Source organism: Parasteatoda tepidariorum, chromosome 4 (genome assembly GCF_982258835.1).
Source record: "Parasteatoda tepidariorum strain Cologne lab strain chromosome 4, Ptep-v5.0, whole genome shotgun sequence".
NCBI lineage: Eukaryota > Metazoa > Arthropoda > Arachnida > Araneae > Theridiidae > Parasteatoda > Parasteatoda tepidariorum.
The window spans coordinates 41,502,030-41,554,369 of record NC_141758.1 but is presented as its reverse complement, the minus strand read 5'-3'; the positions used below and the strand labels follow the sequence as shown (position 1 = coordinate 41,554,369).

Genomic DNA, 52,340 nt, shown 5'->3' with positions numbered 1-52,340 from the left:
TTTTTAAAACCACTTGTTGTTAAAATGCATTAATTTTTTGAACCTTACTCTAATGTCCGAGGTATTCATCTATTTTTTTAATGAACAAAACAAAACGTAATGCTAATTATTTGAAGATAAGTTTCGCAGCAGATAATGTTTACGTAAGCGTCATTAAAATAATGATGAAAACTTATCAAAATATGTTACAAATTGACGCATTTATTTTTTCAAAACATAGTTTAATTAGCTCTCGCAGTGAAAGAAAAACAATGATTAAACATGAAGGCGATATATACGATGCGTTGGTCTAAATGAAATATCGGAAAATATTTATAGTAATTTAGAGCTGGATAAGGTATCAATGGCCCTGGACCAGGTGAGTAAAGGAGCATACAATTTATAATAAAAGATTATTTTCGTATATTTTCAAAATAAACAAGACATTAAGTTTATTGATATTAAGTTTGACCAATATTTCATTAATTATATATGATTTCAGTTAAAATAAATTAAAATTGATAAATTATGTACACACAGCCTAAATAAAGAAAATAAATTATGCAATAAAAAAAATCTTACAAATATATTTACAATTACAATTTTTCTATTTATAACGTAAAATGCCTCTATATTAGAATAAGTAAATAGGAATTTTCAAAACGGAGAAAAAAAAGTTTTCTTTTTCGTTGTCTAACATTGATAAATTTTAATGTAGCAAATTTCGTATACAATCATTATTAATGAAGAAGGTAAGACAAAAGTTCGAAAACAAAAGTTGTTATATTAAAAGTTGTTTATTGTTTTGCAAGTCCTGCACGACTCTCAAATTTATAAAATAAAACATTGTTTAAGTATGTACAGAAATAACTTTTAAAAAGAGAAAGATTATTTTTTAAAAAAAAGATTCGGCGAAAGATTACATCGGCGAAATATTCAATCATATGAAATCAGAAGATGGAAAAATCTTTTGTTTTTTTCTAGCAAGGTTGATTACAAATATAATTTGCTCTCTTGAGTTTTGAGAGGGATTTTTCCAATTTGGAAGGATTTGTTATCAGTATAAAAAAAATCTTACAAATATGATTATAATAAGGAAAAATCAAATTAAATAATTTTCAAATATATATCATTTCAGATCTTAAGGTCTCATCATGGTCATCATAATAAAATGCAATGCAGTTTTTTAAAGAGTGTTCATCTATATTTCTTGTAGTTTTCAGTCATATAAAAGCTGGAAAAAAAGCAAAATCTGTCTGCATTTTTATTCTACAGTCTTTATTCATAATTACATAGAATGTTTCAAATTTGAATTTTTTCAAATGACGTGTAATATTTCATGCTCATTACACAAAAAAGCAGTCTCACCCTGAATAACTGTTGATCGAAAAATCGCATTTTCACCTAATAGTATTCAATCCTAATGATTCGCGGGTTCGACCTCAACTATACTAATTAATCAGTGCAGAAGATACATTAAGTTACGAAATCAGATATAAAAACGCACTTTCTCTGAATAAAAAGACCTTATTGTCATCGATTTCGGATTCCTGACTTTCGAAATAGTATTCAATTCTAGTGACTCGCAGATTCGTCCTCAATTATGCTAATTAATTACTGCAGAAGATACATTAAGTTACGAAATCAGATATAAAATCGTACTTTCTCTGAATAAAAATACCTTATTATCATCCACTTTGAATTCCTGATTTTCGAAATAGGGTGATGATGGTCGCAATCTAGGAAATATGGAACCAATAGTTTGGTTAGGAGAGCAGTCGACAGTTTAGGCCTCATCTTGTTAATCTTTTTTCTTACATATTTTACCATATCTCGAAAACTTTTCAAGCGAATAGAAAACTGTTTGCACAAAATTGTAGAATTAGTTTATCCAAAGATCACTTCATGGAAAAAAAATAGTTTTTAATACACTAATTATTATTATTTTTTATTTTATTTAGTAATAGTCAGAATTATAAAGCATTCAAATTCTTGCACCATTTTAAAAAATTTAATTTTATGTGGCTTAATATAAAACTTGAACAAAATAGGTCGAATAGTTTCTCAAAAAAAAATTTCAGATGAATGATTTTTTTAAAAAATTCGATTTCTCAGGAACTATTTACCTGAATTTGTTGAAATTTAGTTTTTTGATTTAAATTTTTGTTCATACTCTCTATTTCCATTTCTGAAGACAACATCAATACACATTCTTGTGTAACTCTCGTTCACTCATCTTTGTTTTTGATTCGTAAAACGGGATCAAGTATTTTGAGCCTAGTTTTTTTTAAAAGAAAAATCGAACAAAATTGGAATAAACTGAGAAAAAGGTATTTAACAAGAATTAAAAGGTTTTAATATTCGCAACAAATTTTCTTACTTTTCCGTTTTCTTCCACATTTTCTTTTCTTTTTCATTTGAACAGACATATTTATATGAATAATGAATTTTGAATTAGTATGGAACAACTTTAAAAACATTTTTAAAATTATATGTAGATTTCTGACCTGTATTTCTCTATTTCAAGAAAACAGAAATTAATTAATATAAAAATAAAAGCACAACTTTTTCTAATTTCTCGGTGTGTAATAAGTAATTACAATGTTTAAACTGACTTTTGAAAAGAGTGACTAACCTATAACAGTTTTCAATTTTTTTTTTTTACTTATAAAGTTACATTTAGGAATCGTGTATTAAATAACTCAAAATAATTTAAATCTCGTTTCATTTTAAGATCAAGTAAACTAATTTGTTATTGATATGAATGCGTTAAAAAAAGTGCTAACGAGTTAAGGTGCTTTTTGAAAAAGAAATAAGAGTAGAGCTAGATTGTTCAATTTATGCTAATGTGCCCCAATTTTACTCGAGAAGTATGTTTGCTTAATTTGTTCTTTTATACCTCAAAAGCGTTAAGAAATAAATTAAGAATTGCATATTCTTGAAATTGAATGTCATAGCGTTGTTACATAGCATATTGCATACAAGATTAAAAAAAAGTTCGGAAAATTTGAATAGAAAAAACTTGCTTTTTATATTGATTTTTTTTAAAAAGAAATTGCCTTGCATAATTTAGGTACGCAGATTTCTTAAAGTCTACTGAACTAAGATTTATAAAGCTATTTAACCACAGAAAAACTAATTAACTGTATGATTACAATTTGAGATACGAGTGTCCCATTCATCTGTCATCGTATGCATCCTACAATTATTTTATTTTTAATTTTTACATTAAACTACATTTGATTTTTAATTTTGATTCATTGTCATATCAAACTTATTTTTTATATTGATTTCTTTGTTTAGTTGAACGCATGATTTCATCTAAGTGAGAGACATAGCAAGACACAGAGTTCTATGTATCTAAGGATTAAGACATCTAGGATTTAAAAAGCAATTTATCTGTGGAGAAATTAATGTTGTGCTTCGAATGACGCTTGGTCTAGCCAATCTCGCTTGCCATTAACTTTGTGAATTCAGTCAGGAAGGTGAGAGAGCACCGCAAAGGTGAAAGTATGCTTGTCTCAGAACCCCACGGAAAACTCACAATACCATTCATTCGTGAGGCCACTTCTTCAATTTAGATATAGATCTGATGAGAAGGAAATATTCCCCAGACTCTTTTTTTCCATAGTACTACTCAGCGAGTGACCACAAGTCTTTCGATTCCACTGATTTTACTAGCATGTATACCGCATGCAATCGGTGGGTCTTAGCGGAGTCGGGGATCGAAACCCGTGCACTCCGGATTGAAGTCTAATTCTCAGAGAAATAAATTTAAAGTACAATTACACTTTGAGATTCAAAAAGTATCCATCTGTTTTCCCAAACATCCTCCAATTTCCTTATTCCTTAGTCTCAAAATATTTATAGCATAATTCATTTATTGCATTTTAACAAACAGTGTGTGATCGAAGGATTAGTTTTGAAATTGTAAGAATTTGAGCTGGGCATGCCCGATTTAAAAAGATTTCAAGAAGTTAAAAGAAAAGAGAATTACTACAGAATACTGAAAAGAAAAAAAAACAATCTACACGGATTAATTGAATTTTTTTATCAATTTTCTTTTTTTATTATCCATTGAGAAATGGTAACATGATGCCAATCTTTATATGACCTTCATATTCCTTGGCGAAAAGGGTGGTGTCAATATTTCGTGAAAAAATATTTCATAAAAAAACGAAAATGAAGCGATATAAAACCTTGAATTATCTTCTTTTTTTATTTACAAAGGACATCTGAAAGTTTAGACACGCTTGAAATAATCCTACAGGTGTTAAGTGTTGGCAAACAAATACTTAGGTTTTTTGCACTGTAATTGCGCAGTCAATCAAATATTTTACTACTAGAAAGCAATACCTTAAAATATTGACTCTCAAAATTAGTTATTTTGTACATAAAGTGTTCAAATTTCGTGTTTCTGGTTTCGTTTTTAGATTGTGAAACAGGTCTATACTACTCGAAAGAACATTATTTCTGCTAGTTGCACTGTTAATAAATGTGAGACTATATACTGATGTATAAATTTTAGATTACATTAGTTGAACAGTTAACATTTATGACTATGCATAGATAATTACTAAATTATTGAAATAAACAATTGATTAATATTATGTTTACTATAATCAGAACAAAGTATGTTTCTCAGTTCATTCCCTCACTCTTTTTTTTTCTTTTTGAAATTTTTATATTTGACAGTAAAATTTCTCAAAGATGGCCGGAGGTTGGTTACAGCTATACAGAGTATGTGAAAAAGTTGGTAATGGCAGATTAATTACGAAAATATTTTCAAAAAAAGAGGGGATTGGAGTCAGTGTGACTACTTTGTGGTTTTTACCCCTTTCACGCAGGATTTTTATCAAACATATATTCTTGCATTTTTTAAAAATTATTTTGTATTATTTCAGATCAAAGTAAACGAAAAATATTATATTTAGCATTTTAATAATTCTTGGTTATAAAATGCAGCATGGAACGCACCTTTGTCTTTTTTTTTTTTTTCTTTTTTTTTTTTTTTTTTTTTTGCGTAAATGGTATGATCTTCCAAGCACGGTTTCAGTCTCTTAGATCTGAGAGAAACAGCTATTTATCATTGAAATTTCTTTAATTTTCAAAATAAATTATTAATAAATGTTTCAACATGAATGAAAAAAAAGTTATATTCAAACTACTTTTTCGGATTTTATATTTTAGGACAAATATAATTCCGATAATCTAACAGATAGATTTTTTTAGTAATTATTAGATTACTTTTTTTTATAATTCAAAAATGCCGAAATATATTTCCGCTTGTGATTAGAGCGTCATAAAAAATATATATAAATAAGACACCGGTGTCTTATTTATATATATTTTTTATGATTCTTATCTGCGAGAAAGAGTTAGAGAAGTAATCATTTTATTTTTTATGTTATGTTCGCTTATCATTGAAGGAATTATCTCACATTTCGTTTTTAACAGCATAAATATCTCATTTTTAGTTTCTCTCCCTCTCTTCTTTTTTGATACAACTAACATATTTATTATGAATTGTTTGAAAATTATTAATTAATTTATTATTAATTATAATTTTATTAATAATAATATAATTTATATTATTTTTTTAATTATTATTAGTTTATTATAATAAATGTTAATAAATATTAAGTTAATTATTAACCTAATATTTATTAATTTATTAATTAATTATACTACTTGGAATTAATTTTCCTGTTAAGTATTAAATTGCATAGAAACTGTAGCTTTTAGATAGAAACAGATTGCATATTGGAAATCAAAATATCGAAGAGTTATCAAAAATCCAATGTAACAGTAGAAAAAAAATTCTCCAGCGAAGATTTCCATCACTAAAAAATTCTGAAACATACTTCCAGGACTTAGATGTAGTATATTTTCCCCTAAACGACAGTTATGAAACATTTAAAGCGAAAACAAGAGTGAAAAATCAAACAACCTTAAACTAAATAGTATATTGTCTCTATTGCATTAAAAGAAATCGTGTCAATGATCATTTTGTAGTTGTTAGTGATGCAATTCTCTGATTCTCTAATATAGGACCCATTTTTTTTTTTTTTAATCTATACTATCAAGGTTTGCTAATAGTAATTGCATTCTTCCATTTGTATTCTCATTATCTTAAAAAAATACAACGCTAATTTACAAAACTGGTTTTTCAATGTTACTGCTTTTCGGTTTTAGAAATTCTGAACATAATATTTAATGTAAATTTGACACAAACGTTTTTTAAACTTTTTGATATAATTTAAGGACACTGATTTTCTGACTTAGAATTTATTTTGCGTATTTCAAGGTTTATTAATTCAGTTTCTCTTTTTTTCAAACATTTTCCTAGTCGTATCTTTCTCTGCTCCACCTATTTAACAGCTTTCAATTATGACGAATTATATGAATCAGCGCCGATAAATATCATCCCTCAAGGTCTGCCAGAAATTATTAATTTAGGATATCTTATATCTTTTCTTTTCGACCACCAGGTGGCTATTACGAAAGTATTAAATTCTTGAGATTTGACATCCTATTCGTGACGCAGTTTGAAAACAAAATGGCCGGGCACCGGTATTTGTCTCCCCCCCCCCCCTGATTTATGAAAATCTAGGTATCTAACTGGTTAGGTATCTTTTCTTATTGAATTCACCTTGGCCTCGTTTATATAAGGGGATCTTTCATTTTGATTGGATTTAGGTTTTTTTTTTTTTTTTAAGTCTGAAAATTTGTTAAATCAAAAAACGCATTCTCATTACTTCTTTCGTTTTGAAATTTAAAATATTTTAAATGCGATGAAAAATGACGATTTTAATTTGCATTAGTTAAATTTGTTTGCAAAACAAATTATTTGTAAACAGTATTTGTTTCACGCATTTTTTTTTTTAACGTCTGTTAGTGTAAAATTCAATTTCAACGTAATTTTGACCAAATGTTTTCATTCCTGAATAGGTGTTTCATCCACATCATTGTCGGTGAATTAAAACAGATCAACTTAGTAAACATAATGATGCTTGTAATCTTCCTAATTTAATCACCATACTTGCTAATTGGTATGCTTAAATTAGTTATAAATGTTAGGATTTACTATTTTTGTTTTTGATTTGATAAATTTGATTAACTAAGTTTTGACCACCACTATAAATAAACAATTTAAAAATATATATAAAACTTAATAATAATAGCGAGTAAAATTAAACAAATTAAGTTTCCAGATTTTTAAAAATCTGTGTTGGCATCTGTGCATCTCAAATTTCACAATTAAAATTTTAGCTTTAAAATCAAAGTTTTGTATTAAGAAAATTATAAGCAAGGTTAATAGTTCAAACTCATTTAAAAAAAAATTTTTTTATATGATTTCAATTTTAAAAATTTCCAATTTTTGTATAAAGACGTAGTTTACGTCGTACTTAATTTCCCTTTAATTGCATAATCATTACACTAGTTTAAGCTCAACATATAGAATAAATAAGAAAGTTTGAATTGACAAATCAATCACCTATTGAGCAGAGTTGGCCAAAAATGTAATCGATTACATTTTTTGATTACAGTAATCAATTACTTGTAATCATGATTACAATTTTCAAAAATTTTGATTACAGCTGTAATCATGATTACAATATTGATTACAGTAATCAATTACTTGTAATCGTGATTACAAAGTTTGATTACAGCTGTAATCATGATTACATAGTCGATTACAGTAATCAATTACTTGTAATCATGATTACAATTTTCAAAAAATTTTGATTACAGCTGTAATCATGATTACAATTTTGATTACAGTAATCAATTACTTGTAATCATGATTCCAAGTAATTGCGATTACAAGTAATCACAACAAAAACGATTACAAGTAATTATGATTACAAGTAATCAAAATATATGATTACATGTAATTTGATTACATGTAATTATGATTACATGTAATCTAATTACACGATTACAAGACTATTGTATTCTTATAAATGATTATATTTTACAGTAGATAGTAGAATGTATTTTATAATGATACATTTTGCACGTATTAACATGTACTGCATTTTGTACGTATTTGTATACGTACAAATGAATGTAACTGAAATGTATGTACATATGATTTTATCTAGTGCATATGTTCAGACATTTTAGTATCACACACATGTACATACACTTATATTGTAGGTATAAAATATATGTACGTATGTATATAGATAATAATTACGTATGTATGTGCAAACAATGTAGGCATGTACATTTATACACAATGAATATATGCATTTTATGCAAATATTTGTGTATGTAAAATGTATATCTATGTTCATGTACGCATGTATATACAAGTACTTGTGTTTGTACGAACATACATACATTGTCTGTACAATGTATGTCCCATGCATGTATGTGCAATTTATTTATGAACAGTAGAATATATGTATGCATGTACAATATAGGTATATCTGTAGGATGTACAATATATGTATGTATACATGTACATGATATGCATGTCCAGTGTATTTATGTACATGTACATAATATGTTCATGCTCAACGTAAGTATCCAAATATGCATAATACATTTGTGAACTATTGTACGTACATTGGGCGTATTTATATTTCACATATATTCATACATGTATTCGACATGCATAACGTACGTACATACACACATTTGAGATGCATATATTGTACAGATGTATATACATATAGCGTACAGATGTATATACATATAGCGTACAGATGTATATTCATATAATGTACATATGATGAAATGAACATATAATGTTCATATAATGTACATATGTGTGTACATATACAGTACGTATGTGCATAAATATATTGGGCATAATTCTTTCGTACAAATTTTACATGTGTACATGCATGCTATCCCTATCTATGCATATGGTGCAATGTATATATGTACAATGAATGTATCCACACATGTACAATACACGTATGTTCCATGTATGCATATCCATATGTACTATATATGCGCATACAATACATGAATGTATGTACATACACTGTACATGCGTACATACATTACACGTATACATATGTACATTACATTTATGTCTAAATATGTGTACAATGCAATAAATAAAATGCATGTAAGTTAACTTTTAATGACTCAAGCAAGTTAAATGACAAAATCAAACGATATTTAAATTTAGTTTTCAGCTTTAATTGTTCTATATCATTTTGAAATTCTCTGAATAAAAAATTATTTTCAAGTATTTTCATGAAATGTTTGACAATACAGATTTATTTTTTTTATAACATAATGCATGATTCATAGAAATTTTTTAAATGGTAAGAAAAACGGTAAATTTTATGTGTGGAATTAATATTTAGAAATTCCAAATAAAATTATCGTTTGCTTTCTAAAAAATATGAGCTCGAGTTTCATATACCTTAGAATAATTTTAAAACAAAGTTTAATAACTTTACTCATATAAATTTTTTTAATGTATGCACAATGTATGTGTATATTGTAATTACATATATTTAAATGTACGCACGTATTTGTACATTACTTGTAATTATGTACATGTATATGTTGTATGCACATGCATACATTATGCATATAACTATTTTTTTGTACATCCATGCATTACATGCGCATAAGTATTAACAAAGTAAGTAGTTATACAAGTACATACGTAAGTTGTACATAAGTACATACTTTGCGTGCACATATATCGATGTACATATAAATATGCATGTATACATGTACGCATTTTATTTACGCAACTATGTGCATATATTGTACCTTTAAATAACATTTTTACATATTGTACGCAAATACGTACAATTTTATATACAAGCGTACATTGTATATATACGTGCTATTATCGTAAATTTATACAATATATGCACTTAAGTACATAAAAGCATGCAAACGCATAAACATTATTTTCATATACGTTCATACATACATTGTCTATGTATACAAAGATGCAAAACATTGCCTTTTTGTACAAACTAACATACATGCGTATATGTATCATAAATGCATAATTATATGTACTAAGCATATGCGCATTGCATTAAGTATATTAAAATATAATTATGAATATTGTACGTACAAACAACGTTTGTGCATACACTGTACGTATAGGAATCGCAAATTGTACGTTCATGCGTGCGTACATTCTATGTACATAAAAATATGTAAACACATGAATACTTACATAAAACATTTGACTATAGTATACAATCGTAATAACTTGTAATCGTATAGTTTGATTACAAGTAATCACAATTACATGTAATCAAATTACATGTAATCATGATTACATGTAATCATATATTTTGATTACTTGTAATCATAATTACTTGTAATCGTTTTTGTTGTGATTACTTGTAATCACAATTACTTGTAATCATGATTACAAGTAATTGATTACTGTAATCAAAATTGTAATCATGATTACAGCTGTAATCAAAATTTTTTGAAAGTTGTAATCACGATTACAAGTAATTGATTACTTGTAATCGTGATTACAAGTAATTGATTACTGTAATCAAAATTGTAATCATGATTACAGCTGTAATCAAAATTTTTTGAAAGTTGTAATCACGATTACAAGTAATTGATTACTTGTAATCGTGATTACAAGTAATTGATTACATAACTGTAATTATCTGTAATCAATTACAGTTGTAATCGATTACTGTAATCAACGGCCAACTCTGCTATTGAGTGTTAATTTCGAGACAACAACCACTACATATCGAGTGTTCCGCAATCATCACTCTTAATATACATTTTTAGAATCTTATATTTATTTTTAATAATAAATCATTCACATCATTTTGATCACAAATTTTAAGTTTTCATACTTTATATCATTCCTTAACCGAAAACTTTCTGAAAAATTATACTCATAGTTGCATCAAATATGACAATATCGTGAATATTATGCAAAACGATCATTATTGCATCCGATATTATTGTGAATGTTGCTAAATTTTATTTGCTCAACAAAAATATTGAGCTTAATCAAGAAATTAGATTAATTGGAAAAATATCGCAATATATTTTTAATGCATCGTGATTTTGAAATCTTTACTCATATATACCATGGGAAATCTGAGATAAAAAAAAATCTAAACATATAATAGCATAATTAAATGAATCAAACGTATTAAAAGTTTTTCAAATTGTAAATTAGTTATAGAACTTCAGGCAATTACTGCCTCCTTTATGTGCCTTTAAGTGCATTTTACATAAAGAAAGTAATTCCGAAACAATGTTTTTTTTTATAAAATATGTGAAAAACTATTTCATTTCTTTAATTAAACTATTCCTATTTTATAAAAATAAGCACCGGCTACCGACAATACTCATAGTTGCATCAAATATGGCAATATCGTGAATAGTATGCAAAACGATTGGGAAATCTGAGTAAAAAAATCTAAATATATAATGATATAATTAAATGAATCAAACGTATTAAAAGTTTTTCAAATTGTAAATTAGTTATAGATTCTTAGGCAATGACTGACTCTTTTATGTGCCTCCTTAAGTTCATTTCACGTAAAGACAGTAATTCCGAAACAATATTTTCTAATAAAATATGTGAAAAACTATTTCATTTCTTTAATTAAACTATTTACATTTTATAAAAATAAGCACCATGTTTTATAAAAAATAAGTTATAACATCGGTACAAATCAAAACATTTTTACTTCCTTGCAATTACTTGAAACTAAGACGATAGTAATTACATTCAATAAAGGAACACACATGATTTTTTAAGGTGAAATTAAACTCATTGATCCTAAAAGAAATGTTACTGCAATTAGATGTCACTGTTTAAAGAAAATTGTTCTTTGCAACCTGGAAGTTATATTTTATTCAACTAGATGACACAAATGATGTGTAGAATAAAATATACAAAATGTTCTAAGAATATAGATAATACAAATTCAAGTAGACTGAATATTCGCGGTAGTAAAGACAGAATAAGTATATCAGAACATGTTTGCCGTTATCCCTGGTAACGCTTTCATAATATAGTAAATTACTTAAAAGTTTCAGAAATGTTGGGAACAAGAGAGAATAATGACATTTCATTTTTTTAAAGAATTGTAAATACAAAATGTATTTGATGCATCTTTTTTTACTTCTTGTGAGTATTTTAAGCAAAAATGAATATTTGAATAAAAAATATTACTTTAGGATGCACAAGTCATTGAATTGAGTAATAAAAAAGTTCTTTTCCAAAAAGTTCTCTTTAACTTTCTATAAACGGTACAAAACTTGATAGCTAATTTGAACATGGTTTCAAAAAAAATCGGAATGGTAAGTTTTGTTGACTTTTTATTTGAAAGCAAATTGTAGAAAAAAAACTATAAATATGTATGGTTTTATTTTCCTAATCATGACCAATGGTTATTAAATAAAAATATATTGGTTTGTTCATAGTTATTTGTGGTTTGTAATGTTTAACGTATGCATTAAAAAGACCATAAACACTGTGTTTATCATATATTTACGTTTTTCTCACTTTTCTTCAATTTCTATTACGGTTAAATTACTCAACTCAATGTATCAGTGATTTTCAAAAACTGAATTAAATTAAGACATTTTAGTTCCACTACATTACATCAATATGTAGTTTTGTAGTAAAAAATCAGTCAACTGTAAACAAAACCTAAAAGCAATTCTACGAAACGTTTTTTGGCTTAAAGATAAAAACAATTAAGTATAATATAATACCACTTTCAATCTTAAGAGGCAATCTGAGCAAACATTTAAAAAAGTGATGGAATATTGACGTCAAAAATAAGAAAACTCGACATATAAAAAGCTCCTTGACGAAATGTTTGCTGCTGTATTTTCAAAATCGTCAGGAACTTCTGAAAAGGAGGAGTTTTGGAAGAACCTTTAACAATTCTTAGACTAGTTAAGATAGTATTTTAGTACTCCTAAGCTACTGCTGAGAATTTAGAGGCTCAGAAATACAGCCAATCAAAAAATTCCGGCTTGAAAATTTTTCAGCGAAGACAAGGCCTGTATTACGGCACAAAAATTTTTAACCGTTCTAATTCAGTAAGTTTCTTTTATTTTATTGAAATGTTCTATTCCTATTATATATAAATATATATATATATTATTATTATTATTATTTATTTACTTTTTAATTAGTAAAATTTTTTTCGAGTAAAATATCTCTTCGGTAAAATGTTCTATTCGGTACTTGGTTTGCTATTTTATAGATCTTTGAAAAATGCAGTGTTATAAGTTCTTTGAAGTTGGTTTCAACTACTGGTAACCTTTAAAAAATTTTAGAGACCACAAATAAATAGTTTCTTTCCCTTCTTTTTTTTTTTTTTTTTTTTTTTGAAAAAAAGCTAAAATTGTGAATTGTTCCGTTTGTTTCTCTCTGTGTCACTGACCACTTTGCCACAATAAAGCCATTCGTCATGAAATTGCTTAACTTCCATGATCCCCTTTTCCCACAATGGGCTATTGCAGGAATGATTTTCTTTAAAACCATGTATAATTATAATTTGTTAGGTACTTTTAAAATAAAAAACTATTCCGTCTAAAGTTATTTAACCATTTTGTCTATAGCTGTTTGGTCATGAAGCCTAACTGAAAAATCAAACTGCTTGTAAGCCCCTCACATTATTTTGAAATGCGCCCGTATAATTGAAGAACACTGGAATATTTTGAAATGAGACGACTGACATTTTTAAGTGGCTATTGCAACAAGCTTACGTACTTTTAGGCTAATTAAAAAATATATCACTCATTGCACAATTAGGCTGGCTGTTCGCAATGTGCGCAAATTAATGTAAGCTTTTTGTAATTTCTTTAGCAAAAGCTTTTTGCAACAATTTTATACATTATTTCATAAATTAATTGTAAATACAAATAACTAATTCAAAAAACCATAAAATAATGAATATTTGAACATGATTTAAAACTTGTGCATGAGACCAAAAGTTATCCATATTGTTTGTAATTTCTTGTGCACATTTAAAAAGATTTTTAAAAAAATGGTTAACTTAAAAGGAAACGTTGAACTTTGTTGACTTGGTTGCACATGCTTAAATTTCTTATGAAATATTCTATCCCATTGTGCAAAAGATCATAGCAATCATCAATACAAACGTTGTGATGGCAACGAGTAAATATGTATCGCGATCCATCCTTTAAAGGAATTGTAAGATACCCAATTTCACTCAACTCTAACCGTCTCCGTACCTCTCCGCCATCTTTGTCTTCTCTTATCTTCTCTCTATTTTGCCAAATCATTCATCGATTCATTTCCCAAACATTGAACCTAAGTGTGAATTGTAAGCGATCCATGGTACGAACCTACTTTTGATAAAATTTCTACCTTGTGGCGTCAAAAGCTGACTTTGAATCGGGTGTGTTTGAAGTGTTTTATTCCATCTACGAAGGTTTTTTCAAGAGTTATATCAATAAAACACTCGACAAAAACTTTCTAAAATTTTCTTGTAAGAAACGTTTACCTGTGATCGGTAGTGTTAGGGTTCACACTCCTTTTGTTGACAAGTCTTTCAGAGAATACACTTTCGAGTGGATTTCAAAATATAAAAATAAAAGGCGGTTAAATCGGATGTTTTGAAAGACTACATCACTGCGAATTGAATTTGTTTTGGCTTTCTGATAACAATTGTGAATGCGGTAGTATCAAAGATTAAAAGGAAAAAATCATGTTTGATTTTAAAACAATGATGTTTGTTATATTTCTTAATTTATAATAAGAAATATGATTTACTTTAAAAAAAATACGTTGCAGTCACAAAATAATTGCTTTTATAATCATACGATAAATCTCATATTCGTCTTTTTAATTATATTTTGCAGAGGTTTTTTTTTCATTTATTTAATTTATGTTATTTTTGCCTTACTGGACAAAACAAAATCTTGATTGAAAATTTGAACAACAAAAAAAATAGGAAAAAAATTGAATGAAAATCTTTTATTTTTTAAAATATAAATCACCCTTTAAATAAATATATAATCCTCACACGAATAACAGATGAAGTTTCCTTGTATTTTCTTCTAAAATTCTTGAAAATTTTTTTGAAAATTTTTCCCACGATTTTCAGACATAAGGCGCTATGCCTGATAGCCAAAATTCGTGTGAAAAATTTTATTAATTATAAAAATTTTAAAATATTTTATAAAAGTTTTATTTTTAAAATTACTATTCCAAAATAATTACTCACTCTAAAAATAATTTCCTTAACTGCTGATTTACATTTTGTTAATCCTTGTATCTCTCATTAAATATACCTACAATCATATAATAAAATTACCTTAGTGATTAGTTTAATTTTAATAGCTCCAGTGAATAAAGAAAGAGTAGATAAGAGAGAAAATTGCTAATAAATTGTAATAAATTTTTAGAGCACTAGCACATCTGTAAGATTTTCCTGCCTTTTGAGACTTTTCATAACAATATTTATGGTTTGAAGAAACGCTCAAAAATTTGTGTAAAATATTCTAGGATGGAAAATAATTTAAGAGTAATTTTTCAGAGTTTTCCGTTGCTTTGAATTTCTGGGAAAATTGCACGACAATTATGATCAGCATTGATTTATTTAAAAACTGAATAGAGAAGTTTATATTTTTTTTCAATGTTGTGATTACAAACCATGACGTAAAAAAAGGACGCGAAAAAAATCTATCCTGCTCTTATAAGGCATAGCTACTAGCAATGTCAACATAATTTTCTATTATATAATTATTACCTTTACCATTGGGAAGCAAGTTATTAACTACGGCTTTGAGGCCCAATATCACTCGTTTCGGAAACGTGAAATTGGAATTCATTCAAGAGAGAACTACTCGGCCTTGAAGACAAGGTTAAATCATAAGTATTACTTTTCATTGACCAGCACTAATTGGGCGTGTCTTTTGTAAATATGTTTGATAAATGATATTTCTTACTTATCTAAAAGTGATTAACAAAACCAACATAATACAGTAAGAAAAAGTGATTAATAAAACTAAAGCAATTCGCTAAATATGTTTAAAATAGTTCTAGTTCTCAAAGAGGGTTGAACAAGCACTATTAATATGTTTGTTTTTCGTCAAAAACTTTCTTTCTAAATTAACGAAATACTATAATAAAAACATTTTATTACTAAAAAATGTGTTATTAGAATTTACTCTAAGCTTACTTTTTTCTTATCTTGGCAAAACCTCGACCTAAAATTTTTTCGTTGTTTTCTAAATAGCTATTTATCAGAATTTATGTAAAATGTATTTGTCGTTAAACATTTTCTAAGGCATTTCCAAATTTAATGATGTTAGCATAAAATAATTAATATATGTGTAAAAAACTTCCATATTTATTTTAATAGAAAAGGTTTTAAATTAGTATAAAATAAAGCATTATTACACTATTAGATAAATATCCTACATTAAAACAAAGTCAATATCAGTTGGGAAATGATTTGTTTGTTCAAAGTAATTGTGCCAAATTATCTGAATTTTTTAACGGGAATTTTGAAAATACAGAACTTAAAATGTTGCTAAATAATTTTCAGAAATATGTACATAACTGAATACAGCCTACAATGTAACTAAAATTAATTTCTTTTGTAATTTTTTTAAAATTAGTTAAATCAGTTTGTTTTACTATTGGAATTGGGTAGTATTTCATTAGGAACAAAACTAGCAATATTTTTTTAAAAAGTACATTTAGAAGGTTTTTTCTTTTTGCTTTGAAGCAACAAAATAATAATGCAAGAGAGTTCAATTACTTTGAAAGAAAATCAAACAGGGCCTTTTATATTATACAGGTTAAAAAAATATCTTCTCAAAACATTTTGGTTATGCAATCATTTCAATAATTTATTTTCTTCACAAATTATGATAAATAAAATTCATAACAATTCGAAATTCATATTTTTAAGGAAAATAAAATATATCAGTGAGAAAGTTTCACTATCAAATGCTAACTCTGTACGTTAGCATTTCATTTATACATTTCATTAATGCATTCACAATTTGTACGAAAATATTTCAATCCCAAGAACCAAAAGAAAATAAATAAATAAATAAATTGCTTATTTCAGACAAGTGTGTGATTCTAAAATCAACCTTAACGGATTCTTAGAAAGTTGACTTAAGATTTCCCACAAGTAAATGAATTAATATCTTAATCAAAAATGCCTTTTGAGTGATAAATCTGATGTGCACTAAATTATGCATAATCCCAAGCACTAAATGTAAATACGAAATAATAGGTTTTAATTTTTATGGATATTTAAGCTTAAGCTGAATTTTTATTAAACATAATTTTCTTACTTTTTTCATTAATTTTCATTAATTTATGCCAAAGTAAATGAAAAATATTACATTTAACATTTTAATAATTTATAGTTATGAATTACAGCATGGGATACAAGTGTCACTCTTTTCGGTAAAGGTAAAATCTTCCATACACGGCTCACTTCCAAAGAATAATTATTCGAATTTGCACTTATTTGAAGTTATTCATCAATGAAATGTCTTTAATTTATAAAATTAATTATTGATAAATTTTTAAACAGGAATGAAAAAAAAATTCAAAGTACTTATTTTGGATTTATATTTAGTAGAAATTAATTCCAATTATCGAAGTATCATTAAAAATACCAAAATATAATTTTACCTGTAATTAGAGAGTTATATATATATATATATATATATATATATATATATATATATATATATATATATATATATATATATATATATATATATATATATATATATATATATATATATATATATATATATATATATATATATATATATATATATATATATATATATATATATATATATATATATATATATATATACAGGTGTCACACCTGCGCCAAAGGATTAAAAAACTTTAATAAACTCTAGGTTAATTTATGTCTAATTTTTCAGTACGTAATAGTGGGATTGAGCACTGCTTTATTTTGTTTCTGTAATTCATTAATTTTTTAATGCATTTTTTTTTGTTTGTCATGAAAATAACAACTAAATAAAAAATTTATTTAGTTGTTACTAACAAGAAAGATGCCCGAATTGAATTCGTTCACTTAAATTTTTGATACTGATAAATGGAGAATATTTTATCAATTCATAGTTGAGAGGAAACATTTTCGATCAACGTCTCTCTTATTTGTTAGAAGAAAATTTCACCCGTGCGAAAACTTAATGCTGGCTTGACATCTAAATGATAAGAATATGAATCATGTATGTTTAAGAATCGCATCGTGGAAAAAAAAACTGGAGTTTGAACCAATTATTGTAATTCTAATGTTCTATTTGAAAAATGAGTTGAAAACGTTATACAGTCCCACAACAAGAACGAACAAATCTACCCCCAAGACTAGCTTTCAAAATTTTCTAAAAATTTTAAATATAATAATTATAAATAATTTCTTATAATATGTTTCAATAAAACGAAAATTAATTCAAAGTTTGGAGGATTTATTTTTAGATGTATTCATAAATGTAAGATATACTGTGCAATAAATTATTATTATACTCCACACAATTGCCAATTTTTAAAATGAGGAAATACGTGATAGTTTAAACAGTCCTAAGGAAATAGAAGTAAAGAGTTCAAAAATTATAGCATTATGTTTGTAAATATCTACAAAAATACATTTATTATTCTATAATATTCTTTATATAATATTATTTATATCATATTATTTATATAATATTTTTTTATAAAAAATTAGTCTAATTTTCATCAAAGGCATCAATACATAATTTTAGAATTGTATGATTTAAACTATAAAAAGCAAGAAGTAATTGTGAAAACATTCCATGTGCGCTATTGACAAGGGTAAATATCCACCTCAATAATTAAAAATCTCTTAGAGTCCCCCTCAATATTTCAGACAAATACGGAAAATTTTCCCAAATTATCATTAAATCAAGTTTCTTATAGTTAAAAACAAGAAAAATTTTTTTATAAAGATAAAATAATTAATCTTTTGTTGCCATTTAGGTCATTTAAGAGTTTTGTTTTTTCTATGTGCGAAATTTAGAGAACTATTTTAATTTCGTCCCCCATAAAATTTTGGCCCCTGCTGCGCTCATGAAACATACAATTCTGTAAAGAATCATAAAACAAAATCGTTTTTGTTTTCTCAATAAAAATGAACCGATAAATGTTTCACACTTCATTATGACATACAATAGTGAAGGAATTAAAGCAATACAAATCAACGCATATTGTAACGTAACTAATTGCAATCATTACCCCATACGTCCGAACACATGACTTAAGTCTTTTTCTGAAATACAAAAAAATACTATTTTTACTGAATAATAGAAATAGCTAAAACAATGATAAATACTTACATTTATTCCAATGAACAGGGGAAGATATCAGATGAAACTTAGAATATTCGATTTGTAACAGTTTCTTTTAGCATTCTCATAACATTGTTCTATACTACACATTGATAACAATTGTTTTTACACTTTTTAAAGGTTTTGATAGATTGAATTTAGAATTTTACTATGAGAGTATTAACTACAATTAAGAACAACATTTGTTTACACACTGAAAACTTAATACGTTGAAATATGATTAAGAAGCTCGGAAAAGTTCTAAAATGAAAACAGGAGGCCAAAATGGTCTTTAAATATTCCAAACGATATTTTGATCCACACGAATAAAAATGAATAATATTTACCGAAGTAAAATACTCAATTGTAACTAAAAAATACAGGCAATATAGAAAAAAATAAAAAAAAATCATTTGCCCGTTTCACCTGGACAATAATTTTGCGTAAGTGATACATAGTTAAAGAATTATCGCATGCAAAATTAGGGAATCTAATATCGTTTGCTAAAATGTTGCCAAATTTTTATTTCTTTTTTTGTTATTCTTATTGTTATAATCTTTACTTATTAATTGGTATAATTTTTTAAGAGCATACAAAATAGTAGCACAAATGAAACAACATGGAACTTTAAGAACTAATTCTTTTAATTCTGTTATTTAGTGATGTGGTTGAAATTAGGGGGAAAAAAATAAATAACCATCATTAAAAAAATCTCGAAATTGTTTTATTTGATGTTCGTAGTATCATCTATCAATGTTACTATTTTTAGCACAACTAATTAATGCTTTTCAATTAAAGAATACATTCAGCAAATTCTCTATAGGAAATTATACCTATTTTTGTTTCTAGTTTTCAATTGCTTTAATAAAATATTATAATCAAATATTTTTTTTCAAAGTCTAAATTTAAATCTTATAAATTGTTTTTCTCAGTTTTGATTTTGTTTGTTGGGTCTAACGTATGGAAACGAATAAACGACAAAATCTCATTGAAAAATAATGACAAAAATCTGAATCCAACCAAACGTTTATTAATTTATTATTATTTTTAACTGTCAAATTTTTGCGAACAGCAAACCTAGTTTCTTTTACTTCAATTCAACCAAGTCGTTCAGATGTTAAGTAAGCATACTTTTGTTTAACTTTTTTTTCTTCTTTTTTTTTGTAAAATTCTTGACTCTAAGTATTTACATATTATTTGGCACATCTAACGACGATGCAGGCGAGTGTAACATTTACTGCTTTATTAAAGACCTTCCCTGGACATGGGTTTTGGACTTAACATGGGAAGTTTGATTATTTAACACATAACTCTGGTAAAGCTGATGGTCAATATTTGAGTGACTGAATAAAAGCATACTCATAAGATAAAGGTATAAGTTCGGGCTGAGTCCGCTTGAAATCTAATCAGTAAAAGGAAAATTTTTTACAATGTCTTAATTGGACTTGTTACAATGTCTTAATTGGACAAATCATATTCAGTTTAAAAACTGGTGATTAGTTACAATCATTGATTTCAATGAATATTAAACACTAGTAATCTGCAATACCTTACTTAATTTAGATAATAACATAGAAAGCTCCAAACATTGTTACATAAATTCTCAACACCTCTAACTGTCATGCTCAATTATAAAATCTGAGATACCGTCTACCGAAGGATAATGACTTACGCCATGTTTTATTTCCACTGAAGCGCATTAAACCGTTTCCGGATGTAATTTGCTTTCAACTCTATACTCAAATTTAACAGTAGATTTATGGGTGAAGGACCATTTTTTCTGGCTTTAAAAGAAATTGAAACTTTGATAAAATTAGTTTGATACTTTACAGATGCGCACCAGTAATCAGGTGGAAAACTTTTTACTTCAGAGCCTTGAAGAATGGTGCAATATGGCGTGAATTAGTCAAAAAATTTATTTTATTCTTGTTTGTCTGGAGTGAATAATTTCAGAAATTGTTTACAAATGATTACTTTTGACAAATAATAAATTTCAAATTATAAAAAAGATTATCATTTTTTTTTTTACCATCAATAACTTTTTCTTTCGAAGCATGATAAATTTTTAAACTAAAACTCACAAAAATTCTTCACTATAGTTTTTAATTCGAGTAACCTACGTAATTGGAACCTACGTAAGAATTGCTTTGCATTTATATATATGTGTAAGTTACATGTTACACCGTACCATTATATAACAATAGTACATTTTATTAATGCCTTAGTAACATTTTAGTAATATTTTAACAGCATTTTTGTAATAAAAATTTAATAATTCGTATTTATAAATTCGACAGGCATTTTTTGAAATCTATAAGCTATATCGTAAAGTTGGTAACAAAATGTTGCATGTAAATTAACAATTACATAATAATAATATAAGTCCATTTGACCTTGGTTTAAAGAATACATTCAAGGTTAAGAAATAAAAAGGTAAAAGATGTCTTATATAACTCAATAGTCTCCTATCATTTACCAGCTATCCTTGAAAAAAAGGAATTCAACGAACTTCATGTACACAATATTTTCTACTCAAGTGACCAATTTTTTTAAAAAAAAGTCTTATTAATTTATCTGTTTAAGTTTTATACTATGATAGTTTATTACAGAAGGAATTAATGTTTTTGCTTTTAGGTATTATGTAACAAGAGATCTTTTAAAGCTCGTGAATAATATATTACAATTTTGGAAAAAACGAAAGTTAACATTTTAGCACATCGGATTACACACCCAGTAAATATATTCTATAAAATACATGCAGTTAAATTTAAATTATGCTTTTTTTCAAAAAGGAAATTTCTCAACATATGCTAGCAGTTTAAATAAATAATGGCTATAAAGGTTAATAAAAATAGTTATAAAGATTTTAAGGATTGATAGCTCTAAATAAATTATTTAATTACTTTTAATATGAATAATATTTAAATTGTTTTTAATTATGCGTATATATACACTGATCCAATTTAGGAAATAAAGCTAAAAAATACGTAAGACGAAGAAAAAATGAAACATTTTCATTTTATTTTAAGTGTTCAAAGCTCTTTATGATATTTAAATGAATAAGAAAAGTTGGCCCCATAAGTAACTGCAATGTTAAGGCCTGACAGCCGATTAGAAAAGTAAATAGATAAATTATAAATATAATTCTGACAAGCCTTATTGGGGCTCCAAATTCATGAAAAATAATGTCAAGTGTGTGGTTTGTACATTATTTAGAACTTAAAGTGATTCCGAAAACCTCCATTTAAGTCCTACACCCTATTGTAAGAGGCGCAAAAGCTGAGTTTGTCTTCGGGCGAAATTTACAATCTAGCGACATTTAACGACTCGCTCTCTTTTTTGCAAATTTTAATCTTGGCTGTAGTTGGTCCCAATTATAATGCAAGCTTCTATTTTTTTTAAAAATTTGTTACCTGAAACTAACACGATATCAAAAAATGAAGTCTTTTTTTAAATTATTTTTATTTAATGAAATGCTAAACAGGTGAGCAGGTCGTTAATCGTAGCTGGATTTGAAAATCACTCCACTGGCGTTGTGTACCCAAGTTAGGCCTCTGGAAGTTTGATCCTCATCTGGCAACGAGATTTCTGAATGTCGTTCTATATTGCAAAGGGCTAATTTTTTTTATTATCATTATTTTATTAAATATTTTAATTCTAAACAACCGTTTTATTTAGATAAAGTAATTTTTAGCGAACATAAATTTAAAAGGATTTCTTTAACATTGCAAGAATAAACCTTTTTACAAGGAGATTAGTTCGGGAAATAAAAATTGTGGTAAATAAATTATACTTAGGTGTAACTTGATCTTGATATGGAGCCCGCTCAATTATTGCGCAATATCTTCTCGAAAGGGACGTGTTTATGATTTTTTTACTTTTGCTTATGCACGAGTAAGAGCTATGCTTACGTAACACACTTAATTTCTTTTAATGGAAAAGGAAATCTTTTAGTTTTCAAAAATAATTAAGCTTGAGGAGAAAAAGTGATTTTGAAAAAGAAATTTATGACTGAAAATAAAATAAGTTAAATTAATTTTATTTGCAAACATAGGGAATTTGCTTACATATTACAAATCATTATTTCAGAAGAGAGGGAGAGTTCAAAACTACCAAAAATATACTTTAACGATCCTGCAACTGATTTTGTGCTTAAAAAATATTCATTTTAAGCTCTTTTATTTTTAAAGTTAAATATTTTTCAAGGTAAAGCAATGAGATTCTGCATACAATTCAATAAAATAAAAAAATCAAGTACGAATATTTATTTTTTGCTAAAATCTCCCAGAATAATGTTGAACATGTTTGCATTTTTGTGCATTTTTATAGTTAATTTGTTGTTATTCTTTAAGTTAATGCAACAAATGTAACTTAAACCGAGAAAACTCTTTTGCGCAGCCTGAGTTAACAAGGCAAAAAAGATTGCCATTAATATTTAAAATTCAGTCATTGAAAATAACTTTTGCTTCTTCTGATTCACGTCTGACAAATCTTGAAAATGAGTGAAGCTTTTGAGTGCTTGAAACATGTCGACTGTTATTTCATATTTATATATTTTTTAAATAAATGAAGTTTTTCATCTGGCAATAAAATTAAGTCGTCAATTATAAAGCGCATGAATCGCAATCGTAAGAAGTTTGTAAGTCTAATTGGGTATAATATGAAAAAAACACAACTACTTCGATTTAGTAGGAACAACATATGACGCAATGCTAAACGAATGGAATTTAGTTGTTGTTTATTTAGTTATTGTTATTAGTAGTTGTTGTTATTTGTTTTAGTTGTTGTTATTTGTTTTAGTTGTTGTTGTTTATTTAGTTGTATTTAGTTTCAATAACTTTTCTTTATAATGCAATAAAATCTGGCGAGCAGCTATTTAAACGATCGAACACTTCGTTTGTTTATTTGTGGCTTGAAGTTAGGCTCGCAGAAAATGCCGTTCATGGGTTAAATTTAGTAGGAACAACACAACCTGTGACGTAGGCTATATTATACCCAATTCCCCAAAATATAAAATATACTATGGTCTGATACATGGGCGGATCGTGAATTTGTGGGGCCCTGGGCTGAAACTACTTTGGGGCCCTAATAGCCGTTTTGTCAAAAAACTGTTTTCTATAGGAATGTAGATAAGTATATAGAAAAAAATAGGACAGTAAATTAATCTTATTTATTTATTTTTTTTTTGTCTATACAAACAGCAACTGTACAACATTATTGCAAAAGAAATAGACAGGTTATGTGTAGTTATGTTATATAAATTATAAAGCAACTTTTCTGCATTTTGGAGCTGCAAATTCCTTTATTTACTCATCACATTGTAAGTCCTTCGTTAAATCACAATTTATGGAAAGAACTGATTAATAATTTAGTCGATGGTTCGACATTGTTGTCCTATATTTGTTTTCTATATATGACATCCTGGAGAGAGAGCGCTCAGCTTCACAGCTAGTAATTGGCAAAAGTTAAAAAAATCTTTAAGACAGTGTAGCAATTTGGGAAAACATCAACAAATTTATTTTCATAAATTAGCATAAAAATTTCACTGCAGGAGGTGTAAGACTCTGGCTTAGACTGAAGTAAATAAGATTTTAACTGAATGCACTCATTCACTAAATGCTCGTCTACGTCATCTGGATAATAATCAACATTATTACGTACACTTTCCAGATTTCCATATTTTTGTCTTGCAAATCCATTAAAAATTTGAATTTCTTGTTATACATCTCATAGACTTGACTCCTTTTATTTAAATCCATAATCAGCTTATCCAACGCAACGTTTAAAGTGTCTCTTTTAAATTTTTCTGCTCCGTATACTGAGAATTTATCTGTAGACTTATCTGAAAATTTTGGAGTAATGCGTCTCTTGTTTATGTCATTGTAGTCTATTCCCACACTAGTACTTAATTCTTTAGCTTTCTCTCCGTATTCCTTTAGCTTCTGATCTGATTGGTGCCTTATGTTTTTCACGAGGTCTTTTAATGATACAATTAATTTGTTGCCTTCACAAATAACTTGTTGCCTTCACGTGTCAACCACACTAACATTGATTTCTTATATTCATTAGAATTTTCATGATTTTCTAAACAAGTTCCTATGTGTTTCCAATCAGAAAATCCGGTTGTGTATTGAGAAGAAATTTTAGAAAAAAGTTTGCAAGTCAAACAAAAAACAGTACCAACCCTGATTGAATAACATAACCAAGATCTTTCCAATGATTGACCATTTTTCATTTTCTTAATGAAATACCTATTTGAAAATGTTCTGTTTTGTTCTTTGCATTTCTATATTGAAGCTGAATATATATTTTTCCGATCTTTATTTTGAAAGTCAGTCATTTCATGTGAGAGTATGTCATTAATAAAATCATTATTTAGCAATTCTGACCACAAGCCCACGTCAACATATTTCTCAAACTTAATATTCTCTAAATTTCTTTCCGCCTCGGTATTACCGTCCTCTTGCTGAACACCAATATAGTTTTCAGTGGGATCAGGGGGTTTCTGGTAGTCAAGACAGTTATTAGTAAACTAAACAAGTTTGTCACTTTGACGACGAGAACAGAAGTGTGGGAAAAAAACAAAATTGCATCGGGCGTTAAGCGGCGCTGCGGGAAGTCCCCCATAATAGACGCGAAAAAATACACTGACCAAAAACAAGCGACGGGTAATTCCCTGTTCCGTTCGATAGACGCGCACATGCATGGGTTGATTGATCTCAGGGTTGCCTACCTTATAATATATATTTTTTTTAATATTAGATATTTTTTTAATTCAAAGTATCACATATTGTTTCCAGTGGGGACTGGGGCCCTTTATATCCACGGGGCCCTGGGCTGCAGCCCAAAAAGCCCTTAAGTAGATCCGCCCCTGGTCTGATATTAGTCAGTCACGAGCCACACTTAAATTTTATTTAGTCTCGAAAATGCGCCTTAAAAATTGACATTATTGCTTAATCGTTGAATTTTTTTAAACTTGCAATAATTTCACAAAAGACTCTCTTGAAAAATTTATCTGTTATATTAAGGTTCATGGCTACGAGCTCATGATTATATTGTGAGACGCATATGAATAGAACTTTCCAAGTCCTCAACCTGGACAAAGTCGCCATTTTATCAATTCAACGGTTTTGCCGTGGAGAGGAGGGTAAAATTTCGATTGTATTGAGAATGTTGATTCTTGAACATCCTCCCCATGGATGTCTTTGAAACCCTTGTTGATTTTGCTTGGTGACGAGGAGGGGTGGAAAAACTCTCACAATCTTCGATTACGTAAGGATCATTTCACGAAGGCGCGAAAGTCCGAGTGCGACAATTTAGTTTCGTGCGTAATCCACTTTATATTATCATTTGATGCATTGTTATGGGTTGTCGTGATAAAAATAGGTATATCCCGCCATCCTTTAGTTCACCTGGATAAATAGTAGGTTCCTCTGAGCATCATTCTCTATTCATTCGGATTATTCCCGAGTTCATGCAATCAAGGAATTTGAGAGAAGTGTTTTGGTGGAAGAGTTTTTAAAATATATTAAAATTACTGTCCACAGAGTAAAGGGGTTCAGTGTAAGTAATGATTTTTTTTTCTCCTTTCTTTTCTTTTTTATTTATTTTGAAAAATGAAGATTTTTTTTATCTACGTAATAGTTGTTAAAAAGAAAGAATTTATTCTGCATTATGCGTTTCAATATGAGCAGAATTTAAAACATTTGTGTTTTTAGTCTTTAGATGGCATTATAGTTTTTTTTTTCTTCAGTGTAAGTAATGATTTTCTCTCCTTTCTTTTCTTTTTTAGTTAATTTGAAAAATGATTATTTTTTTTATCTACTTAATAGTAGTTAAAAAGAAAGAAATTATTGTACATTATTCATTTCCATGTGAGCAGAATTTAAAACAATGTGTTTTTAGTCTTTAGAGGGCATTATAGTTTTTTTTATATATATAATTTTTTTTCAGTGTAAGTACTGGTTTTTTTTTCTTTCTTTTCTTTTTTATTTATTTTGAAAAATGATGATTTTTTATCGATATAATAGAAGTTAAAAAGAAAGAATTTATTGTACATTATGCATTTCCATATGAGCAGAACTTAAAAAATTTCGGTTTTGAGTCTTTTGATGGCATTATAGTTTTTTTTATGTATATATATATTTTTTTTTTTTTCAGTGTAAGTATTGATTTTTTTTCCCTTTCTTTTCTTTTTTACTTATTTTGAAAAATGATGATTTTTTTATCGACGCAATAGTAGATAAAAAAAAAGAAATTATTGCACATTATGCAGTTCAATATGAGCAGAATTTAAAACATTTGTGTTTTTAGTCTTTAGATGGCATTATAGTTTTTTTATACAGTTTTTTTTTCAGTGTTAGTAATGATTTTTTTTCCTTTCTTTTCTTTTTTATTTATTTTGAAAAATGATGATTTTTTATCTACTTAATAGTAGTTAAAAAGAAAGAGTTTAGTGTTCATTATGCATTTCAATATGAGTAGAATTTAAGACATTTAAAGCTTTTAGTCTTCACATGGCATTATAGTTTTTTTATATAATTATAATAAAAATTATATATTATGGTAATAAATAATAATAAATAAATAATAATAAATGAATAAGAATAATGAATAATAATGATAAATAATAATGATAAATAAATAGTAATAAATAAAAGCAATAGGGCAGAAAATATTACTTTTTATAATAAGTTTTAAAAAGTAATGCTTAAATTACTTTCTTAAAATTATTAGAAAGTCATTTATGTATATCTGGATAAATACACTAATCACGATCATTAAAAATTATTTTTATTTGAAAAATACATAAATTAACGTTTGGAAACTTTCTAAGATGAATTTTTAAAAATAAACTGCCAGTTTACATGATGAAATATCAATTACACTTATCATATTTGTAAATTTGCTACTACTTTTTATTTATCTACTTTTTCTTTCTATGTGGCTTATTGTTATTTCCCATTAAGTGCATTATTAATTACAAATTCTCGAAAATAGGTATAAATTTGATTTTTAAACATACATTTTTAAATCGGATTTCTTTCACGTTTATCTAAAGCCGTTAACTCATAATGTATGGTAAAAATTGCAATATATCAAGTCAAGGCGCATTTCATTTTCAAAGCTCAAGTCGTAGCAACAAACTTGGTTTAAACATATGTATTGGCTTAGACGAATGACAATATCCATACTAGGATACTTTTTACGCAATTTTTGCTTTAATTTTAGAAGAGTAATTCTGGATATTCTTGATTTTTTGTGATACTTGATTCATTATTTTTCAATAATACGTGTTAAACTATCCTAAATTTACTTTTTGAAACGTATAAAAATATAGTTTGATATATTTTAAGAGTGTCAATTTTTTTTTTTACTTATTACAATTAGATTCTTGTTATGATCAGATAATTCGATACTAAATTTTCATTATTGTACTGGCGGCTACATTAATCATTTCCAGGAACTTACGCTAAATAAAATTTAAAATTTTGCTGTAAAAAAAATATATATATATTTAAGTCATGTAAATTTAATTCATATTTAAGTCAATATTTTCATCTTTTATTGTTTAAAATTATTTAATATTAATGGTGTCTCATGCATTATCCCAATTCCTTAAGATTATGAGATACTGTTTTAATTATCGTAAAATTTTATTTTTCGAATATCAGATTTTTTTTTTCCTAGAGGCATAGACAGAGTTAAATTATGAATTTAGATATTTTTCATGACCTTTTTTCATAAATTTCCTTTTACTAAGTCAGTTACTGACAGAAGAAAGAAAAACTAGTTGTAGTTTTTTATTTAGTTTTGAAGTTATTTCATTATTAATGTTACGACTATTAGCGGAAATAATGCCCATTAAAATTACCTTAATTAAGAATAAATTCGCCTATTTTTTAAGTAATGAAATAAAAATTCATGATTAAAAAATGGAAGAAAGAAGTGTAAAAAAAAATAATAATATAACGAATAAATTGTATTTATTTTTCGAAGGATATTATTCTAAACAGCATTACATTAATCACGATTAATTAGAGTGTTGTAATATCAGCCAATGACACATAGCCTATCTTTGATATGAGGATTCAAGATCAAAGTAGTAATTTTCATTGTTCACTTCTTTTCAACTTCGAATTCACCTCTGTGAATTCCCGATATTTGACGTCACGGCACATACTGCTCTGATTGGCCAACGAATAGCTGACGAAGGAGAGCAAGCAAGCTTACAGCTAGATATATAACTGTGTAGTTTGAAACAAAATACCTTTTCCCCTTGTGTTTTGTATGGTTGTGCTTGTGCAGTAGATTAATGTTAAGTAACTACTGCAATCCTGGATCGTCAAATTTTTATTAAAGCTGATAATTAAAGTTTTCACCATTCCGCCTTCAAATATATCAAATATCCACGGGTGCTGGGAAGCTTCTCATCAGGTGCGATTGTTGCCATTTTTGTCGGAAACGTATTTTTTTTAGAAAAAATGTTTTTTGAAAAACATCTTTTCATAAAATCTTGATATTATTGGTAATCTTCAAAATGTTATGTGAAATTTGCAATTCAATAGCTTTTTATTAGTAAAAAGATCGGAGTTTTTAACTATTCTACGATCTTTAAAATATGGCGTGTTTTTCACGTTTTTTATCATGTGCTCAGCTAGTGATTAGATTAAGGTAAACCACATGTATTATTGAAAGTATCTAGAAGATTTGTTATAAGCGATCGAAGCTTTTAGAATAATGTTATTTATTTTCTGAAACTTTTAATTTGCTAAGACAGACTTATATTATAAAAATAAAATAAAAAATACTCAAATGGATACACGCCAAACTTCATGTAAAGGTTATGCGTAATATATAATTTCTAAAAAAGAATTTCAAATTGACGAAATGTTTTAAAAGTAAATTCTTTGATTTTTAATCAATTTTTGTATGCTTTTAATCGGTAAGTAATAAATAAGGAGAGTAATCTATGTCGACCTTTCATTGTAAAGGTTATGTGTGTAATAAATTCTAAAAAAAGAAAAAGTGAAAAAATATTTATAAGTAACTACACTGTATTTATAAATTTTCGTGTCACAATAAACAGTAAATAATATGATGGATCCTTTCAAACTTTTCATGTACTTAAAAGTTATGTTATGAAATAATTTCTAAAACAAGAATTACAAATTGATGTTGAAATATTATAAAAGTTCATTGATTCATTGTATTTATAAATTTTTGTATGTTAGTAATTGGTAAAAACAGTAATGTGATAGATCTATGTCAACCTTTTATGTAAAATATATTTAAAAAAAAAAAACGTCCAATTGATGTCCTATTTTAAAAGTAATTTATATTCATTTACAAAATTTTGTGACCTGTTAATTTTATTCCTATTATTTCCATTGCATCGATATATAATTCGGTCTGTGTAGTCCTTTGCTATTTGCTTACAATTATTGCTTTTTTTGATGTAGGTAATAATAGATGCAATAGTAACATTTTTTCAAACTTCTGAATCTGGTTGTAAAATTTGCCTTTAATATCTAATTCTTTTATTTAAAGATAATACTCTAAATCTTGTGTAGATGATATATGCTTACATTGATAATTTGGTTGCCCCCGCATCATTAATTGGAAATTGAATAACAAAAGTTTTCCTCTGCAATGTTATAATTGGTACATTTGTTTGTACACATTATTAGGGGTTATTTTTATTTACTATGTTTTTTTTATCAATCCTGTTTTCATGAAGCCTATACAAGAGTTACTTTTGCCCCAAGAAAATGACACTGATCAATAACATGACACTGAGCACTAACGTTTTGAAGTCAATAAAGGTAACCCCTAAGAACGACTAACCTCCATTAACGACTATTTTATTCTGGAACAGAGAATAGTCGCTCCAGACAGGTTTCACTATATGTAATTAATGTTATGTCGAAATGAATATAAATAACCCATTTTTATCAGAATGTGGAAAATTGTTTAAAGTTTTCGTTCATTTTAAATGAGGTTAATGAAATCGTTAAATAAGGCGAATTTATGTTTACAGCATTGAAATATACTTATGATTTTTTATTTTTAAATATTGAGCTTTTTTTTAAATTTTTTTTTCTTATTTGACTCTCTTTTGATAAGTTATATTCTTAGACCATGTGATATAATGTCATTCGCTTTCGAAATTTTTATTCAAAACAAATTTTGATAAGCAGTTTAGAATTTTACTTATTTGTTAAAGTACCCATTAGTAAAGTAAAAGAAAGTTGAAACATTTTTGTTGTTTGAGAATTTCTTTCTGTAAAGTGATTTGACATAGGTTACCTGCATAGTCTATACATTTTTACAGTGATTGCATTCACGCCATCCACTTTTTTGGCATTTTTATTTAAAAAAATTTATTAACTTTTTTGTTTATTCATGTAGTGGTTTGGCATAATAATCTTCAAACAATCCTAATAATTATCTTTTTGTTTTCAGGGAAGGCTTGCCTTCACGTTCCCAGTTGTTTTCCTTTTGACATACGAGTGCGAGGGTGGTCCACCTTGGGATACTAGCTGACGGGGCCTAGAGTATTCTTTGTAAGCCATGTAAGTTATATTTAATGTATATTAACTTATTTTTTATTAATCATGATAATCATTTATCAAATAATGTATGCACAAGCTGTGAATATCTTTATTTATTTTTGTTTAAATTCATGGACTGAATGTTTTAATAAATACTTTATTGCCTTATTTTAAGATACATAATTTATTTGAATTTAATTAATAAATGACTTTTCTGATTAGTTTTCTGAAAGATTATATAAATTGAATACATTTACTCAAATTTCTTGTGTCCTGAAATACAACTTTATTTTCATATTTATAGATCTAAGAAAAGGTAAATTTCCTTTGTAGCCAGATTTAAACCTTAGCATATTTTCTACCATTCTTTGAATCTCTATTCAATCTAAATAAAGTAATTTATTAAAATTAAAAATACTCCTATACTAAACTGTTACTTAAACTGTTGTGAAATCGATTTTTTTTTATTTATCTAACTTTAATAAAATGTATATATCATAGTTTGTTGCAAATAACCATTTTCTTAGTTGAAAATAAGAGTGATGCAAATTGTTAAAAATTATGAATTATCTATAGATTAGTTTTAAAAAAAACTGCCCATTTTTTTTCTTTATCAAAAATTCTATTTACTCCTATAATTATTAAATAAAAATATTAGATTTAAGAAAGAGAGTGGTTTACTATCCTAACCAATTAAATCTAAATTTAGAAGCAATATACTTCTTAATATTTTTATTCCTTATATTAATTTAATTTCTCAAAATGTCTTTTTGATATTTAATGACAGTAAGCTTTATTTCTATACTTATAAATAATTTTTTGGGTGATGTGTAATTATGTTAATTAAGATGTGTGTATTAACTTTTGTTTTTGGTTGAATTATTATGCTAATTTCTAAATAAAGTTGAGCAAGTTAACAAATGATTAAATTGACCACAAAGATTAAAAAGGTTGTAAGAAATAAAGCACACCTGTAATTTCTGCATCGCTCTTGCATCTGGAAGATGGTTCTAAAACATCTGCCATACAATTAAATAGTTTAATGTCTTGTCATAAAAATTTGTTCGATTCGCAGAGATCATATTTTTGACATTATCATTTCTTTTGTAAGTTTTGAACAAGATATCTTGATAATGTTATGTAATAATATAATTGACTACCGATTTTATTTAAAATTTTTGATATAAGTATAGGTAGTTAAATATTTATAATTTTGAAACATTTAGCTTTTCTTATACATTATTAGTATTATTGTATAGATTCTTTCTTTTTGATGTCATTTTCAGCTGTCATCAATTACTTATTTTATTATTATTCTTACTTATTATTTGCTGAGATCATATTTTTGACATTATCATCTCTTTTGTAAGTTTTGAACAAGATATTTTGATTTGATAATGTTATTTAATAACATATTTTACTAAAAAAAAAAGATTATAAGAATAGCTGTATTAATTTGTAAATTTTATTTTAAATCCTGTTTTTCTGCTTCAATTGTTTGTTTAAAATTGGCTAAGTTGACTACCGATTTTGTTTAACATTTTTGATATAAGTATAAGTAGTTAAATACTTATAATTTGTGAAACAATTAACTTTTCTTATGCATTATTGATATTATTGTGTTTCTTTTTGATGTCATTTTCAGCTGTCATCAATTACTTATTTTAATTTAATACTATTTGTTACAAAATTTAAGTTTTATCTGTAACAGAAATTCAAAAGTTCAAATTTAATATCAATTTTTAAATAATTTATGTATAAATTCTTATTCTTTTTATGTTGTATTCAGCATATTGATAATAGGCATTTTGTTGAAAAAGAATTGTATGAAACTCTACAAAATTGCAATCTTTTTATATTTGTATCATTAACTGAGTAGTTAGTTAAATTTTTTCTTAAATGGTCATTTCCCCCCCCTACATCATTAAATTATTGTATATTTTATTCTGCTTATGCAACTTTTAATTTATTTTACTTATGATTCTCTTTCTTGCTTAGATCTGAAACATTTCCTGGAATCTTCCAATTTTTATCTGCATTTATTTCAAGTGACTTTTTCCATATCGAGATAAAGATGAAATCTCCCGTTGGAAATCCTTCTGTTGAAATTGTCAGCGACATGACAGTCTTTGACCTTGTTACCAAAATTGTTAATACAGCTGTAAGTTCAGGTTTAATAGATTTTAGTTATGAAGAAAACTTGTATACATTTTAAAATTAATACTTACTATGTAATTTAGTTTTAATGATAGTGGGTTATAAAACAATCTGCTTTTGTAAAGTGTTTAGTTTTTTTAAATTTTGTTAAGAAATGTAAAATTTATGTTTATTTATTTATTTATTAACTTACCTGTAACAACTTAAAGCTAAATTTTCAAAGTAATATTGTGGAATGTATCAAAAGAATTAAACTTTTTTGAGTTATGAATTAGTTAATGTTAATTTGGTAATAATAAGTTTTGAGTTAGTAACTAAATTTGTTTAAAGAATCCATTCTTAAATGTGGGTCATCCTCAATTTTTTGTGGGCACTAGGTGACTATGTTTTCAGTCAAACTTAATTATATTTTATTCTCCCTCACTTTCTATTTTAACAATTTAAGTGCTGTAAAGAATTGTTTCTTATTAAAGTAAGGCTGCTTATTACAGTAACTAATTTGGAGTAAATTTGTCTTTAACTGATTTAATTAATATTGTTTATAATAATCAAGATTGATCTCCTAAAGCGTAATACGTATTTGATGTGATTAGAAATAGTTTATTGTAACACAACACTGCTATTGTAAGATATTTAATTGTAAGAATTTTTGAAGATTTTAAGCTTATAGTTGTGTATATAGGCTGGGGATGTTTTGTCCCTATTAAATTTATGTTTTAAAAATACTGAAGCCAATCATGTTAAATCAAAAACAATGGTTCTATCTAAAATGTGTTCATCTGTCCTGGTTTTTAAATAATTTTTGCATTAAAAAAAACATAAAATTTTATTTTGTGAGGTGTCACAACATTTACAAAATAACCCACCCTTGAAACACAAACAAAAATTCCCACCTTTGAAAATAATAAACTGTAATAATCCTTTTATTGGACAAATCTTTTAATTTATTGTTAAAATGTAATGAAAAATTAGTTATGCTTTGTGCTGATTTTAATGTTATTTATTTTTGTATTGTTTAAAAAAACCTCCTTAAACCAAGCAATAAGATGCAATTTATATTCAAAATAAAAAAAAATTTGCTGACTTTAAGTAGCATATAGTATTTTAAGAATAATTTATACAGTAACTATTAGTAGTAACTAATAATTTGGCATTTGTGGTGGAATCCTGGCTAGATTTCTCAAATTCTTGAGATTTTATGTTTAAGTATAACATAGAGTAAAGTATTAGTACTTAAATTCTTGGAATTTTTAATTGCAAACGGAATGCCAAGTAGGGAAAGCTACATAAGCACAGCCATAAATGTCTACATTATGTATAACTAAATTCAATGCATATTAATCCTTAGCTGGCATTTGCACTTTTACTGACTGATTTCAATATCACGCCTAAGTTGGTAAAAATTATTTTATTATTATTGTTGTGTATTTGCTTTTAATTTAACCGTATTTATTGTAATTAATTATAATTATATCTGGAAGAGTAAACTTGAAATACTTAACCAATAAGGGTTAGACATATACATAGGGCTAGTTATATTGATACTGGTACCTAAGCAATGGGCGATTGTAATTATGAAATTTTTTATTTATTTCAGGAGCAAGAAGAACCCTTCTTTGTTGCAGATGCATCAGATATTGTTTTCAAATACAAGATGTGGAAGCTTAAAATGCCTAGAGTCGAACCTTTCTATGGTGAGTTTAATGATTGTGACTGTTTACAAAGTTGCTTTACAACTAAATGGGCTTTTTGCTTTACAACTAAATAACTAAATAGGCTACACAATTCTAATTCTTAAAAACCAGTTTAAAATTTAAAACATCAGATTTTCTCCAAAAAAAAAAATAATAATTGTATAGAAATAAGTGTTTAAGTAAAGTGTACAATTTTGCATTATATAATATTTGCATAGTTCCAAGTATATAAAATTGCTACTATACTCTACTCTTTCATTTGGGATTGTGCTCATTTTAACTCCTAAAATTATTGGACTGGGAAATTTTAAATTAAAAATTATTTTTAAATTCTATATTTCATTATAATTATTTTTAAATTCTATAGTTTCATTTTGTTAAGTTTTTGTATTGTGCTGAAATACTTGACAATAAGTTTGCATTATCGGTATAATAAATTGCTTCCATACTTATTGGATATATTTTCTTTCCGAGAAATATGTTTTAATTAACTATTTGTTTTGTATCTTTTAGCTGTGAAGTGCAATGATTCTCCTATAATCCTTCATCTTCTGGCAGCCTTGGGTGTGAATTTCGATTGTGCCAGCAAGGTACATTATCTTATTCTGCTGAATTTCAGTTTTAACTTTATTGAACTGCTTTAAATTTAGCATTCTTTTTTGTTTCTATTGTTAAATTTTTGTTTATTCCATATTTTAGAATGAAATTGAAAGTGTTCTTAGCATGGGAGTGGATCCTTCTCGTATCATTTATGCCAATCCTTGCAAGACCAAAGGATTCATTAGGCATGCAGCGAAAGTTGGAGTAGACATGATGACCTTTGATAATGCAGTGGAGCTTAGAAAAGTCAAAGAAAATCATCCTAATGCAAAGTATGTGTTCAAACTTCCAAACATTAGTTATACTGTTCAATGTGTTCTAAATGGAATTTTTTTTCTAAGCTAATTCAAATTATTTCATTCATTTTTAACATAACCTTGATTTAATTTTTTTTTTTTGTCATGGAGCAATTTTTTAGAATTTGTTTTTAGTGCTAGCTTTTACAAGACTCTTAAATTCGGGACATGTAATCCTTGTCCTTTCCGGTCTATGTAACTACAGTTTTTTTGCCCTTTTTTTTTTTTTTTTTTTTTAAAAAACCAGAATCGAACATTTTTCTTTAAATATTGATGATTTATGATTTGACTAGAGGAAATTATAAATTTTGTTTTGAAAAAAAGATATTCAACTGTTCAATACAAAGTATGAGGAAATTAAACCTTAGTCTGTTACTTTATTTATTTTTTGTCTAATATATCTTTGTTAAAGTGTGCTTAAGCTTTTGTATTAGAAATTTTAAACTTTAACTAGATATTTTTTAAAAATCATGGTTTTAAGCGTACATTGTTGTCATTAATTCTACTATTTCTAATATATATATATATATATATATATATATAATATTACACATGCATGCATTTTGTAAAGCAAGTTTATAAATTTATAAGGTTTTGAATTCTAGTTCATTGGTAAAATAACTGCATATTTAATTTGCTTTTATTGTTTTAGGCTTGTCATCAGAATTCGGGTGGATGATAGTGCCTCTGTTTGTCAATTAGGAGTGAAATTCGGTTGCCGAATTGGTGACATTCCCCATCTACTTCAACTTGCCAAGGATTTAGATCTGGATGTAATTGGCGTAAGGTGAGTAGAGTTGCATTGATTGTGCATTTTTTTATACTGGTTTTCTATGCTTCTGGCAAAGACTTAAAAAACTTTATACAGATTAAAATTAAAATTGCTTCAAAATCTTTAAAACAGTTGCTAATCTAGGAAAATTAAGATTCCTCATTGGTTTTTTTTTTAATGAAAAGTAATTTTTAACTTAATAATAAATATTGTTAAATTTTATGCTTCTGAGGTTAGTAAATAATTTGTTGCTGTTAAGATATATAATATTGCTTACACTGTTGTATCTGGCAGGAAAGAATTATTTTATAAACAAATATTTCTTATATAAGTATTTATATTGTAAGAAGTATTCATCAGATGAATTTTTTTTCTATTTTCTAAAGATCTAGTAAATCTTGATACAATGTATCTTTTATATTTTGTGTGCCGGTTTTTCATATTTTTATTCTATACTTATTTTTTGTGTTTCTTCTCAGTTTCCATGTTGGAAGTGGATGCCAGGACAGTTCAGCCTATCGAACTGCTATTTTGTCTGCCTATCATGCATTTGAAATTGGTAAAAATATTGGTCACCATATGGATTTCTTAGATATTGGTGGAGGTTTTCCTGGTGTCAAGGGGCCTTACATTTCTTTTGAAGAGGTAAGTCAACTTGAATAGATTTAGTTTTTGAGGAACTTCTTAATGAAATTCAATAATTTAAAAATTCTGTTACATTTTTTAGTAGCAGTCGCACATTTAAAAATTTGAATTTTTTTCTTCTTTTCTTCAAAAAGCTTATTTGTATTATTTCACTTTTTTTGTCATAAGTTCCTCTAAGCTAGTTACTAGAGACTGCTAGTTAATTTATTATTACACTATTAATAATGATTGTAAATTGTAATGCTCTGCCGAACTTTAAAAATGTGTGTTTTCATTAGATATACAGTTAAATATTTTACATAATCTTTGTGTTTTTTAAAATTTTATATTTTTTGCAAATGATCATGCACTAATTTAGCTTTTTCTATTAGATTGTTGGTGCTGTCAATGAAAGTTTGGATGAATTTTTCCCACCAGAGTCTGGGGTACGAATAATTGCTGAACCAGGAAGGTATTTTGTAGCTTCTGCCTTCACTTTATGTGCCAATGTCATCGCCAAAAGGGAAACAGTATCTGAAGAAGGTTAGTTAAAAATACTAAATTGTTGTTTAAATATGCAATAAAGTTTAAGTTGATTGTAATGTCAAATCTATTTTAACCAAGTTTTGTTTAAATACTAAGGTATAAATTTTGCTAGCATTTAAAGTTCTTTACTCAATTGGCAGGCTATTTTATAATTATTAATAAGTATCTGATTTGTGTGATAAAAGATTTTGATACATTCATGATGCAACATTTTTATTTTTAAGACATAAAATTTAAATAAAGATCATTTAATAGCTACATTCATTAGTTACATACATTATTCCTTGTTGCTCAGTTAAATAATTTCTTCTGTTGGCATAATAATTTTTTATCTTTTAAGTTATATTTTTATTGCAATTAGAATATGATCGCAGATGTTTAATAGTATGGATTTTTTTATATTTTGGATTTGAATTGTAAATCTTGCTCATGTTGCTGGTATTCCATGACCTAAAAGAAAATAAGTTTGCCTCGCACACTAAAGCAGGGCTTATTGTGCTCCGTAAAAATTCCAGATTTTTCGCTAACAGTGATTCGGAAGTTTCCGGAGATCGAAGGTCCAGGCATTTCAAAAAATCATTGATTACAGAATTTTCCGGAAATCAAATTTTCAAAGGTGGAACTTAAAAACACAGTTTATTTGTTTGTAAGGGAGAGCTAGATGCTTTATAAGCTTATATTCATGATTAATATTCATTTTTTATCAGTAAATAGTTATTATAATCATAAACTCAAGAAAGAAAGGCATATTTGTAGATTTTAATTACTTCTCTAGGTCATCATAGGTAAGTGTAACTCTAGAAATTTTCCGGAATTTTGACTTGGACTCGCAATCACCCCTGCAAATGTTTTAATGTTACCTTTTTTCTCTTTTGTTAAAGTTTTATTCTAAACCAGCTCAATTTAACTTGCGAATTCTTTATTTTCAGGTGATCCAATTAACATGTACTATCTCAATGATGGTGTTTATGGGTCATTCAACTGCCTAATTTTCGATCATGCTGAAGTTGAACCAATTCCTCTTGTGGTAAGTTTCGATCTAATCTATTTGAAGTTTTTGATATTTTTAACTTGTAAGGAAATGTTTTTTGATTTATTGTATATTTTACAGGATCTGCACGACAGACAACTAATGAAAAGCAGTGTTTGGGGACCAACATGCGACAGCATTGATTGCATTTTAAAATCTTGCACATTGCCATCTATGGATGTTGGAGAGTGGATCATGTTTGAAAACATGGGTGCCTATACAATCTGTGCTGCCTCTAACTTCAATGGTTTCCAAAAGCCTGAGATGAGATGGGCTCTTCCGATCCATGTCCTGTAAGTGTTTGTCTTTTTATTCTACCTTTTTATAGTTATCCTAGTAGGGAATAACCTGAACCAATTTTGATTAGTATCATTAAGATATTTGTCATGTTAGTAAGGCATTTCACTTGGCACGAAGCTTAGTAGTTGTTAATAATGCAACGTGTGGTTATTTATTTTTAAAACTGATGGAATAAGTCCTGAAAATACTATGTGAATTATATAACCGTTTGGTATGTATCAAAGTAAGCTACACCTGATGCATAGGGCTCTATCCCTCTGTAAAATTTCTACATTGAAAGCCATTGAGTCACATGCAAATTTGTTCCTTTTAGAATATTTTTATTTTCAAGGTTTTGAAAATAAATTGGTTGCCATACTTTTTAGCTAAATCTTTTTCAGGTTTTTAGTTTCCAGAAACTAAAAGTTAACTGAAAGAATGTTTGGGTTGTCATTTACTAAGAACCTCCAGGTTGAAGAATAATTTTAAAGACAATTATATTAAAAGCTGCTTCTGAAACTTGTACAGTAAAGTACATTATATTAAGTAGAGGTTGCTTCAATTCATATTAATGATTTTATAATTCACAAAATATTTTCAGGGTTTCTGCATTGATTTCTGGAAGTACATGGCCACATCTTTTTATATTTTTAGTAAATGTTACCAGTAATAATTTTTTTTTTTTTTAATTTTATAGATTATTCATTTCTAAGGTGTTACTCACATCTTATTTGGTGTGAACAAAATAGAATGTATTTTTTAATCATTACTTCTGTCAGCTACAGTTAGTTGTTTATTTAATTACTAGAACTAGTGCTCTATAATTTTTTATTTAATATTCAAAAATTGTTTGTAAGAGTAAGTTTTAAAACTCATGGAAGAAGATTGCTTTATCTTGCATGTCTTTTTCTTATACTAAACAAATTGGTTTTATAATCCATAATCAAAAATTTGCGATTTCTTTTGCGTTGTTGAAGTGAAATTTTTAAATGAAAAGAAATAGCGGGTAGGAAATTAATTACGATTTTTCATAATTGGTAGTTATTATACACTTAGCACTTACTTTAAATTTCTCTGCTCTCTAATTTTTATGACTTTTTTTTTTCTTCAGAACTTACTTGCAACAGCTTCCAACTTGGCCAGATCTTGTTGAGGCTTTTGGAGGCAGTGCATTGGACTTACCAAATGTCAACATCACGCCTGAATGTGAAAACATTGCCAACAAGGGCGTTATGAAAGCCATCCATCGTCGAGAATCTGTATCAGCTTGAAACAGCCTTGTATTTGAATAAACCTGTTTTGCTCATCTATTTTTGTTTCTGCAAATGCTTTTGGTATAGGTTCTGCTAATTTTTTTTTTTTAAATTCATTTTTTAAGGACTTCATTTTCCAACATTTTTGCAATTTGCTGCCTTTTTCCTTTTTTTTTTTTTATTATTTATTTCCTGAAGGCAATGTAATCTGCATAAAATGCTTGGTACTGAATGAAATTTCATTTTTATTTTAAACCTTTAAAATATTGACTTCTCTATGGTGTTAGGTGATGGTGTTTTTAACAATTTTCTTATATAATAGTTAAATGTTGAACTAGGTCATTACTGACATTCCATATTAACTTTATATTTTTTTAAGTTTGAGAGAAAAAAAAGTTTTTGTTTTTAAGTAACTGGAAGTTTCCAGGAAATGTTTTAGTGTTAAATGTGGCTCACTCGAATTGTTTAACTAAATAACTTGTACATTGTTTAAAGTTTAATTGTATTTAAGAATCTGATATTTTGTTTCTGTACTTAAATGTTAATAAATGTATTAAACTAAATATGTTGTCTTTTCTTAATCATCTCATTGTTTCAAAAATTTTAAATAAGCTGCTATGCAATTATGAATGTGTTTGTTTCCTTTAATATAGTTATCTTCAAAGCTGCCAGCTCATTTTATTTAATTAAAAATTCTCATAGTTTTTGAATAATTTTGGCAATTCTGGGGAAGTTTCTGAAATAGTTCCGTAACAAAAAAAGATTCTTCACATTTTGGTTAAATATGTTCAGTGAATTTTTTAATAAATAACTAATTATTGCCATAAAATATTTCTTTTCTTACATTTACATAAAGAGCTAAAGTTTTATTCAGATTTCCATAATACAATATATATGTTTTGTTTTATTTATTCCCCCCCCCCCATGCTTTTGGTGCTTGATCAGAGCTTGTCCCAGGCATCCACTGATTTTTGTACGCAACTGGAATTAGCTGAATACATTTTTCTTCTCGATATTTTTTCCATGAATGGGAGTTGGTAGAATTATTAAGGAGGTTACGGTATTAGTAGGAGACGTGAATCAATTTTATTTTGAATTGTGATTTAAATCAAAAAAGAACAATAAAACTAAAGTAACTCACATTTTTTTTTTTGTAAATACAGGCATGAAAGTTTTCAGCTTTTTTTGCTAACTGGTACTTTCATCCCTGTAAGTACTATACCAATATTATTACAAGCAACCTTTCCATGTGTTCCAAGTCTACAGGGTTCCCGCGGCCTTGAAAAAACCTTGAAAAGTACTTGAATTTCATTTTGATTTTCAAGGGCCCCTAAAAGTACTTGAAAAAAATATTAAATCCTTGAAAAAATTCGAAATCACCTTGAAAAGTATCGAAAACTCAGGAAAACCAGTATTTCTATGTTTAACTTTTTGACGCGCGTAAGTGTGAGAGAATGACTTCCCCGTCTTTCAGATGATGACACGTACTGTTTGATTTTAGGATTTTATGTATGTTTGACTGATTTTAGGAATTTTAAATATTAGGAACTGCTCCAAATTCTGACAAATCTCGATTCTTATTCACGCGATTTTAATATCAATCATCGATCTTCGTATTAGACTTATTTAAAAATTATGTGTTGCAGGGATGAAAGACTTCCGCGAAAAAGCGGAAATCCGCTTTTTTTCCCCAATTTTGAAAATTTCCGACATGTTCCAAAAACTAAAATTTTTGGGAAGTCCTATTGGAGAAACCCAAGCCGCCCGAACGATAGTCGGATTACCGCGACTTCTGCTATAGAGTGGAAAGGAGTCTAAGCGTTTCGCTTCGAGCGCCGATATTTGATTTTTTTTTTTGTTTGGCTGATTTTTGGAATTTTAAATATTAGGAGCTGCACCGGAATCTGCTAAAATCGCGATTTTTAATCAGACGATTTTAATATCAATCATTGATTTTCGTATTTAACTGATTTAAAACTTACGAGTTGCAATTTTTTACGCGATTTAAAAATCGTACTAGCAATTCCTATTCACTCAATTTCAAAATCCAATATCGCGATTTGTATTTAAGCGTTTTTAAAACCCAATATCGCGATTTGTATTCTCGTGAGTTTAAAATCCAACGTCGCGATTCGTATTCACGCATTTTCAAATCCAATTTTGCGATTCGTTATCGCAGTTTTAATATCAGATATCGTTTTTCGTATTTGTACGCTATTTAAAAATTACTCACTGCGATTCGTATTCACGTGATCTAAAAATTATGCATCGTGATTCTTATTTATGCGATTTAAAAATTCAATATCGCAATTTGTATTTTCGTGTCTTTAAAATCCAACAGCTCGATTCGTATTCACGGGATTTTAAAATCCAACAGCTCGATTCGTATTCACGGGATTTTAAAATCCAAAATCGCGATTCATATTCACGCGATTTTAAAATCCAAAAACGCGATTCATATTCACGCGATTTTAAAATCCGATATCGTTATTTGTATTCACGCGATTTTAAAATCCGATATCGTTATTTGTATTCACGCGATTTTAAAATCCAATATCGTGATTTGTATTTTCGTGTTTTTAAAATCTAAAATCGCGATTCATATTTCCGCGATTTTAAAATCCAATATCGTGATTCATATTCACGCGATTTTAAAATCCAAAATCGCGATTCATATTCACGCGATTTTAAAATCCGATATCGTTATTTGTATTCACGCGATTTTAAAATCCGATATCGTTATTTGTATTCACGCGATTTTAAAATCCAATATCGTGATTTGTATTTTCGTGTTTTTAAAATCTAAAATCGCGATTCATATTTCCGCGATTTTAAAATCCAATATCGTGATTCATATTCACGTGATTTTAAAATCCAAAATCGCGATTCATATTCACGCGATTTTAAAATCCAATATCGTGATTCATATTCACGCGATTTTAGAATCCAAAATCGCGATTCATATTCACGCGATTTTAAAATCTAATATCGTGATTTGTATTCACGCGATTTTAAAATCCAATATCGTGATTTGTATTTTCGGGTTTTTAAAATCCAACTGCACGATTCATATTCACGTGGTTTTAAAATCCAACAGCATGATTCACATTCACGCGATTTTAAAATCCAAAATCGCGATTCATATTGACGCGACTTTGAAATACAAAATCACGATTCATATTCATGCGATTTTATAATCCAATAACAAGATTCATATTCACACGATTTTAAAACCCAATATCGCGATTCTTGAAAGAAGTAGAAGTAAGCTTTCTCTTGAATTAGTTACTGTGAAGATGTGATCTATTTTTCATTAGTAAGTAATTTAATAGTCGCGCCTTCCTATAATTGCTTAATTTTTTTTAATATATTAGTGGTCAAAATTTTAAAATTATATTTAAGAAAAATTTAAAGTTAACTGTCTAAATGCTTCTGCCACTTTAAATATTGAATAAAAATCTCCCAGCATAGTTAAAAGTTGCTTTTATAAATCTCAGTATCATATAGAGCACTCCCCCCCCCTCCTCCTAGTGACCTGCATTGTAAAAGTTCAGCTTTTTTTATTTTTGTCCGCTTTAATGCCTGGTGTTGCAATTCGTTTTCGCGTGATTCAAAAATCGTACTCGCAATTCCCATTAAAGTAATTTAAAAATCTAATATCGCGATTTGTACTTAAGCGTTTTTTTAGCGCAATTAGTTTTTCCGCGAGTTTAAAATCCAATGTCGCTATTCGTATTCACACATTTTGCAATATCAAACATCGATTTTCGTATTTATACTCGATTTGAAAAATACTCGTTGCAATTCATATTCACGTGACCATGTCAAGTGCGTACGATCGATGCTACTGAAAAAAAGTTAATTTAAGTATGAGTGGTTAATTAAAAAAGTCAGTGACCAAAATTGTTACTAAGAATCTATCAGAAGGTATTGAGGTGAAAGTTGGCAACTGTTTCAATTTAAAATGGTTGACTGGTAATAAATTTAAAATGATAATTAAGCCGCAACATCCAATAATTGATTAATTTTCTTAAATAGAAAAGTGGTCGAAATTTCAAAATTATATTTAAGAACAATTTAAATTTCACTGTCTAAATGCTTCTGCCACTTTAAATATTAAATAAAAGTTTCCCGGCAGAGTTGTTTTTAAATATCTAATTGATATCACAGTATTATATAGAACATTCCCCCCTACCCCGTCTTCTGCCCGAATCTTTGCTTATTCAGAGGTTGTATACCTAGCTTAAAATAAGCCTTTATGCAAAATTCAAACCTGACGTTTTTATGCATCATGAATTTTATTCTCGACTTGATGCCAATCACCCTTGTTTTTTTATTATATCACTTTCTGAAATCAAGAGAGAGCAATATAAGTCTTATTTTTCAGTACTGCTATTATCGACTAGCATTTATCGTCAAAACATTTTAGTTTAAAATCTTACAATTTAGTCTATCTTTAACTAAAATTTAAGTCCTTGAGAATTTTATAATAAGTCTTAAAAAGTCCTTGAAAAGTACTTGAATTTTATTTTTATAGTAGAGCATGAACCCTGAGTCTATCTAAACTTCTGGTAAGTTGCTTGCATTGCAGATTTAAAGGGTGGAAATGTTTTACTAAAGGATTTTAAAACAATCCTTCGAAAGGGAAAAAAAAAAATATTTTTGTTATTGTGAGTTTGAAATAATTATACTTCGTCGAAAGTGTATGGTATTTATAGTAATAAATATTTTAAAAACTTACACCACTATAATATTAAAACATTTACCCCATAGCTATTTCCCAGTTATAAAACTAAGTGAACTTGACTATATGTAGTGTCGCAATATTTTGCTAATACTTAAATATTTTGTTCGAAAAGTAAGAAAGCAAATTTATAACTAATAGTCAAAAGTATTATTGAAACATTACTGATCCAGGCGGAACAGGTAAAGATCAAAGCCTGTTTGACTTTATTTTGTAACCAACGTTGAAAAGCACAGTTGTGGGCAGAATATTAATTATTAGACCGAATTTTCACTGACTAAATCCTTTTCAAAGGAAAAAAAAAAATGAAGTTTCAGACAGAAACTATTTCTTGGAAGTTCTACGAATAATTAAGAATTAATAGTAATTCAATCAGTAAAATTTGTTTTTTTCTTGTTTTGATAGACGTTAGTCAAATAAGCTTTAGGTTTAATCTATTTTTTTTAAGATATTAATAAATAAAGCATTGCTTTCAATTTAATTTTAATAAATTATGATTGATTGTGGGCTTATGTCTATGAATGTTCAGTTCCACAGTATTGTAATTTTGAATTCAATGCAGAAGGCATGGGAACTCCAAAAAGAAAAAAACAACTAATGCCTGCCCACTCTTCAAAAAATCGTTTGTCGACTTGGCCTCAAGCTCTTTGGCAATTGGCTTTCGATAATATTGACTTTTTTTACTTCTTTCTTGAGTATTTTTATCAATTGTATTTAAATATAATGAATTATATTAGCTATGGAGCTGATTGAGGTTGTAGGCAGAACATTAATTATTGGATCTTCAAATTTTCACTGAATAAATCATTTACAGAGGGAAAAAAAACACAATAAATAATAGTAAAATTCAAGAAATTATTGCTTGAAAATTTAATGAATAATTAAGAATTAATTGTAGCTCAATCAGTAAATTTTGTATTGTTTTTATTCCTATAAACGATAATTTCGAATAAGCTTTAGGTCTGATCATATTAAAAAAAAAAAAAAGTAAAGCATTGCTTGCAATTTAGTTTTAATAAATAACGATTTGTTTAACTTCAATGAACCAGAGAAGTACAATTTATTATAAAGCAACTTCAATTATTATAAAACTATTTTTAAAAAATTCTAAAGTGATTGAACTGATTTTATGCATCGATATTTGTTGTCCTTGGACATTATTCCTGGTGCTATTTAATCGGGGGGGGGGGATTGTTTGTAAAAGGTTCACAACAAAAATAAATAAAAAATGATAAAATAATAAGGATCCTTAGTAAGTGAAACAATTATTTATAACACAATTTATAATATCAATGTGGTACTAGTGAAAACAGGGTGAGTAACGTTTATAAAAGGTGCTTATTTTCGTTTTTTAAAAGCTCTTGAAAGTGCTTTTTTCATTGGGTGTTTTTAAGAAGTGGTTATTTTTCCTTTTCTCAAAATGAGATTTTTCCTTTACTATAATTATATAGATTTTCACTTCAAATCATGCAAAAAGACACAGTTCACATTGCTCTATTCAACGTTTTCACAATTAATTCAACCCCAGTCTATTTCGGCGTATAGAAAGTCCGTAGCGTATGAAAACGCCATTCATTTTACATGATTCAAAATTTCATGATTTTTGACAATTGTCAAAAACAATGTTAAAAGGTTTTTTTTTTACATGACTGTTAAAACAAGATAAAACCGTCGATCGTCTAAAACTTTCTAACCCTGCCTTATGATATTTTTTTAAAGTGCTTAAAAGGTGCTTATTTTTGCTCAATAATTTGGCTACGCACCCTGGAAAAAACTTCTCCAGTAAAAAAATTTGAAAATATGCTCTCAAGCTAGGATGTCACTAAAATTTTCATGACCTTTATTCCAAAATCGATGGTTTTCAAGGATTTTTTTAGCTAATTAATTTTTAAAATTTCTCAGTTTCCACACAATAGTTGGCCACACTCACCATTTATAAATATGTGGCTCTATGCTGCAGCCACCGTTTAAAGTTAATTTAGTGATTTGCCTGAGCATCTTACTCCGGAAGAACATGAAGGTTAGAAATCAGAAGTAGGCTGCTGCAACTATTTTTGGAACCCCCGTGTATCACGTGACTTCTGTAATCTTTTCCTCCTCTGCTGGAATAAGAATAGCGAAATAAAGCAAATATATTTTATTGATCATTCTTTTCTTGCAAATGCGAAAAAATAAATCTTTTACCTAAGTTTTTTTTTTATAAAGTTTAGTTTTACACATGGTTGTAAAAATGAGTTTAAAATTTTATGTTGTTAGAAAGATTTTTTTTTCCTTTGTTTTTATTAAAATAACTTATTTAATGAATCGTGCTGTTTACTGCACAAATTGTTTAACTCCGCTTCACTATATCATGATCACTATATTTTGCTATATCATGAGAGAAAATTTTCCTGCAAATTCTATTTTTCCTTCAAAATTTAAAGCTAAGAGAAAAGGTAAACCTTGTGTAAATCATGAAATTTCAAATGCTGAAAAATTTTTTTCAAAATACAAACTAATTATTGGCGGATAATTAACCTAACTACTTTATCCTCAGTAATCCTGCCATAATTAATTTTCATTTTGATAATTTGAAGAAGAAAATAAATAAATAAAAATTTGAAACTTCATGGTTCATTTTGGATTTATCTGAACTAATTTTTTTCTGAACTTCAAATTTTTAACTAGCCATATAGATTATAGAGAATTCGCCATGAAGGGTTTCTTCAGAGGTATGGGGTCTACTTAAATGTCAGTAAAACACTATCTTTTGGGTATTACCAAAAGATATCAAAAAGGAGATAGCTTACCTCCACCAAAAGGCCGGGAACACTTCGTATTAATCCATAGACTTCTATAAATCATATAAATAATGGCAGTTGAGAGTGAAACATTCAATATTAAATTTTATTCACAATCACAAACATATGGACACAAAATATTTACGGACACACACAACAAAAAAAAACATGCTTCGCATCTCAGTTCTAAAACAGTTCTCCCTCGAACCAGAGTGTCAGTGTGTGTGGGAGGAGTCGGATTAGCCTTGAGCACGTGATTATCACGCGCTCACTAGATGAAATTAAGTGATAGATTAATGATTTTAATTGGAATTTCCAACATCCTCCCACCTTTGAGTTTTTACACCAAGAAACTCAAATACGCTTTTCCAAAATATCCTTTTCGTTTTCCCCAACTTCAAGGGGAAACAGCCTCGATGTTGATCGTAGAACTTCACCACCTTTTGTCTTTAACTTTACGAGTCTGATGTTTCCATCTCGTGACGTGAACACTTCGATGACTTTCCCTAGAGGCCAATCCAGTCTCTTTGTGTTGTCACTGGATATCAGCACAACATCGCCTATTTTGATAGGTGAAGAACTTCGCATTTTTCTATCGAATTGTCTCAGCTGTCCCAAATATTCCGAACGAAAACGTTTCCTCAGATCTTGTCTCAATCTTAGACGGTAGGCAAACCTTTTATTCAAAGATTTGCTGTCCAAGAGATCCAGGTCTGGTAGTCCAACTTCTCTGACCTCTTGAAGGAACATGCTTGGAGTAAGAGGCACTAGATCACTAATATCTTCACTGACGTACGTGAGAGGTCGTCCATTGATGATACTTTCACAATCACATAAGACAGTATTTAATTCTTCGAAGTTGAGAGACGTCCGACCTAAGACTTTGCGAAGTATTCGCTTGAGAATTCCAATCAAACGTTCCCAAAAGCCACCCCACCAAGGTGCAGATGGGGGGATAAACTTCCAGTTAATCTTATTCACTGCACTGTTTTTAACTACTGCATCCCAATTAATCTTTTTAAGAAGATTGTTCGCTCCAACCAAGTTTGTTCCGTTATCAGAGTAAACGATAGCTGGTCTTCCTCTACGAGCCACATATCTTCGAAAAGTCTGTAGAAAACTTTCAGTGGACAGTGAAGTAGTCAGTTCCAGATGTATTGCTCTAAACACAGCACAGGTATAAATGACAATCCACGACTTCTGATTTTCTTTCAGATAGAGAGGCCCTGTAAAATCTATTCCTGTAATTTCAAATACAGAAGCTGCTCTTAGACGGTCAACAGGCAATGGAGCTGTTGGAGTTGCGATTGGTCGTGAATCAAATCGTTTGCAAATTATGCACTTTCTGATAACTTTGCGAACAGTCTTTCTGAACTTCAGAATCCAGAATTCTTCTCTGAGTTGGGTCATAACAATCTGAACACCTGCATGACCAAGAGAACAATGTTTCCAGTGAACAAGCTTTTCAACTATCGGATGATCACTTGGTAACACAGTAGGAAATTTGAAATTCTCCAAGTCGTCCTTTAACGATAGTCTAGTCTTAATTCGAAAAAGTCCATTATCATCCTCAAGAACTTGGAGATTCTGTAGTCGTTTATCATTAGGTCCCGTGAAAGATTCTCGCTGTGCTATTTTTAGCAACGAAATTTCAGTTCTGTTCCTTTCTTCCACAGTTATGTTTCCAAATTTTCTAGCATCTTTCTTCTTCTTACAATTATCCAAAAATCTGTAAACCCAGGAAATAACTATTAGCAGTTTAGAGTAATCGGAGAAAAGATCATAAATTTTGTCTTCATTTTCTGTATTTGTGACGCTGACAACTGTTTTTCTTTTTTCTGCATTTATAATTTCTTCATCAGGAAAATTATTGGATTTAGGCCAATTGTCAGGATGGTTTTGCAACCAGGAGGGTCCACGAAACCAGTCAGACTTTGCTAAAGTTTCAATACTGCATCCTCGGGAAGGCAAATCGGCAGGATTTGATTGACCGGAGATGTGATTCCAATCATCTGGGTCGGTCAAAGTTCGAATTTCTTTCACACGATTATATACAAAAGCAGCCCAGTTTTCATTCCTCTTAATCCAGTAAAGCGCATTGCTGGAATCAGACCAGTATCGTGTGGCAACTTTTTCCATTCGTAAACTTTCTTTGACAGATTGGCAAAGTCTTGCTCCTATGTTACATGCTAAAAGTTCTAGCCTAGATACTGATATTGGCTTCAGTGGGGCGACCCTTGACCTAGCCTGTATTAATTGACAAGTAATTGAGTCCGGTGCTTCACTCCTCAAAAATACGCACGCAGCATATGCTTTTTCGGAAGCATCACAAAATACGTGCAATGTTATTTCCCTAATTCCCTCATTTTTATCTAAACACCTGGGGACAGAAATATCATTTAAAATTTTGAGTTGATTTTTCCACTTAATAAATTTCTTAGCCATCCAAGATGGCAACTCGGAATCCCAAGACAATTTCAATTTCCAGCATTCTTGTAATATTAATTTTGGTATTAAGGTTACAGGACAGGTAAATCCAATAGGATCAAAGATTTTGTGTACGGTTGACAAAATATTTCTTTTAGTTACTGATTGATTATTTGCAATGGGATCTAAATCTCTTAAATCAATGGATAAAATGTCCTTCTTACTATCCCATTTTAAACCCAATACAGGAACTGTTTTGGTTTCGATCATTTCAGATTCAAATTCCTCAAAAGGAGTATGCTCCCACCCACGTAAATTAAATTTTGCGGAAGCGAGAATTTCTTGTGATTCATGAATAAACTTAACTAATTCTTCTTTATTTTCAACACTGTGTACACAATTGTCTACATAAAAGGATTTCAAAAGTTTTTGAGATGTTTCTCTAAATTCAGAAGAAACATTATTCAAATGAAATTCAAGAGTAGCTCCTAATAAGAAAGGACTCGAGGATATTCCAAAAACAACCCTTTTATGCTGAAAAATTCTCGAATGTTCTTTTTCACCGTTCTGCCACCATAAAAATTTTAAATAAGGCCTATCTTGTTCATGGAGTCCGATTTGCAAAAATGCCTTTTCAATATCGGACACAACTCCATATTTTCCTATTCTAAACCTATTTATGACAGAAGGTATAAGTTCTACTAAGTTGGGCCCCTTTTCTAAACAGTCATTAATAGAAGGCGACTCTTTATCTCGAGCGGAGCCATCAAAGACGGGTCTAACCTTCGTTGTCGAATTTTCTTTAAAAACAGGGCGGTGAGGTAAATAGTGTTCTGGTTCAGAACAATGCGCCTCCTCTATGATACCCTGATCTAACCAATCATCAAAAATTGTTTCGTATTCAGTAATTTTGCCTAATTTCTTAAGGGATTTTACACAATTTTCGAGTCTTTTCTCAGAAATGCCCTTACAATTTTTTAAGGGGGGATGCCCATCAATCCAGGGCAATCGAACTTGATACCTCCCCTCAGAGTCTCTAGTTACGGTTCGAAAAAAATGCTCTTTCGCCGATTGTTCCAATTCTTCCCTACTTTTTTTCTCACTGGGGTCAGCAATACCAAGTGTGTCTAACCGCCATAAATCTGAAATATTCACATCATTTACATGACAAGATAGTACGGTATTTGTACTATCTTGTTCTTCTGCCTTATTATTCTTTCCCATTAGAGTCCAACCTAATTTAGTTCCTACGCAAACCAATCCTGAACTAAGTTCCTCTATTCCC

The 52,340-nt window shown here is 28.1% G+C and overlaps 2 protein-coding genes across 6 annotated transcripts in view; one reads left to right on the top strand and one right to left on the bottom strand.

The window, feature by feature from the left end:
* The first annotated feature begins 12,793 nt into the window (after nt 1-12,793).
* On the top strand, nt 12,794-41,667 carry LOC107447073 (ornithine decarboxylase). 5 transcript variants are annotated; one of them, XM_087160996.1, is made up of 12 exons: nt 12,794-13,017; nt 31,765-31,874; nt 33,852-34,014; nt 35,608-35,704; nt 36,218-36,294; nt 36,404-36,576; nt 37,253-37,387; nt 37,852-38,017; nt 38,389-38,539; nt 39,472-39,569; nt 39,654-39,865; nt 40,963-41,667. In XM_087160996.1, exons 3-12 carry the CDS (start codon nt 33,928-33,930, stop codon nt 41,120-41,122), a joined length of 1,356 nt encoding a protein of 451 aa, XP_087017122.1. In that variant the 5' UTR covers nt 12,794-13,017; nt 31,765-31,874; nt 33,852-33,927; the 3' UTR covers nt 41,123-41,667. The 5 variants fall into 5 exon arrangements, with proteins under 5 accessions (XP_087017122.1, XP_015917372.1, XP_087017121.1 ...); XM_016061886.4 differs by lacking the exon at nt 12,794-13,017 and adding an exon at nt 26,364-26,862; XM_087160995.1 differs by lacking the exon at nt 12,794-13,017 and adding an exon at nt 29,340-29,736.
* Nucleotides 41,668-48,982: 7,315 nt separating this feature from the next.
* Nucleotides 48,983-52,340, bottom strand: part of LOC147810923 (uncharacterized) — a 5,190-nt gene continuing 1,832 nt past the window's right edge. The window contains exons 2-3 of the mRNA XM_087162157.1: nt 51,619-52,340; nt 48,983-51,459 (exon numbers count right to left, since the gene is read on the bottom strand). The exon at nt 51,619-52,340 is cut by the window's right edge and continues 49 nt beyond it. Of these exons, the coding sequence (XP_087018283.1) occupies nt 48,983-51,459; nt 51,619-52,340 (3,199 nt within the window). The remainder of the gene's footprint in view (nt 51,460-51,618) is intronic.

Bases quoted from the DNA above. Each gene is read 5' to 3' on its own strand.
- LOC107447073 (XM_087160996.1), top strand. From the start codon at position 33,928: ATGAAATCTCCCGTTGGAAATCCTTCTGTTGAAATTGTCAGCGACATG. The intron at 37,388-37,851 runs GTGAGTAGAGTT...GTTTCTTCTCAG, and splicing joins CTGGATGTAATTGGCGTAAG to TTTCCATGTTGGAAGTGGAT. The intron at 38,540-39,471 runs GTTAGTTAAAAA...CTTTATTTTCAG, and splicing joins GGAAACAGTATCTGAAGAAG to GTGATCCAATTAACATGTAC.